We start from the raw sequence: 72,089 nt of genomic DNA, 5'->3' as shown, positions 1-72,089 counted from the left end.
AAAAATGTTTTAAAAAATATAAAAAAAATCTAAAAGTTCAAATCACCCCGCTTTCACCCCATTCAAAATAAAACAATTAAAAAAATACACATATTTGGTATCGCCATGTTCAGAATCGGCCAATCAATATGTAAAAATAATTATTCCAATCAGCAAACGATGTAGCGAAAAAAAAGTAAAAAAGCCAGAATTACATTTTTTTGGTCATCGCAACATTGCATTAAAATGGTATCATTAAAAATGTCAGCTCGACTCGCAAAAAATAAACCCTCACCCAACCCCAGATCATGAAAAATGGAGACTCTATGGGTCTCGGAAAAGGACACCTTTTTTTTTTTTTTAAACAAACTTTTGATTTTTTTTCACCACTTAAATAAAAAACAACCTATACATGTTTGGTATCAACAAAATCGTAATGACCTGGAAAATCATAATGGCAGGTCAGTTTTAGCATTTGGTGAACATGGTAAAAAAAAACATGTAATCCCCGCATGTGTTGTGGTTGTCTAACAGCTGTGGGGCAGCGGTGTCCACGCTGTGCAATGTGCAGTGATTAGGCAGTGACCCATAAAAGTTCAAAGTAAAACATAGTTTTAATGTCCAAACTTACAAACAAAACACAACAGTATCCTCTGGATCGCAGCCGGGAAACAAGACAGTCCGTAAATGTGTCCTGTTTCCAAGGGCAACTGCACCACAGTATCATACTGCGGGGTCCCAGGAGTTCGTTCTGCTGGGCTCTGTGCTCCCTCACACAGGCTGAGCTTTTGTAGAGCCGACTGCACTGCCTGCTGTAAACTCCACACTGACACATCCAAACGCTATACTGCAGGCTTTGGAACTGGAATCTGTGGCCGTAGGCCACATGGAAAACCCTGCCGGAGGAAACGGACCAACCCCACTACCTTCCTGTAGCCCATTTAAAAAATAAAAGCCCATAACGGGTTTTCCTGAACAATGCCTTGGCCAATATAATAAAACAGAAAAACGGAGTTCATGTCCGGAAAAATACAAAATATTTTATTAAGTTACAAAAAATACTGATAAATAACAACAACATGTAATAATACACTACAATAAATATCAAGATAGTTGGAGATGGTAGGTAGCACAGATAAAAAACAGTGCAGCACTCAGGCTGATGCCATGTACACAAAAAAATATATATATCATCTGCGTTGTGCAGAGTAAAGTGCAGGTATTAAACCGGGGGGTATAAATAACACTATGTAGAAAGATATCAAGAGCCCTGTACACTGGCTCATGTCACACCAAAAAAGGAGCATAAATCCCCACCCCGGATTCTTACCCACACAATGGCATCAGGACCGGACCGCACCGTACGCCCCACAGTAACCACATTGGCCAAATAGCTTGACCGGGTCCACACTTACTTTTACTTTGCCTTGTGACTCACAGGCGTCCTGCTGTGAATACAACTCACTCCAGCGGGTCTAATAGGACTCTGTCCGCATCCTGGGGGATATATATCGACCCTCGCATACAGTAGCGTAGCTACCGGGTGGGCAGAGGGGGCGATCACCCCGGGCCCGGTGCTCTGAGGGGGCCCACCCGGGAGCTACGCTACTGTAACTGTATCGATCTCCCTGCTCTGTCGCTATGGGGCCCCTGAGCAGGCGGGGGGGCCCGGTGCCAGCAGTGGGCCCCTCCACCATCATCGGGCTCCTTCTCCCATCATCCTCCTGTCAGTGTCGGCGTCTGACGTCGCCTACACTGACAGCGGACGCGATGACATCACTGCCGGGCACCCGCTGTCAGGATATCAGCGGGAGCAGCGCAGGAACCAGGAAGAAGAGAGGTGAGTATTTATTTTATTTTTTATGGGTGCTGCTACCTTATTACAGGGTCTGCCTATGGGGATCTGCTGCCTTATTACAGGGTCTGCCTATGGGGCTGCCTTATTACAGGGTCTGACTATGGGGGCTGCCTTATTACAGGGTCTGACTATGGGGGTGTTGCCTCATTACAGGGTCTGACTATGGGGGTGCTGCCTTATTACAGGGTCTGACTATAGGGGTGCTGCCTTATTACAGGGTCTGACTATAGGGGTGCTGCCTTATTACAGGGTCTGCCTATAGGGGTGCTGCCTTATTACAGGGTCTGACTATGGGGGCTGCCTTATTACAGGGTCTGACTATGGGGGTGCTGCCTTATTACAGGGCCTGCCTATAGGGGTGCTGCCTTATTACAGGGTCTGACTATGGGGGTGCTGCCTTATCACAGGGTCTGACTATACGGGTGCTGCCTTATTACAGGGTCTGACTATGGGGGTGCTGCCTTATGCTATAGAGTCTGCCTATGGGGAGTGCATTATACTATATTGTGAACTATTTGGTGCATTATGCTACTGTATATGGAGGCTATCTAGGGGGCCAATATACAGTATGGAGATTACAGTGTGGGGGTCATTATACAGTGTTGGAGCCATCAAACAGTTTGGAGGCTACTAAGGGGTCAGTATACTGTGTGGGTGCATTATACTGTGTATAAGAGATCATCATGCTGTGTATAGTGGAGCTGTACAGGGGGAGACTTGGGACATTTTTAAATGTAAAGTGGGTACTTCTTGTTATAGGGGAACTCAGGTAACTGTGGCTATCAAAGGGGCACACAGGGCAATATTACTTTCTAGGGGGCAAAATATGGGCACTGTTTTCTAGGGCACTTGCACCCAGCATTACTATGTTATAGAGGGGTGCTTTAGAATTTAGAGGGCACACAGAACCACACAGCAGGTGCAGTAATAGGGACACATACGGCAGCAGTGGCTCAGTATTGGGGTATCAGGTGCAGTTATAGGGACACATACGGCAGCAGCGGCTCAGTATTGGGGTATCAGGTGCAGTAATAGGGACACATACGGCAGCAGCGGCTCAGTATTGGGGTATCAGGTGCAGTAATAGGGACACATACGGCAGCAGAGGCTCAGTATTGGGGTATCAGGTGCAGTAATAGGGACACATACGGCAGCAGTGGCTCAGTATTGGGGTATCAGGTGCAGTAATAGGGACACATATGGCAGCAGCGGCTCAGTATTGGGGTATCAGGTGCAGTAATAGGGACACATACGGCAGCAGCTGCTCAGTATTGGGGTATCAGGTGCAGTAATAGGGACACATACGGCAGCAGCGGCTCAGTATTGGGGTATCAGGTGCAGTAATAGGGACACATACGGCAGCAACGGCTCAGTATTGGGGTATAAGGTGCAGTAATAGGGACACATACGGCAGCAGCAGCTCAGTATTGGGGTATCAGGTGCAGTAAGAGGGACACATACGGCAGCAGCGGCTCAGTATTGGGGTATCAGGGGCAGTAATAGGGACACATATGGCAGCAGCGGTTCAGTATTGGGGTATCAGGGGCAGTAATAAAGACACATACGGCAGCAGCGGCTCAGTATTGGGGTATCAGGGGCAGTAATAGGGACACATACGGCAGCACCGGCTCAGTATTGGGGTATCAGGTGCAGTAATAGGGTCACATATGGCAGCAGCGGCTCAGTATTGGGGTATCAGCTACAGTAATAGGGACACATACGGCAGCAGCTCAGTATTGGGGTATCAGGTGGAGTATTAGGGACACATACGGCAGCAGCGTGTTATGATCCTTAGTGGCTGAGGATCACAGAATAGACTAGCTAAGTTACTGAACATAGAACAAGCTCTAGGGAGGTGGTAACTGGACTGACCGCAATCTGATCCTAACCAAACACACTAAAGGTAGCCGGTGAACGTGCCTAAATTCCTGGACGTCTCGACGCAGCCTGAGAAACTTGCTACCCCTATAGAGAAAGTAAGACCTCACTTGCCTCAGAGAAAAACCCCAAAGATATAGGAAGCCCCCAACAAATAATAACGGTGAGGTAAGGGGAAAATACAAACGTAGAAATGAACCAGATTCAGCAAATGAGGCCCACTAATACTAGATAGCAGAAGACAGACAGGGAACTGTGCGGTCAGTAAAAAACCCTATACAAAATATCCACGCTGAGAATACAAGAACCCCCACACCAACTAACGGTGTGAGGGGAGAAACTCAGCCACCTAGAGCTACCAGCAAGCAAGGAAATCACATATTAGCAAGCTGGACAAGGACAAATAAATAACCAAGAAACATATTGAACACTGATGAGCAAAAAATAACCAAACAGAAACTTAGCTTCTCTTGACGAGACTGATAACGAAGGGATTCAGGAGAGATCAAAATAGCACTGAATACATTGACAGCAGGCAACCACTGAAAGTCCAGGTGAGCTAAATAGGAAACCAGCTAACAGATAACGAGACAGCTGAACCAGCCTCAGACCTGCAGAATGACACAAAGAGCCACCAGAGGGAGCCCAAAGACAGCACTCACACAGTACCACTTGTGACCACAAGAGGGAGCCCAAAAACAGAGTTCACAACAGTACCCCCCCCTTGAGGAGGGGTCACCGAACCCTCATCAAAACCCCCAGGGCAATCAGGATGAGCCACATGGAAGGCATGAACCAAATCGGACGCATGAACATCAGAGGCGACAACCCAGGAATTATCCTCCTGACCATAGCCCTTCCACTTAACCAAATACTGAAGCCTCCGTCTAGAAATACGAGAATCCAAGATCTTCTCCACCACGTACTCCAATTCGCCCTCAACCAGCACCGGGGCAGGAGGCTCAACAGAAGGAACCACAGGCACCACATACCTCCGCAACAAAGACCTATGGAACACGTTATGAATGGCAAACGACGCTGGGAGGTCCAAACGAAATGACACCGGGTTAAGGATTTCCAAAATCTTATAAGGACCGATGAAGCGAGGCTTGAATTTAGGAGAGGAGACCTTCATAGGAACATACCGAGAAGACAGCCATACCAAATCCCCAACACGAAGTCGGGGACCCACACCGTGACGGCGGTTGGCAAAGCGCTGAGCCTTCTCCTGTGACAACTTCAAATTGTCCACCATATGGTTCCAAATCTGCTGCAACCTATTCAGCACAGAATCCACCCCAGGACAGTCAGAAGGCTTGACCTGACCGGAGGAAAAACGAGGATGAAAACCAGAATTGCAGAAAAAAGGCGAAACCAAAGTAGCAGAACTAGCCCGATTATTAAGGGCAAACTCGGCCAATGGCAAAAAAGTCACCCAATCATCCTGATCAGCAGAAACAAAACATCTTAAATAAGTTTCCAAGGTCTGATTAGTTCGCTCGGTTTGGCCATTCGTCTGAGGATGGAAGGCCGACGAAAAAGACAAATCAATGCCCATCTTAGCACAGAAGATCCGCCAAAATCTGGACACAAACTGGGATCCTCTGTCAGACACAATATTTTCAGGGATGCCATGCAAGCGAACCACATTCTGAAAAAATAGAGGAACCAAATCGGAGGAGGAAGGCAACTTAGGCAAGGGCACCAAATGGACCATTTTGGAAAAACGATCACACACCACCCAGATGACAGACATTCTCTGAGAGACTGGAAGATCCGAAATAAAATCCATGGAAATGTGCGTCCAAGGCCTCTTCGGGACAGGCAAAGGCAAAAGCAAACCACTGGCACGAGAACAGCAAGGCTTAGCCCGAGCACAAATCCCACAGGACTGCACAAAGGAACGCACATCCCGCGACAAGGAAGGCCACCAGAAGGACCTAGCCACCAAATCTCTGGTACCAAAAATCCCAGGATGGCCTGCCAACACCGAAGAATGAACCTCGGAAATAACTCTGCTGGTCCATCTATCTGGGACAAACAGTCTCTCTGGTGGGCAACGGTCAGGTCTATCCGCCTGAAATTTCTGCAGCACTCGTCGCAAATCTGGGGAAATGGCAGACAAAATCACTCCCTCTCTGAGGATACCAGCCGGCTCTGAAACTCCCGGAGAGTCAGGCACAAAACTCCTAGAAAGAGCATCAGCCTTCACGTTCTTCGAACCAGGCAGGTACGAGACCACGAAATCGAAATGGGAGAAAAACAACGACCAACGAGCCTGTCTAGGATTCAGCCGCTTGGCAGACTCGAGATAAATCAGATTTTTGTGATCAGTCAAGACCACCACACGATGCTTAGCTCCCTCGAGCCAATGTCGCCACTCCTCAAATGCCCACTTCATAGCCAACAACTCCCGATTACCAACATCATAATTCCGCTCGGCAGGCAAAAACTTTCTTGAAAAGAAAGCACAAGGCTTCATCACAGAGCAATCAGAGCTTCTCTGCGACAAAACAGCCCCTGCTCCAATCTCAGAAGCATCAACCTCGACCTGAAAAGGAAGAGAGACATTAGGCTGACACAAAACTGGAGCCGAAGAAAACCGGCGCTTCAGCTCCCGAAAGGCTTCCACGGCCGCAGGAGACCAATTAGTCACATCAGAACCCTTCTTGGTCAAATCCGTCAAGGGTTTAACCACGCCAGAAAAATTAGCAATGAAGCGACGGTAAAAATTAGCAAAACCCAAGAACTTCTGAAGACTCTTAACAGATGTAGGCTGAGTCCAGTCATGAATAGCCTGGACCTTGACTGGGTCCATCTCAATAGTAGTAGGAGAAAAAATAAAACCCAAAAGGGAAACCTTCTGTACTCCGAAGAGACATTTTGAGCCCTTCACAAATAAGGCATTAGCACGCAGGACCTGAAATACCATCCTGACCTGCTTCACATGGGACTCCCAGTCCTCAGAAAAGACCAAAATGTCATCCAGATACACAATCATAAATTTATCCAGATATTCTCGGAAGATGTCATGCATGAAGGACTGGAACACAGAAGGAGCATTAGAGAGTCCAAAAGGCATCACCAAGTACTCAAAATGGCCTTCGGGCGTATTAAATGCTGTTTTCCATTCATCCCCCTGCTTAATACGCACAAGGTTATACGCACCACGAAGATCTATCTTGGTGAACCAACTGGACCCCTTAATCCGAGCAAACAGATCAGATAATAATGGCAAAGGATACTGAAATTTGACCGTGATTTTATTTAGAAGACGATAATCTATACAAGGTCTCAGAGAACCATCCTTCTTGGCCACAAAAAAGAATCCTGCACCAAGAGGGGAGGAGGACCGGCGAATATGTCCCTTCTCTAAAGACTCCTTTATATAACTCCGCATCGCGGCATATTCTGGTACAGACAAATTAAAAAGTCGTCCCTTAGGGAACTTACTACCAGGAATCAAATTTATAGCACAATCACAATCCCTGTGAGGAGGCAGAGCACTGGATCTGGGCTCATCAAATACATCCTGGTAGTCCGACAAAAACTCAGGGACCTCAGAAGGGGTGGAAGAAGCAATTGACACCAAAGGAGCATCGCCATGAATCCCCTGGCAACCCCAACTTGAAACAGACATAGCTTTCCAATCCAGAACTGGATTATGAGCCTGCAGCCATGGCAGACCCAAAACGACAGCATCATGCAAATTATGCAGTACAAGAAAGCGAATCACCTCCTGATGTACAGGAGTCATGCACATGGTCACTTGAGTCCAATACTGAGGCTTATTCTCAGCCAATGGTGTAGCATCAATTCCCCTCAGTGGAATAGGGAATTCCAAAGGCTCCAGGACCAAACCACAGCGCCTGGCAAACGACAAATCCATCAGGTTCAGGGCAGCACCTGAATCCACAAAAGCCATAACCGAATAGGAAGACAAAGAACAAATTAAAGTAACAGACAAAATGAATTTAGGCTGTATAGTACCAACGGTGACAGATTTAGCAATTTTTTTTACACACTTAGAGCATGCTGAGATAACATGAGTTGAATCACCACAGTAAAAGCACAACCCATTTTGACGTCTATGATTTTGCCGCTCAATTCTGGTCAGAATTCGGTCACATTGCATAGACTCAGGTCTCTGTTCAGAAAACACCGCCAGATGGTGCACAGATTTGCGCTCCCGCAAACGCCGATCAATCTGAATGGCCAAAGCTATTGAGTCATTCAGACTTGCAGGCGTGGGGAACCCCACCATAACATTCTTAATGGCTTCAGAAAGACCTTTCTGAAATTTGCAGCCAGGGCACACTCATTCCATTGAGTAAGCACCGACCATTTCCGAAATTTTTGACAATACACCTCAGCTTCATCCTGGCCCTGAGAGAGAGCCAGCAAGGCCTTTTCTGCCTGGTTCTCAAGATTAGGTTCCTCATAAAGCAATCCAAGCGCCAGAAAAAACGCATCCACATTCAGCAATGAAGGATCTCCTGGCGCCAGGGAGAAAGCCCAATCTTGAGGGTCGCCACGTAACAGGGAGATAACAATTCTAACTTGCTGAGCAGAATCACCAGAGGAACGAGGTCTCAAAGAAAGAAATAATTTACAATTATTCTTAAAATTCAGAAACCTAGATCTATCTCCAGAAAACAACTCAGGAATAGGTACTATTGGCTCAGACATAGGAGGACTGTGAACAACAAAATCCTGAATGCTTTGCACCCTTGCAGCAAGATGATCCACACTAGAAGTCAGACTCTGAATATCCATGTCTGCAGCTGAACTCAAAGCCACCCAGAGATTAAGGGGATGAGAGAAGCTGGACAGACTGCAGCAAAGGGAGAGGAAAAAAAAAAAAATTGTACTCAGGACTTCTCTTATCCCACTTCTGCGATGCATTAAACACTTTTTGGCCTGCTGTACTGTTATGATCCTTAGTGGCTGAGGATCACAGAATAGACTAGCTAAGTTACTGAACATAGAACAAGCTCTAGGGAGGTGGTAACTGGACTGACCGCAACCTGATCCTAACCAAACACACTAAAGGTAGCCGGTGAACGTGCCTAAATTCCTGGAGGTCTCGACGCAGCCTGAGAAACTTGCTACCCCTATAGAGAAAGTAAGACCTCACTTGCCTCAGAGAAAAACCCCAAAGATATAGGAAGCCCCCAACAAATAATAACGGTGAGGTAAGGGGAAAATACAAACGTAGAAATGAAACAGATTCAGCAAATGAGGCCCACTAATACTAGATAGCAGAAGACAGACAGGGAACTGTGCGGTCAGTAAAAAACCCTATACAAAATATCCACGCTGAGAATACAAGAACCCCCACACCAACTAACGGTGTGAGGGGAGAAACTCAGCCCCCTAGAGCTACCAGCAAGCAAGGAAATCACATATTAGCAAGCTGGACAAGGACAAATAAATAACCAAGAAACATATTGAACACTGATGAGCAAAAAATAACCAAACAGAAACTTAGCTTCTCTTGACGAGACTGATAAGGAAGGGATTCAGGAGAGATCAAAATAGCACTGAATACATCGACAGCAGGCAACCACTGAAAGTCCAGGTGAGCTAAATAGGAAACCAGCTAACAGATAACGAGACAGCTGAACCAGCCTCAGACCTGCAGAATGACACAAAGAGCCACCAGAGGGAGCCCAAAGACAGCACTCACACAGTACCACTTGTGACCACAAGAGGGAGCCCAAAAACAGAGTTCACAACACAGCGGCTCAGTATTGGGATATCAGGGGCAGTAATAGGGACACATGGCAGCAGCGGCTCAGTATTGGGGTATCAGGGGCAGTAATAGGGACACATATGGCAGCAGCGGCTCAGTATTGGGGTATCAGGGGCAGTGATAGGGACACATACGGCAGCAGCGGCTCAGTATTGGGGTATCAGCAGGATGAGCAGTTAGTGCAGGTTGGGAATAGATGGTGATGGGGCTGGAATATGAGAAATGAAATGTGTCTTTGTTGTATTCTCTGCTGACGAGTTGTAGCTGGAAGAAGTTGTCATGTCGGTCTGTGCCAGATGGAAAAGACGGGAAAAGTGAACGATTCCATCAGAAAGGACGTCAGCGGTAAGACATTATCTGTAACTGTGCTGTGATCTCTTATGTGTCCTGTAGGGCTGATATCTACCACTGACCATATGGCGGTAATATCAGTGTTGGTCTTTATATAGAGATTATCTTCAGTAACAGCGCGGTCATCTGCTGAGGTTCTCCTCCAGTATTAGGGCGCGTCACCGAGATGTAATCAACGCCCCCCCTGAACCAAAACCCTAGCTACGCCTCTGCTCGCATATGATCCCCCTCCCTGCCTCACTCAGCTGAAGAACATGCAACCGCGGGGACTCAAACATAATATACGAGCACACCAAGATACTCGGAGAACACCTTTAGCATGGCCAGATAATACCTTATCTGAGCACATTCACTAATCACTAATTTATTAAGGATTAAAAAAAAATGAAATAATACCTAAATGATCCTCCATCACTCCCTGTATGGATCTTTCAATGTGTAATATAATATTGCTGATCAGTTCATATATTAAAATGCTGAAAGTTATAGGAAGTGAAATTCAGAACTGTGAAGTGAAAAAGTATCTTTCTACACTCACTGGCCACTTTATTAGGTACACCTGTCCAACTTCTTGTTAACACTTAATTTCTAATCAGCCAATCACATGGCGGCAACTCAGTGCATTTAGGCATGTAGACATGGTCAAGACAATCTCCTGCAGTTCAAACCGAGCATCAATATGGGGAAGAAAGGTGATTTGAGTGCCTTTGAACGTGGCATGGTTGTTGGTGCCAGAAGGGCTGGTCTGAGTATTTCAGAAACTGCTGATCTACTGGGATTTTCACGCACAACCATCTCTAGGGTTTACAGAGAATGGTCCGAAAAAGAAAAAAAATCCAGTGAGCGGCAGTTCTGTGGGCGGAAATGCCTTGTTGATGCCAGAGGTCAGAGGAGAATGGGCAGACTGGTTCGAGCTGATAGAAAGGCAACAGTGACTCAAATCGCCACCCGTTACAACCAAGGTAGGCCTAAGAGCATCTCTGAACGCACAATGCGTCTTTCCCTCCTCATTTAAGCATGCCATCATACATCCACTACTTAAAAAGCCCTCCCTCGATCAAAATTGTGCCGCTAATTATAGACCTGTCTCTAATCTTCCCTTCATCTCTAAACTCCTGGAACGCCTGGTCCACTCCCGTCTTACCCGCTATCTCTCAGATAATTCTCTTCTCGACCCTCTTCAATCTGGTTTCCGCTCTTTACACTCTACTGAAACTGCCCTCACTAAAGTCTCTAATGACCTACTAACAGCTAAATCTAATGGTCACTATTCCATGCTAATTCTCTTGGATCTCTCCACAGCATTCGACACTGTGGATCATCAGCTCCTCCTCACTATGCTCCGCTCCATCGGCCTCAAGGACACCGTTCTCTCTTGGTTCTCCTCCTATCTCTCTGGCCGATCCTTCACTGTTTGTTTTGCTGGTTCCTCCTCCTCTCACCTTCCCCTTACTGTTGGGGTTCCTCAAGGATCAGTCCTAGGCCCCCTCCTCTTCTCTTTGTATACTGCCCCTATTGGACAAACAATCAGTAGATTTGGTTTCCAGTACCATCTCTATGCTGACGACACCCAATTATATACCTCTTCTCCTGTTATCACGCCAACCTTTTTAGAAAACACCAGTGATTGTCTTACCGCTGTCTCTAACATCATGTCCTCCCTCTATCTGAAACTGAACCTGTCAAAAACTGAACTCCTCGTGTTCTCTCCCTCTACAAACCTACCTTTGCCCGACATTGTCATCTCTGTGTGCGGTTCCACCATTACTCCAAAGCAACATGCCCGCTGCCTTGGAGTCATCCTTGATTCCGAGCTTTCATTCACCCCCCACATCCGATCACTGGCTCGCTCTTCTTATCTGCATCTCAAAAACATTTCCAGAATTCGCCCTTTTCTTACTTTCGACTTTGCAAAAACTCTTACTGTCTCACTTATTCATTCTCGTCTGGACTATTGTAACTCTCTACTAATTGGCCTACCTTTTACCAGACTCTCCCCGCTCCAATCTGTCCTGAATGCTGCTGCCAGGATCATATTCCTCGCCAACCGTTACACCGATGCCTCTACCTTGTGCCAGTCATTACACTGGCTACCCATCCAATCCAGAATCCAGTACAAAACTACTACCCTCATCCACAAAGCACTCCATGGCTCAGCACCACCCTACATCTCCTCTCTGGTCTCAGTCTACCAACCTACCCGTGCCCTCCGCTCTGCTAATGACCTCAGGTTAGCATCCTCAATAATCAGAACCTCCCACTCCCGTCTCCAAGACTTTACACGTGCGGCGCCGATTCTTTGGAATGCACTACCTAGGTTAATACAATTAATCCCCAATCCCCACAGTTTTAAGCGTGCCCTAAAAACTCATTTGTTCAGATTGGCCTACCGCATCAACGCATTAACCTAATTATCCCTGTGTGGCCTATTAATAAAAAAACAACAACATAATCACGTTCCTCCATCATGTTCTCATACACTTTATGCAGTTAATAGCCTCTGTGTCTGTACTGTTACATACTTGGGCAGTTAACTGGTTCATGCAGCTTTACATGAACACCCGAGCCTTACACTATGGCTGGTCCAAATAACTAAAGCAATTGTTACCATCCACCTCTCGTGTCTCCCCTTTTCCACATAGATTGTAAGCTTGCGAGCAGGGCCCTCATTCCTACTGGTATCTGTTTTGAACTGTGATTTCTGTTATGCTGTAATGTCTATTGTCTGTATAAGTCCCCTCTATAAGTTGTAAAGCGCTGCGGAATATGTTGGCGCTATATAAATAAAATTATTATTATTATTATTATGCGTCGAACTTTGAGGCAGATGGGCTACAGCAGCAGAAGACCACACCGGGTACCACTCCTTTCAGCTAAGAACAGGAAACTGAGGCTACAATTTGTACAAGCTCATAGAAATTGGACAGTAGAAGATTGGAAAAACGTTGCTTGGTCTGATGAGTCTCGATTTCTGCTGCGACATTCGGATGGTAGGGTCAGAATTTGGCGTAAACAACATGAAAGCATGGATCCATCCTGCCTTGTATGGAGCATCTTTGGGATGTGCAGCCGACAAATCTGCGGCAACTGTGTGATGCCATCATGTCAATATGGACCAAAATCTCTGAGGAATGCTTCCAGCACCTTGTTGAATCTATGCCACGAAGAATTGAGGCAGTTCTGAAGGCAAAAGGGGGTCCAACCCGTTACTAGCATGGTGTACCTAATAAAGTGGCCGGTGAGTGTATATTCCTGCACTTTGGACTTTCTATGCTTATATATTATGCTGTATTCTTATTATATTATGAATTATGGTGGATTACAAACTGTAACTTACTATTTTTTGCATTTCAGCAGTTATGTGAAACATATAACATATGCCATTGATTGTTCGTATACTCAGTATATTATTGCATCTGACCCCACACAGCCTACTTGCCCTAAGGCAAAGAGGAAGACCGGCAACCCGATGGCTTGGCACTATCAAGATAACAGTGGAGAAGACCCTGGTGGACCTATCTAGGCTTGCACAACATCGATCTTCCTACAGAGCGTTCATCCATCAGATCGCCATAGCTCGATATTGAGCCATTAAAATAAAATAATAAATTAATTTGATAGATATTCTTTCTTTTGCTAAAGAATTTGCATGTCGTTGTTTGCAAGTTGTATAAATTGGCCTAGTTAGAAATGAATCAGTATAAAGTCATTGGAGTCCAGTAGAGAATGGAACAATGATGAATCGCCAAAACCTCACACAATACACAAACCTGTTGTGAACTCTGTTTTTGGGCTCCCTCTTGTGGTCACAAGTGGTACTGTGTGAGTGCTGTCTTTGGGCTCCCTCTGGTGGCTCTTTGTGTCATTCTGCAGGTCTGAGGCTGGTTCAGCTGCCTCGTTATCGGTTAGCTGGTTTCCTATTTAGCTCACCTGGACTTTCAGTGGTTGCCTGCTGTCGATGTATTCAGTGCTATTTTGATCTCTCCTGAATCCCTTCGTTATCAGTCTCGCCAAGAGAAGCTAAGTTTCTGTTTGGTTATTTTTTGCTCATCAGTGTTCAATATGTTTCTTGGTTATTTATTTGTCCTTGTCCAGCTTGCTAATATGTGATTTCCTTGCTTGCTGGTAGCTCTAGGGGGCTGAGTTTCTCCCCTCACACCGTTAGTTGGTGTGGGGGTTCTTGAATTCTCAGCATGGATATTTTGTATAGGGTTTTTTACTGACCGCACACAGCTCCCTGTCTGTCTTCTGCTATCTAGTATTAGTGGACCTCATTTGCTGTATCTGTTTTCATTTCTACGTTTTGTATTTTCCCCTTACCTCACCGTTATTATTTGTTGGGGGCTTCCTATATCTTTGGGGTCATTTCTCTGAGGCAAGTGAGGTCTTACTTTCTCTATAGGGGTAGCAAGTTTCTCAGGCTGCGTCGAGACGTCCAGGCATTTAGGCACGTTCACCGGCTACCTTTAGTGTGTTTGGTAGGATCAGGTTGCGGTCAGTCCAGTTACCACCTCCCTAGAGCTTGTTCTATGTTCAGTAACTTAGCTAGTCTATTTTGTGATCCTCAGCCACTAAGGATCATAACAGTACAGCAGGCCAAAAAGTGTTTAATGCATCGCAGAAGTGGGATAAGAGAAGGCCTGAGTACAATTTTTTTTTCTTTTCCTCTCCCTTTGCTGCAGTCTGTCCAGCTTCTCTCATCCCCTTAATCTCTGGGTGGCTTTGAGTTCAGCTGCAGACATGGATATTCAGAGTCTGACTTCTAGTGTGGATCATCTTGCTGCAAGGGTGCAAAGCATTCAGGATTTTGTTGTTCACAGTCCTATGTCTGAGCCAAAAGTACCTATTCCTGAGTTGTTTTCTGGAGATAGATCTAGGTTTCTGAATTTTAAGAATAATTGTAAATTATTTCTTTCTTTGAGACCTCGTTCCTCTGGTGATTCCGCTCAGCAAGTTAGAATTGTTATCTCCCTGTTACGTGACGACCCTCAAGATTGGGCTTTCTCCCTGGCGCCAGGAGATCCTGCATTGCTGAATGTGAATGCGTTTTTTCTGGCGCTTGGATTGCTTTATGAGGAACCTAATCTTGAGAACCAGGCAGAAAAGGCCTTGCTGGCTCTCTCTCAGGGCCAGGATGAAGCTGAGGTGTATTGTCAAAAATTTCGGAAATGGTCGGTGCTTACTCAATGGAATGAGTGTGCCCTGGCTGCAAATTTCAGAGAAGGTCTTTCTGAAGCCATTAAGAATGTTATGGTGGGGTTCCCCACGCCTGCAAGTCTGAATGACTCAATGGCTTTGGCCATTCAGATTGATCGGCGTTTGCGGGAGCGCAAATCTGCGCACCATCTGGCGGTGTTTTCTGAACAGAGACCTGAGTCTATGCAATGTGACCGAATTCTGACCAGAATTGAGCGGCAAAATCATAGACGTCAAAATGGGTTGTGCTTTTACTGTGGTGATTCAACTCATGTTATCTCAGCATGCTCTAAGCGCGTAAAAAAATTGCTAAACCTGTCACCGTTGGTACTATACAGTCTAAATTCATTTTGTCTGTTACTTTAATTTGTTCTTTGTCTTCCTATTTGGTTATGGCTTTTGTGGATTCAGGTGCTGCCCTGAACCTGATGGATTTGTCGTTTGCCAGGCGCTGTGGTTTGGTCCTGGAGCCTTTGGAATTCCCTATTCCACTGAGGGGAATTGATGCTACACCATTGGCTGAGAATAAGCCTCAGTATTGGACTCAAGTGACCATGTGCATGACTCCTGTACATCAGGAGGTGATTCGCTTTCTTGTGCTGCATAATTTGCATGATGTTGTCGTTTTGGGTCTGCCATGGCTACAGGCTCATAATCCAGTTCTGGATTGGAAAGCTATGTCTGTTTCAAGTTGGGGTTGCCAGGGGATTCATGGCGATGCTCCTTTGGTGTCAATTGCTTCTTCCACTCCTTCTGAGGTCCCTGAGTTTTTGTCGGACTACCAGGATGTATTTGATGAGCCCAGATCCAGTGCCCTGCCTCCTCACAGGGATTGTGATTGTGCTATAAATTTGATTAATGGTAGTAAGTTCCCTAAGGGACGACTTTTTAATTTGTCTGTACCAGAACATGCCGCGATGCGGAGTTATATAAAGGAGTCTTTAGAGAAGGGACATATTCGCCGGTCCTCCTCCCCTCTTGGTGCAGGATTCTTTTTTGTGGCCAAGAAGGATGGTTCTCTGAGACCTTGTATAGATTATCGTCTTCTAAATAAAATCACGGTCAAATTTCAGTATCCTTTGCCATTATTATCTGATCTGTTTGCTCGGATTAAGGGGTCCAGTTGGTTCACCAAGACAGATCTTCGTGGTGCGTATAACCTTGTGCGTATTAAGCAGGGGGATGAATGGAAAACAGCATTTAATACGCCCGAAGGCCATTTTGAGTACTTGGTGATGCCTTTTGGACTCTCTAATGCTCCTTCTGTGTTCCAGTCCTTCATGCATGACATCTTCCGAGAATATCTGGATAAATTTATGATTGTGTATCTGGATGACATTTTGGTCTTTTCTGAGGACTGGGAGTCCCATGTGAAGCAGGTCAGGATGGTATTTCAGGTCCTGCGTGCTAATGCCTTATTTGTGAAGGGCTCAAAATGTCTCTTCGGAGTACAGACGGTTTCCTTTTTGGGTTTTATTTTTTCTCCTTCTACTATTGAGATGGACCCAGTCAAGGTCCAGGCTATTCATGACTGGACTCAGCCTACATCTGTTAAGAGTCTTCAGAAGTTCTTGGGTTTTGCTAATTTTTACCGTCGCTTCATTGCTAATTTTTCTGGCGTGGTTAAACCCTTGACGGATTTGACCAAGAAGGGTTCTGATGTGACTAATTGGTCTCCTGCGGCCGTGGAAGCCTTTCGGGAGCTGAAGCGCCGGTTTTCTTCGGCTCCAGTTTTGTGTCAGCCTGATGTCTCTCTTCCTTTTCAGGTCGAGGTTGATGCTTCTGAGATTGGAGCAGGGGCTGTTTTGTCACAGAGAAGCTATGATTGCTCTGTGATGAAGCCTTGTGCTTTCTTTTTAAGAAAGTTTTCGCCTGCCAAGCGGAATTATGATGTTGGTAATCGGGAGTTGTTGGCTATGAAGTGGGCATTTGAGGAGTGGCGACATTGGCTCGAGGGAGCTAAGCATCGTGTGGTGGTCTTGACTGATCACAAAAATCTGATTTATCTCGAGTCTGCCAAGCGGCTGAATCCTAGACAGGCTCGTTGGTCGTTGTTTTTCTCCCGTTTCCATTTCGTGGTCTCGTACCTGCCTGGTTCGAAGAACGTGAAGGCTGATGCTCTTTCTAGGAGTTTTGTGCCTGACTCTCCGGGAGTTTCAGAGCCGGCTGGTATCCTCAGAGAGGGAGTGATTTTGTCTGCCATTTCCCCAGATTTGCGACGAGTGCTGCAGAAATTTCAGGCGGATAGACCTGACCGTTGCCCACCAGAGAGACTGTTTGTCCCAGATAGATGGACCAGCAGAGTTATTTCCGAGGTTCATTCTTCGGTGTTGGCAGGCCATCCTGGGATTTTTGGTACCAGAGATTTGGTGGCTAGGTCCTTCTGGTGGCTTTCCTTGTCGCGGGATGTGCATTCCTTTGTGCAGTCCTGTGGGATTTGTGCTCGGGCTAAGCCTTGCTGTTCTCGTGCCGGCGGTTTGCTTTTGCCTTTGCCTGTCCCGAAGAGGCCTTGGACGCACATTTCCATGGATTTTATTTTGGATCTTCCAGTCTCGCAGAGAATGTCTGTCATCTGGGTGGTGTGTGATCGTTTTTCCAAAATGGTCCATTTGGTGCCCTTGCCTAAGTTGCCTTCCTCCTCCGATTTGGTTCCTCTATTTTTTCAGAATGTGGTTCGCTTGCATGGCATCCCTGAAAATATTGTGTCTGACAGAGGATCCCAGTTTGTGTCCAGATTTTGGTGGATCTTTTGTGCTAAGATGGGCATTGATTTGTCTTTTTCGTCGGCCTTCCATCCTCAGACGAATGGCCAAACTGAGCGAACTAATCAGACCTTGGAAACTTATTTAAGATGTTTTGTTTCTGCTGATCAGGATGATTGGGTGACTTTTTTGCCATTGGCCGAGTTTGCCCTTAATAATCGGGCTAGTTCTGCTACCTTGGTTTCGCCTTTTTTCTGCAATTCTGGTTTTCATCCTCGTTTTTCCTCGGGTCAGGTCGAGCCTTCTGACTGTCCTGGGGTGGATTCTGTGGTGGATAGGTTGCAGCAGATTTGGAACCATGTGGTGGACAATTTAAAGTTGTCACAGGAGAAGGCTCAGCGCTTTGCCAACCGCCGTCGCGGTGTGGGTCCCCGACTTCGTGTTGGGGATTTGGTATGGCTGTCTTCTCGGTATGTTCCTTTGAAGGTCTCCTCTCCTAAATTCAAGCCTCGCTTCATCGGTCCTTATAAGATTTTGGAAATCCTTAACCCGGTGTCATTTCGTTTGGACCTCCCAGCGTCGTTTGCCATTCATAACGTGTTCCATAGGTCTTTGTTGCGGAGGTATGTGGTGCCTGTGGTTCCTTCTGTTGAGCCCCCTGCCCCGGTGCTGGTTGAGGGCGAATTGGAGTACGTGGTGGAGAAGATCTTGGATTCTCTTATTTCTAGACGGAGGCTTCAGTATTTGGTTAAGTGGAAGGGCTATGGTCAGGAGGATAATTCCTGGGTTGTCGCCTCTGATGTTCATGCGGCCGATTTGGTTCATGCCTTCCATGTGGCTCATCCTGATTGTCCTGGGGGTTTTGATGAGGGTTCGGTGACCCCTCCTCAAGGGGGGGGTACTGTTGTGAACTCTGTTTTTGGGCTCCCTCTTGTGGTCACAAGTGGTACTGTGTGAGTGCTGTCTTTGGGCTCCCTCTGGTGGCTCTTTGTGTCATTCTGCAGGTCTGAGGCTGGTTCAGCTGTCTCGTTATCTGTTAGCTGGTTTCCTATTTAGCTCACCTGGACTTTCAGTGGTTGCCTGCTGTCGATGTATTCAGTGCTATTTTGATCTCTCCTGAATCCCTTCGTTATCAGTCTCGCCAAGAGAAGCTAAGTTTCTGTTTGGTTATTTTTTGCTCATCAGTGTTCAATATGTTTCTTGGTTATTTATTTGTCCTTGTCCAGCTTGCTAATATGTGATTTCCTTGCTTGCTGGTAGCTCTAGGGGGCTGAGTTTCTCCCCTCACACCGTTAGTTGGTGTGGGGGTTCTTGAATTCTCAGCGTGGATATTTTGTATAGGGTTTTTTACTGACCGCGCAGCTCCCTGTCTGTCTTCTGCTATCTAGTATTAGTGGGCCTCATTTGCTGTATCTGTTTTCATTTCTACGTTTTGTATTTTCCCCTTACCTCACCGTTATTATTTGTTGGGGGCTTCCTATATCTTTGGGGTCATTTCTCTGAGGCAAGTGAGGTCTTACTTTCTCTATAGGGGTAGCAAGTTTCTCAGGCTGCGTCGAGACGTCCAGGAATTTAGGCACGTTCACCGGCTACCTTTAGTGTGTTTGGTAGGATCAGGTTGCGGTCAGTCCAGTTACCACCTCCCTAGAGCTTGTTCTATGTTCAGTAACTTAGCTAGTCTATTTTGTGATCCTCAGCCACTAAGGATCATAACACAAACCTTGTTTCTTTACCTGTCTGCATCTTCCGACTCCGTCTGCTACAATAGAGAATCAGTAAGCTTCATACAGTTCTCACTCTACCTCTTCACAGGTTTAGCAGAAGAGGTCCACTGTAAATGTGGCAATGTGCTGGTAGCAGGCTTATATCAAACATTCAGATTTTATACATCTTATGTATATTAATGAAGTGTCAATCATAGTCATATCTTCCATATGTTCAACTGTTCTCAGCAGAATATAGTTTCATCCATTGTTTTATTCTCAGCATGATTCCATGTAACTCGAACTTGCTTCACAGAAAACATATAGGATATCACAGATTTCTACAATGTTTTACCATTATTTAATATTAAAACTAACAATGTATCTTTTATGGAAACACAAAGCCAATGGCCACATTAAATATGCTGAAGTCATGGGCAGAGCTCTGGTGAAATAGTGACACCTGGAGGCCATAAATAGAGAAGAGACACCTGGAAATGAATGCAATGGACAATATCAAGATAAGGAGCAATTAGAAGAAGATTCATTTAGACCATATTTAATGTTAGCCGTATAAAAGCAGTGATGGTGGAAATACAATGTAATTGTTGTCAAAAAAGAAATGGTCACCTTCCCTTCCATGTGATATTGAAAGATTTCTTTAACATAGAGGCGGCTCTATTCGTTGAGCCAAGGCATACAGCCAGAAACAGAGTAGATTCTGTTCCGACAGACAAATGATCATTTAGATCATTAGAATGAATAGTCATTTATCTAAATGTTTGGCAGAAAATGCTCCGTTATGAGGGAAATATATGGCTGTGTAGATTAACCATGTTTTTATTCAATACAACCAATTAAAAGAATAGCTATTTGCAACTGTATTTGTTTCTACAATCTGGATAGATGATCATGAAATATTAACCAGAGAAGGTTTGTTAAATTCATTTCTACCTTGTTTTCCTAGGGAACATTACAGTTTGATGTTCATTGATGTTTAGTGCTGCATATTGTCACAGGGGGGGACTTGTAAACGCAATTCAGAAAAGGTCACGAGGCCCATAGGGTAATAACTAGAGGACAGTAAATGTTTTGCTCAGGAGCAGATAAAAAGTAATAGACAATCCTGAGATGGAGAGGGAACATCAGCAAATAACCCCATTACAAAAGCAAATAGCCCAAAGACCAACATGTATAGATTGTTTTAGGTCATGTGTGCACATATAATTTATAATAGAAATACAATTTTCAAGGGGTCTTCATCAGTGTCAGACTGAGGTCCAAAAGACTCATCGATAACACTGATTCTGGAGGTGTGTATTTCAGCTACATGCAAATATAACATTACGCTAATTCACAAATGTACCTATGGTTCTGTATAACAGGAAATTACATGATTTGTTGAACGTCACAGGGTCATGGGTGAATAAAGATCACAGTTTTTTCACCAACTCGTGTCCGGATTGCTTTGTATCTCTCTCTCTCTCTCTCTCTCTCTATATATATATATACATATATATATATATATATATATACACACAAGGTACAGACCAAAAGTTTGGACACACCCTCTCATTTAAAGATTTTTCTGTATTTTGAATAAATCCCCAACAGTGTCACCAGCAAAGCACCTCCACACCATCACACCTCCTCCTCCATTCTTCTCGGTGGGAACCAGGCATGTAGAGTCCATCCGTTCACCTTTTCTGTGTCGCACAAAGACACGGTGGTTGGAACCAAAGATCTCATAATTAGGCTCTTCAGACCAAAGCACAGATTTCCACTGGTCTAATGTCCATTCCTTTTGTTCTTTAGCCCAAACAAGTCTCTTCTGCTTGTTGCCTGTCCTTAGCAGTGGTTTCCTAGCAGCTATTTTACCATGAAGGCCTGCTGAACAAAGTCTCCTCTTAACAGTTGTTGTAGAGATGTGTCTGCTGCTAGAACTTTGTGTGGCATTGACCTGGTCTCTAATCTGACCTGCTGATAACCTGCGATTTCTGAAGCTGGTGGTGACTCGGATAAACTTATCCTCAGAAGCAGAGGTGACTCTTGGTCTTCCTTTCCTGGGGCGGTTCTCATGTGAGCCAGTTTCTTTGTAGCGCTTGATGGTCTTTGCCACTGCACTTGGGGACACTTTCAAAGTTTGCCCAATTTTTTGGACTGACTGACCTTCATTTCTTAAAGTAATGATGGCCACTCGTTTTTCTTTACTTTGCTGCTTTTTTCTTGCCATAATACAAATTCTAACAGTCTATTCAGTAGGACTATCAGCTGTGTATCCACCAGACTCCTGCTCAACACAACTGATGGTCCCAACCCCATTTATAAGGCAAGAAATCCCACTTATTAAACCTGACAGGGCACACCTGTGAAGTGAAAACCATTCCCGGTGACTACCTCTTGAAACTCATCAAGAGAATGCCAAGAGTGTGTAAAGCAGTCATCAAAGCAAAAGGTGGCTACTTTGGAGAATCTAGAATCGGGCAGGGTCCTCCCTCCTTATGTACCTGTGTGCCTTGTTTTTTGCTCATGTTTAATGTATTTGTCTATATTTGCCCCGTATTCACATGTAAAGCGCCATGGAATAAATGTCGCTATAAAAATGTATAATAATAATAATAAGATTATAAGACATAATATTATAAGACATAATTTCAGTTGTTTCACACTTTTTTGTTAAGTATATAATTCCACATGTGTTAATTCATAGTTTTGATGCCTTCAGTGTGAATGTACAATTTTCATAGTTATGAAAATACAGAAAATTCTTTAAATGAAGTGTGTCCAACCTTTTGGTCTGTACTGTATATATATATATATCTACTATATAATTGTCTAAGGGTCACTTCCGTCTGTCCTTCTGTCTGTCGCGAATATTCATTGGTCGCGGCCTCTGTCTGTCATGGAAGTCCAAGTCGCTGATTGGTCGTGGCAAAACGCCCTCCACCTTTGCCATGACCAATCAGCAACGGCCATAGTCTGGCAGCGAAATGGCCGCTGCTTTACTGCCCTGCAGTCAGTGCTGAGTGCTCACACAGGGTTAATGCGAGCGTTAACGGACCGCGGTGTAACGCACTCCGTTAACGCAGCTATTAACCCTGTGTGACCAACTTTTTACTATTGATGCTGCGTATGCAGCATCAATAGTAAAAAGATTTAATGTTATAAATAATAATAATAATAAAAAAAAGGTTATTCTCACCTTCCGACATCACGTGCTGTCCTCGGCAGTGCAAGCAGCAGGTTCCGGTGCCAAGGATGCTATGCGAGAAGGACCTGCCATGGCGTCACGGTCATGTGACCGCGACATCATCACATTCACAGGTCCTGCGCTCATACCAACCCTGGGACCGTAAGCTGCCACGTGCACCGCACACAGACCTGGCGACTTCAAGGGGCCTTCAGAAGGTGAGTATATGTTTATTTTTTATTTTAAATCTTTTTTCACCATGCATATAGTGCCCACATTGCTATATACTACGTGGGCTGTGTTATATACTGCGTGGGCTCTGTTATATACTACATCTCTGTGCTATATACAACGTGACTGTGCAATATACAATGTGACTGTCCAATATACTACCTGGCTGTGCAATATACTACGTGGCTCTGCTATATACTACGTGGCTGACCAATATACTACATACCTGTGCAATATACTACGTGGCTATGTTATATACTATGTGGCTGTGTTATATACTACGTAGCTCTGCTATATACTACGTACGCTGTGTTACATACTAGGTAGCTATGTTATATACTACGTCCGTTGTGTTATATACTACGTCACTGTGCAATATAGTACGTAGCCTGTGCTATATACTACCTACATATTCTAGAATACCCGATACGTTAGAATCGGGCCACCATCTAGTATATATATATATATATATAAGTTTTGTGAATTTATATGTATAAATATATTTATTGGAAAAATACAGTGTGTCCGTAAAGTCATGGTGCACTTTGACCAGTCACAGGATCTACTTATAGTTTACATTTTGGCACCCTTTCTCTGGCCCAATCGTATCAGACCTGTTCATGAGGAGAGATAACAAGAACCAATCATACAACAAAAACTCAGCCCCCAGTCAGATTAACCCCTGAAAAACTGAACTCTGATTAATACACTGCCAGGTCTGTGACATCATGCAACCACAAGCTTATGCCAGCTGTGTAGTTTTCCATGCCAGTCGAGATGTGGATGGTACAGAGGAAAGTTCAGTGTGTTCTGTGGCTCGCTAATTTCGAATCTATGATCAAAGTGCTATGTGAATATCGGCACGTTAATAACGAAGCGCCACCACATAGGAATACCATTACTTGGTGGGATAAGCAGTTGAAGGTAACTGGCAGTTTGGTGGAGAAACCCCGTTCTGGTAGGCCATCAGTCAGTGACAAGTCTGTAGAGGCTATACAGGATAGCTACCTAAGGAGCCCTAAAAAATCTGTGCGTGTGTGTGCTCGACAATTACACCTAAGCAAGACTACAGTTCGTAAGGTGTTAAAGAAACGTCTCTGTTTTACAGGGTACAAATTGCGGCTGTTGCACGCTATCAAACTGGCAGATACACCAAAACGATGTGCGTTTGCTACAGATATGCTTCATGAGATTGACAATGATGCAAGATTTTTGCAGAAGATTGTGTTTAGCGATGAGGCAACCTTCCATATCTGTGAACATGTTCATCGCCATAATGTCCGAATATGGGATGCTGAACATCCTCATGCCTACGTTGAGTACAAACGTAACCCCCTAAAGTGAATGTGTGGTGTGGCCTGATGCATGATAAGGTGATAGGCCCATTTTTTTTCGCGGAGCGATCTGTAACGGCAAACACGTATCTTGACATGCTGGAATTGTATGCAGTGCCACAATTTCCAGAAGTTGTCATGTTTCAACAGAACATAAACTTAGCACACACTATGTGGATGCAGTGGAAAAGGTATCACCTTTAATGAGTTTTTTCTTAATTAGGGGACACCTTGCCCCATCACTATTCTATACAGTACACTACTTTAGTACTTAAATGAAGGTCGCTGTGATCGAAACGTCTACTGTATGTACTGCACCTGCTTAAATTTTTCCACTGCATCCACATAGTGTGTGCCAAGTTTATATCTAACCTAACACGGATTGGGACCCTACTTGAGCACCATGGACATAGTTGCTAACGGTCTCGCTTATAATCTTTCAACAGGATGGTGCTCCTCCACACTACACTACACCACCATTGTTCGTGAATTTCAGGATATAACATTTCCCCTGCAGTGGATAGGCAGGGGTTCTGTCAAGCCATGGCCACCACGATCCCCGGATCTGACCCCCTTAGACTTTTGGGGTTATGTGAAGCAGCATGTGTACCTTGAACATATCATTGACATTAATCACTTAAAACAAAGAATCACAGACGTTATTCACTCTGTTACACCAGACGTCCTTACCCGTGTGTGGCAAGAACTTCACTATCGTTTGGATGTGTGTAGGGCAACAAATGGAGCCCACATTGAACTGCACTGAATAGGTGTGAAACTGTCAGGACAAATAATACTTGGATATATGAGAACATATACTTCTTGCTAGAATATAATGGATTACAATAAAGTAAAAGAAAAAAAATATGTAAACCAAATAACACATCATCAATTACAAATAAATATAAATCATTTTAATTCTCTAGGAGGAAGAAAAGGCACTAAGGAAAAATAAGTGCCAGTAAAGGTATAATAGTTAGTGTGAGAGAACAGATTTCATTTTGTGTCCGTGATCTCCATTTAGTCTTTTAACTCCCATAGCATGGTGATCAAATAACACTGCTGGTCGGGAAAGTTTAGCATTTCTATTCATGCCCCTAAAATACCTATTGTCTATATCAGTGTTCCCCAACTCTGGTCCTCAAGAGCCACCAACAGGTCATGTTTTCAAGATTTCCTTAGTATTACACAGGTGATAATTGCATCACCTGCACAGGCAATAATTCCATCACCTGTAAAATACTAAGGAAATCCTGAAAACATGACCTGTTGATGGCTCTTGAGGGCTGGAGTTGGGGAACACTGGTCTATATTTTTAGGAAAGAACTTCCCTTTGCATGTGACACTATTTAACCTTAGGCTCTGTATTAATACACCAGAAATCCTGAGTACACCATACAAGGCTGTGCTGATTTCCCGAGCGCTGGTAAAGCAAATCTTACTATTTTGGGGTTCAAAAGGCATAGAAGAGAATAGATTTTGCTCACAGATACCAGGTGCAGTGTTTACTGGACACATGTACTTGATCGACATATGTCTTTGATGATACTGTATTATTATCTGGTGGTTTTTTTTCTTAGACTTTATTGATTATCTATTAGGACTGGCATCTGGTATCCCCACCAATCAGCTACTACAAGCTTTAACGGAAGCTGGATGTAAAGACTGAATGGAGCTGAACAGAACAATTCCATTCAATCTGTAACATGCTGCATAATATCTTTTACTCTGGATATGGATGTCATATTCTTGAGTTGGACGGGTGTACCTTGGGCCCACCAGAGAAAATCATTCCTGGGGCCCACTATGTAGCAACATAAAAATAGTACAAGCCCACCAATTGTGTGGTAAAACGTGCTAATATTGTTGTGTAATATACATTGCTCAAAAAATAAAGGGAACACTTGAACAACACAATGTAACTCCACTTCTGTGAAATCAACCTGTCCAGTTATGAAGCAACATTGTTTGTGATACTAAATCAATTTATCCTGCTGTTGTGCAAATGGAACAGACAACAGGTGGAAATTATAAGCAATTAGCAAGACAACCCCTATAAAGGAGTGGTTCTGCAGGGGGTGGCCATAAACCATTCTTCTGTTCTCATCCTTTTTGGCTGTTTTGGTCACTTTTGCATTTTGTCTTTGCTCTAGAGGTGCTGTACAGTAGAATGAGGCGGTGTTCACAACCAACAGAAGTTGCTCAGGTAGTGCAGCTCATCCAGGATGGCACATCAATGCGAGCTGTGGCAAGAAGTTTAGCTGTGTCAGTCAGTACATTGTCCAGAGCATGAAGCACATACCAGGAGATGTGGAGGGGGCCATAGTAGGTCAAAAACCCAGCAGCAGAACCGCTATCTCCTCCTTTATGCAAGGAGGAACGTGATGTTCAGTGCCATAGCCCTGCAAAATGACCTCCAGCAGGCCACTAACATCCATGTGTCTGCTAAAAGTGTCAGAAACAAACTCAATCAGGGTTGTGGTATGAGGGTCCGCCATCCACAAGTGGGTGTTGAGCTTACAGCCCAACACCATGCAGGACGATGAACATTTGCCAGAGAACACCAACATTGGCAGATTCAACACTGGCAACCTGTGCTCTTCACAGATGAGAGCAGGTTCATACTGAGCACGTGACGGATGTGATAGAGTCTCAAGATGCTGTGGAGAATGTTCTGCTGCCTGCAGCATCCTCCAGCATGACCGGTTTGGCAGTGGGTCAGTAATAGTGTAGAGAGGCCTGTCTTTGGAGGGCCACACATCCCTTCATGTGCTAACCAGAGGCACCCTGACTGCCATTGGGTACAGGGATGAGTTCCTCAGACCCATTGTGAGACCGTATGTAGGTGCACTAGGCCCTGGGTTCCTTCTGATGCATGACAATGCTAGGCCTCATGTGACTGAAGTGTGTCAGCAGTTCTTGCATGATGAAGGCATTGATGCTATGGACTGGCCCGCTCATTCCCCAGACCTGAATCAGTCAAGCACATCTGGGACAACATGTCTCGTTCCATCCACCAAAGCCACGTTGCACCACAGACTTCCAGGACTTGACTTATGCGTTATTCCAGGTCTGGGAGGAGATCCCTCAAGAGAATATCCTCTGCCTCACCAGGACCATGTACAGGCATTGTAGGGAGGTCATACAGGCACGTGGAGGCCATACACACACTACTGAGCATCATTTCCTTGTTTTGAGGCATTCCCACTGAAGCTGGATCAGTCTGTAATTTGGTTTTCCAAGGGATAAAAATGTTGATTTACATTGATCATTTTTATGTTTTATTGTTCTCAAGTTCAACGCATTCCACTATGTAATGAATAAGATTTGCAATTGGAATATTTCATTCAGTGATATCTTAGATGTGGTATCTTAGCGTTCCCTTTTTTTTGAGCAGCGTACAAACACAATGTTTCACATTGATCAAAAATGGGTAATTTTAGCCAAATCTTGTGTACTCACTTCAACGCCACTATTCCATATTTATCAACTACTGCAATAATGATAAATTTAGTGCAAATTATTAAGCAAAACAATTGAAACATGGTAGCACACTTCTCGATGTTGAATAAAGAGCTGGCATCCAGTGTGTCACGTGCTGCATAGTTATATAATTTTGTACAAATTGCAACTTTTTATCCATGTAAAAAAGGTTGCAATATAAATGTATTTATTCGATACCATTTTTAAAACAGCCAGTGCCGGGATAAGGGTGCTCTTCTTTCCCCATGCAAATACATAAAATCAATTCAACACATTAATCCCTTGGCACAGATGAACATACACACCAGTACGTCCACAGCAGGATCCGCATGTGTGGAGTTGGCTCAGGAGCAGAGCCCGCTTCATATGCAATATATGGCAACTACATTTACAGCGGGCATGTGCCTGTAACAGCAGCGAACAGAGCTAGGTCTAATCATTGCGGTAAGACGAGTTATATGTAACTGTCAATCGCAGACAGTGGCATTTAAGTTGACATGATTGCGGGGTGCTGATAGATGGTGCAACCGCGACAAGGCCCACGCTGGAGCGTGGCCCGCCAACACCAATTTCGCCTGGATGTGCGTTCTCTGATGTACATTCTGCTGAAATATATTGTAACGCAGAGACCCATTGACTCACTGCACTGCAATGCATGCTGCAAGCCAATCAAAGGCTGACAGCAGATGTCGGCTTGCAATGATGGGTTGCACATGGCAGTGACGTTGTGTGCTGCCCTTGCCAGCACTCAGAAATCATCTCTCGGCTCCTGCGCCAGCTATCGAAGGACGCCGCATGTCGTGGGAGAGGAGGAAGGTAAGAATAATCTTTTTTTTCTTGGTAAAATGCGAAGGAGAAGAATGGATGGGGACCAGTGTTACGCACGCCGGTGGCGCACATGGTTCGTGGACCCACTGTGCCATAGAACGGGCCTACCCTGAAGGGGTGCAACTACCTTGGTGTTCACTGGAGCCTCTAATGGTGAAGTCAGGCTTGTGTTTCAGGTAGCTGACAGGTGCCTCTCCAGGGTACAATGGAGACATTATATCAGGAAGGGAGGCATGATACCAGCATGGTGAACATTACACCAGGATGAGTGACATTATACCAGTCTAGCGGACATTATACAAGCATGGCGGATATTATACTAGCATGGCGGATATTACATTAAGATGGAGGACATTATACCAGAAGGAGGACATGGTTCTACCATGGGGCCCAGGATGGGGGTCCTTATACCAAAATAGAGACATTATATCAGTCATGGGTTAAACAGAGGGGGCTAAGTCAGTCAGCAGTGATATATGGGAGGTTCAGTCAGACAGGGGTGTTATATGGGGGGCTCAGTCAGTCAAAGGTGATATTGGGGTGGCTCAGTCAGTCAGGTGTGATACAGAGAGGCTTCAGTCAACGGTGAAAGAATAAATGAGAGAAAAGGGTTCTCACTCATACCTTAGTGACTGAGCCTGATCAGTGTTCACCCTATGGCACAAATGAGTAAAGTCCACCCATTGACACTCCATTTTGGTGTTGGCGGAGAGCTCAGTTAGTTATGGGTGATAATTCTGCTCAGCTACACAAATCTAATCTTTGGTGAGTGATGTATCAGGGTGCCAGATCCATCTCCCTGTGCTTCTTACTGTCAGCCTGGGACAGTGTGGGGGAGGAGCACTGCTTTACCAACAACAGCATAGCTCATTACCTGAGCTGTGCTGTCAGCACAGGGAAGAGGCCACAAACAAAACTACCACTGATTGGCTATGCTGCTGCCAATTAGTTTTAGCATTTGTAACAGCAGCCCTGCTCTCCCTGGTTGTTCCAGGTGCGGTATTGCAGAGATAACTATCCAGCAGGATTAATCAGCATCCTGTTCAGTATGAGAAGTGAGCTGCAGTCTGCAGCAGAAGAGGGCTTCAGTGACCCCTGCTGCACCGCTCTCCTGGGATGTCCAATGCAGAGAGGAGGGGCAAACAGTAATTAGCACTAACACGTGTGAGCTGCCATGCTTGCAGATCATGTGCTAGTGCCACTGAGTACCGCTGACTGCTCCTCTCAGCATTGGATATCCCGGAAGAGCAGTGCAGCAGGGGTCACTGAAGCCCTCTTCTCCTGCAGACTGCAGCTCACTTCTCGGACTGGCCAGAAAGCTGATCAATCCTGCTGGATTGTTACCACTGCTCTACCCCACCTGGAACAACCAGGGCGTGCAGTGCAGCTGTCAGTGAATCTGTCTCTTCTTACTAAAGAAAAACTACCCTATTAAAATATAACCTTTATTAAGTGAACATAATAAAAGAATCCCAACAGCGGGATTTGTTCCTTATAATTAAATTGCCAAGGAAAAACCGGGCTTGTAAAAATACAAGAGAGCAGACCAAAAAATAGAAGCCCTCTACCTGACTAGTCAATGTAAATAATGATATACCGGAAAAGACTAGAAAAAATGTTAGGAAAAAGACCCCTCTAACATGATAGAAGTATGCCCAGTCAAAAAATCTCAACAAGCAGAACTGCCAGCACCTAAATGGTTAACAACTACAAGGTGATAATATTAGTGCAACTATGTCATAAACTCACTAAACCAATGTGAAGAAATGAGTGACCTCTCCCTGGATACCACTTCTATCTGAGCACCTACCTAGATGCGGAGGTTGGCACCCTAAGAAAAAGCGAGATTGGCGCCCCCGCTTGTACGATGGCTGTACCTGAACTCCTATAAAGACCCTATAAGGCTGATAGTCAGAAATAGAGGGCCATATGGCCAGTAATCATTGTATGATATCAAGATAAACTGGTGTCAGTGTATCCAATTGTATCCAATCATCTGGCATTTTATCACTGCTGTGCTTGTAGCTGTAAACAGTGCCAACATGTGGGCCCACCGGAGCAATCACTGGGTAAGGGAGAAGCTAGGTGCACAACAACAGGAAGAGGGAGGGCAAGCCCAAACACTAGGAAAGGGGGATTGAAGACCCCTAGGCAGATCTGAACCTAATCCCTGACTGCCCCTAGCAATAAGACCTGGATAAGGAGGACATGGGGTGACGCTAGTCAGTTTCCACTACCACTAAAGACAAAGCAGGAAGACAAATGAGGGAATACACTAAGCGTGAGACTAAACAAGATAGCTCACGCCAGCAATCCTCCAACAGGCTCCAAGAATAAACTAGTCGACTTCTAGCACTTCCAACAGACAGAGGCAAATAGAGCTAACACCAGCACCTAGCTGAAGGGACTCAGGGTATATAAACATCCAGCAAGGGTGTGTCAATAAGCAGCAGAAGGTGCAGGCCACTGCTAGGTCCTAAAGGGAGACGGGTATCACACCATACAGAGATTAAAATCAAGAAGGTGCTTGCAAAGCCAAGTGCAATGACCTTCTACAGCCAGATCTAAAATGATTGTCTGTCGCACCTAGCACACCTGTGACAGGAATCTCCGGTGGGCAAGTCTGACCCTGTCCATATCACAAGTGTGACCATCCCCTTTAAACCCTGAAAGAAAACATACAGTAGCATTGCATACTCAGTACATAGATTTGTGCACCTATAGGCAGCGCTTCCCATCAATCATTTTCTGGATATCACAGTACCTTTACCACGTGAAACAAAGACTAATGTGCAACGGTGAAACTGTACCTCTGTACTTATATGCCTATCTGTGAAGAGGATAGTTGGGTACAATAGAAATGTGACATTCATAGCTCCACTGGAAAGTCTTCATGACCTGAGAAAGGTAATTGCACAAGGGTAGATTTTGACGCAATCAACCTTTTACAACTAAAATTTGAAGCAATAGAGAAGAAAAATGGTTGCATTTTTGACAGAAAGTAAGGCAAATGGAAGGTTAAGCTCTTTGGTCCATCTGATAGCTGTTATTTCTGAGACACTGATGTGAATCCATTGGGTATATAAGCAGTTCAAATATATTTTTTTCAAGGGCTCAAGCAAAGCAATATTAAACCTAGAGGAAAAGTCTGGAAATAAACTTCAAAAATAATGAAATTCCCCAGGTGTTGACTAACAGTTGCTATATTGGCTTATATTTTGGACATAGCTACGCTTCCTATAAAACTCCAGATAAAGCATTTGTATTCTGTTCTCATTGAAACCTTGGAGACTTGTGTAAGCTACAGTTCACTAAGTTATTAGTATTGTTCTCACACAACTGCTTATGTATCTTTTACCCAATGTATAATGGTTTATTGTTCTTCAATATTAATATACTTAACAGCCATTTCAAACTGCATTATATTTTCCAAGAAGATTTCTTTAAAATGGCTTATACTTTTTTTCTACTGTTGATGCAAAGATAGTAAAATAAATAGGTTCAGACGCTATGGCTAAGTGAATCAATATACACTGCTTAAAAAAATACACTAAAATACCACATCTTAGATATCACCGAATGAAATATTCCAGTTGTAAATCTTTATTAATTACATAGTGGAATATGTTGAACTTGAGAACAATAAAACAAAAAAATTATCAATGTAAATCAAAATGAATATCCCATGGAGGTCTGGATTTGGAATTATAGTCAAAAGCAAAGTGGAAAATCAACTTACAGGCTAATCCAACTTCAGTGGAAATGCCTCAAGACAAAGAAATGATGCTTAGTAGTGTGTGTGGCCTCCACATGCCTCTATCACCTGCCTACAATGCCTGGGCATGCTCCTGATGAGGCGGCGGATGGTCTCCAGAGTGATCTCCTCCCAGACCTGGATTAAAGCACCAGTCAACTCCTGGACAGTCTGTGGTGCAACGTGGCGTTGGTAGGTGGAACGAGACATCATGTCTCTGATGTGCTCAGTTGGACTCAGGTCTGGGGAAAGAGCAGGCCAGTCCATAGCATCAACTCCTTCATCATGCAGGAACTGCTGACACACATCAGCCAAGTGAGGCCTAGCATTGTCCTGCATCAGAAGGAACCCAGGACGCAGTGCACCTGCACATGGTCTCACAATGGGCCTGAAGATCTCATCCTGGTACCTAACTGCAGGCAGGGTACTTCTGACTAGCACATAGATGGCTGTGCGGCCCTCCAAAGAAATGCCTCCCCACACCATTACAGACCCACTGCCAAACCGGTCATGCTGGAGGATGTTGCAGGCAACAGAACGTTCTCCACAACGTCTCCAGACTCTGTCACGCCTATTACATGTGCTCATTTTGAACCTGTTCTCATCCGTGAAGAGCACAGGGCGGTATAATGTATAATGATTAGATCTGTCTCTTTAAGAAAGTGACGGCGGGAGTTTATTTTCAGTTTCAGTTCTAGCCTGAGGAGAAAATGTTATGCGAATGTTATGCTGTGTGCTGGAGGAAAAGAGGAGACAAATAAACTACAGTTAAAGCTTACTCTCTTAAGTTCCTTGCACCGTGTGGACATTACAACTGGCGACGAGGATGGGATTCAATCACCTGCTGCTGTGAGTACTGACCCCTGCTTTACCGCTTCACACGCCAGCGCCACTGAGAGACTCCATCATGGCTGAATACTTGCACACTTTCCCACAGTTTGATATGACTGATGTCACTAATCTCTCTCATAACTGGAGAAATGGCTAAACCGGTTTGAGAACTTTCTGGAAACAATGGACATAAAAGAGGAGAAAAGAAAGAGAGCTGTGTTCCTGCATTGCGCAGGCACTGGAGTCTATGACATATACAGCACATTACCGGCAGAAGACAGACACGTACAGCAACTGCTCCAAAGCTCTCACTGACTACTTCAACCCTACACAAAACATCAGATATGAAAGATACAAGTTCAGGATTGCTAAGCAGCTTCCAGAAGAATCCATAGACACCTATGTCACCCGGCTAAAAGAACTTGCACATGGGTGTGCATTTACTGACGTAGATGATGAAATCCTAACTCAAGTAATTGTCACCTGCTCGTCTAATAACATAAGGCGTAAAGCTCTGCAGCAGGATCTCTCTCTGCATAGAAGAAATGTCTGTGGCTGAGAACTATGTGTTCACGACTTCTGTCACTGGCTCAGTGCAGTCTCCATGTATTACACTCACCATCTGCAACACGGATATCACCTTTACAATAGATACAGGAGCTTCGGTGGATATCATAGACAGCAATGCTTATGAACAATTGAAAATAAAGCCAGTCTTACAGCAAGTGCATGCTAAAATCTTTCCATATGGATCTAAAACACCTCTAGTTACAATGGGACAATTTGATGCTGAACTTAGCTATAAAGAAAATAGGCAGAAAACCACTTTTCACACATTACAAGGATTGGGAGGCTGTCTTCTCAGCTATCACACTGCCTTGAAGCTAGGACTCATCCAGATTGTTCATACCATAAGCGACCCTGCGGACCTGGATCAGGTGTGGATTAAGGGTAGCCAGGGCCCCGGGCTGTTCAGACACTGTGGGCCCCCCCCCGGTCATGTGACGGGGGTCATGTGACGGGGGTCATGTGATACCTGAACCAGATTATTCCAGAAAAATGGTCGGACCCTACTCTACTGTAACCTATTTAATATTTGTTAAAATATGCAATACAATTTAGGTATATTTTGACCAATATCACATACAAGGAACAAATACCACCGCACCATGACCAGATCACAAATTACAACCACAGTGATCGAATAATATCACATACAAGGAACAAATACCACCGCACCATGTCAAGACCACATATTACCACCACTTGGTGACCAAATAGCACATACAAGGGACAAATACCACAACACCATTTCCAGACCACATATTACCACCACATAGTGACTGAATACTACAATACTGATCAGTAATTTAAAAAAAAAACACAATACTATCACCATAAGTGCCAGTATTCACAGGAGATTTGTACTTCGTATGCAGTGTCTGTGTAGAGGTAATACAGCGATCACTGGTGACATTGTACACAAGACCTCTGTATATAGTGTATAGGTAATACAGTGATCACTGGTGACATTATATATAGGAGCTCTGTATATAGTATACAGTGTATAGTGTCAGTGTATAGGTAACACTGACTCACCAGTGACGTCTCTAGGTGAAGTCCTTCATCTTTCATCCAGCACAGACCGCCATCACTTCTTCCAGCCAGGACTTGTCTCTGCAGGAAATAACACAGTTATCTCGAGATCCGCTTGCAGAACACATTACTTAATTTTTCCAAACTTCTACATTACACCACATGAAGAAAAAGAGGCGACATAATGTCACTCTACACAGTAACAGGACCGCCCCCCCATTTAAAACAATGTCCTCAAAAAATAAAATAAATACATCACTGCAGTAATAATATCCCTTAATTAGCCCCTATGTCCAGCATTGCCCCCAGACAGTGTGTTCAACAATCTGCCCCAGTATGTCCAGCATATTGCCCCAGAGTGTCCAGCATTGCCCCCAGACAGTATGTCCAGCAATCTGCCCCAGTGTGTCCAGCATATTGCCCCAGAGTGTCCAGCATATTGCCCCAGAGTGTCCAGCATATTGCCCCCAGTGTGTCCAGCATATTACCCCCAGTGTGTCCAGCATATTACCCCCAGTGTGTCCAGCATATTACCCCCAGTGTGTCCAGCATATTACCCCCAGTGTGTCCAGCATATTACCCCCAGTGTGTCCAGCATATTACCCCCAGTGGCTCCAGCATATTACCCCCAGTGTCTCCAGCATATTACCCCCAGTGTCTCCAGCATATTACCCCCAGTATCTCCAGCATTGCCCAAGTGTCTCCAGAATTGCCCCAGTGTCTCCAGCATTGCCCCAGTGTCTCCAGCAATCATCTGCCCCAGTGTCCTCCAGCATTGCCCCCAGTGTCTCCAGCAATCTGCCCCAGTGTCTCCAGCAATCTGCCCCAGTGTCTCCAGCATTGCCCCCAGTGTCCAGCAATCATCTGCCCCAGTGTCCTCCAGCATTGCCCCCAGTGTCTCCAGCAATCTGCCCCAGTGTCTCCAGCAATCTGCCCCAGTGTCTCCAGCATTGCCCCCAGTGTCTCCAGCAATCTTCCCCAGTGTCTCCAGCATTGCCCCAGTGTCTCCAGCAATCATCTGCCCCAGTGTCCTCCAGCATTGCCCCCAGTGTCTCCAGCAATCTGCCCCAGTGTCTCCAGCATTGCCCCCAGTGTCCAGCAATCTGCCCCAGTGTCTCCAGCATTGCCCCAATGTCTCCAGCATTGCCCCAGTGTCTCCAGCAATCATCTGCCCCAGTGTGTCCTCCAGCATTGCCCCCAGTGTCTCCAGCATTGCCCCAGTGTCTCCAGCATTGCCCCCAGTGCCTCCAGCATTGCCCCCAGTGCCTCCAGCATTGCCCCAGTGTCTCCAGCATTGCCCGTGTGTCCAGCAATCTGCCCCAGTGTCTCCAGCATTGCCCCCAGTGTCTCCAGCATTGCCCTTGTGTCCAGCAATCTGCCCCAGTGTCTCCAGCATTGCCCCAGTGTCTCCAGCAATCTGCCCCAGTGTCTCCAGCATATTGCCCCGGGCCCCCCGGATTGCCGTTCGCAAAAAAAAAAAAAAAAAAAAAAAAAAAGAGTTCTCCTCACCTGACCTGGGCGCTCCAGCGGCGAGCTCCCTCCAGCAGCGCACACTCGCCGGCGACTGACAATGACGTCAGACACCGGCGACGTGTGAGCTGCGCCTGCGGCCGACTTCAGCTGCCAGCCTCCAATTGCCTGGCGGCAGTTGTTAACTATTGACGGGCGGGCGCGCGCCCGCACGTCAATAGGAAACCGCCGCAGCGCCGGTAGGGGCCTGGTGAGCAGATGAGACGGGGCCCGATGCGGGCCCCCTCTCTCTGCCCACCGGGCCCATAAATGATATGCCAGTCAGGGCACGGGCAGTAATGCCCTGATTGCGGCGGGCAATCTGTGCGGTAGCCCAGGGCCCCTCCACATCACTGGGCCCTGGGCTACCGCCCAGATTGACCCTCTTATAATCCGCCCCTGACCTGGATGTACAAGCCATGGTGAACAGTTTTCCCTCCCTATTTAGTGGATTGGGGAAATTAAAGGACTCTCAAGTGCATTTTCATGTGGATGACAGTGTTCGTCCAGTAGCCCAGGCTCACAGGCGTATTCCATTTCACCTGAGAAAGGTAGAAAAGGAACTCCAATTACTCATGGATGATGATGTCATTGAAACGGTTTCTGGTCCCACTCTGTGGGTCTCTCCACTTGTGGTAGTTCCAAAACCAAAGACTCCAGAGCAGGTGAGACTGGATGTTGACATGCGCCTGCCCAACACTGCTATTCAGAGGAAAAGACATATCTCACCCACAATTGATGACATTATTCATTTATTAAATGGAGCAATAGTTTTTTCAAAGCTCGACCTCAAAAAGGGCTATCATCAATTAGAATTGAGCCCAGAACCCAGATACTTAACAACATTTTCCATCCATGTGGGTCTCAGAAGATACAAAAGATTGACTTTTGGGGTCTGCTCAGCAGCGGAAATTTTTCAAGATGCGATAAGGAGCGCCATTCATCATATTCCAAATGCCTTTAATTACAGTGATGACATACTGTTTTTTAGGAAAACTCAAGCTGAACATAATCGTGCTCTATATGCTATCTTTGAATGTCTGCTCTCTGCTGGACTCACTCTAAACAAAGAAAAATGCGAATTTGATAAAAATTCATTGGAGTTCTATGGTCACATTTTCTCGGCAGAAGGAGTAAGACCTGATCCCAAGAAGGTGGAATCCATCAGAGCAGCTTCAATTCCACAGGTTGCCAGTGAAGTGCGCTCTTTTCTTGGAATGGCAAGCTACTGTGCTAGATACATTCCAAATTTTTTGACAATCAGCACTCCATTAAGGGAACTTACAAAACAAAATTGTGTTTTTTAATGGTCTCAAGACTGTCAGGCCTCTTTTGAAACAATTAAAAACGAACTCTGCTCAACAACCACCATGGCCTATTTTGATCCAGCTCTTTGAACCGAACTGATTGTGGACGCCAGTCCCGTGGGACTGGGTGCTATTTTAGCACAATACAAGGATGACAATCAAAGTCCCCACATCATTTCTTATGCAAGTAAAAGCTTAACAAGCACTGAAAGAAAGTATTCGCAACCTGAAAAAGAAAGCTTGGCAGTCGTCTGGGGATGTGAACACTTTCACTTATTTCTCTATGGAGCTCCCTTCACTATTGTCACAGATCATCAAGCCCTCCTTACAATTATTGGAAATCCCAGAACTAAAATGCCGGCACGGATTGAACGATGGGGTCTACGTCTACAGGACTACAATTACAAAATTGTTCACAAACCTGGAAAATACAGCAAACCGGCTGATTACCTCTCAAGACATCCTACGAATGATGATTCCTGTGCATTCCTCCATTGAAGAATACATACACTTTGTTGCAGCTCACGCCATGCCAAAAGCACTTTCTGTTGATCAGTTTGTGAATACAACAAGTGACAAGACACTCTGTGCCTTAATACAAATTATCCAAAATAGAAGGTGGCATGAAATTCAAAAGAAAAAATTTCCTGATGATGGGATTGACTTGAAGGAGTTAAAACTATTTTCAAATGTATGTGAGGAATTATCAGTCACTGAAGACTAACTCATCCTTCGTGGGACCAAACTGGTTGTACCTAAGGCCTTGCGCAACCTAGTCATACAGATAGCATACAAAGGTCATCTAGGAATTGTTGGCACAAAAAAGTTACTCAGAGGAAAAAGTGTGGTTCCCAAATATGGATAAATTGATGGAAGAGAAGAATAGACATTGCTCCACTTGTCAATTAATTACTCCATCGTCAACTCTAGAGCCATTACAAATGTCTCCGTTACCCACTGCTGTATGGGAGGAAGTGGCAGTCGACATATATGGACAATTACCAAATGGCCAATACATTCTAGTAACAATTGATGAATATTCTAGATACCCTGTCATTTCATTCATCTCTTCAACGTCTGCTAATAGTGTCATACCAGAACTGGACGACATATTCTCTGCATATGGCATTCCAAGACTGGTCAAAACAGATAATGGACCTCCATTCAATGGACACGTGTTTGCACAGTTTTCTGAATACTTGGGGTTCAGCCACAGAAAGATCACACCTTGCTGGCCGCAAGCTAATGGAATCGTAGAACGTTTCATGTGCACCATGAGGAAACGAATCAAGGCAGCTAGTCTGGAGCACACCCCACTGAAACAGTCACTATACAAATTCATGCGCAATTACCGCAACACGCCACATTCTACCACTAATGCTGCTCCATCTCATCTAATGTTCAGCAGAACTCCTCGTATACGGATCCCTGATGTGACCAGTCATCCTCTGCAGAACCACTCCTTTATAGGGGTTGTCTTGCTAATTGCCTATCATTTCCACCTGTTGTCCATTCCATTTGCACAACAGGAGGAGAAATTGATTCACAATCAATGTTGCTTCATAACTGGACAGGTTGTTTTCACAGAAGTGTGAGTGACTTGGAGTAACATTGCGTTGTTTAAGTGTACTCTTTATTTTTTGAGCAGTGCAGTTCACTTAAAGGGGTTATACCACCATTACTTGCATTTCCTGTATAGACCAAAAGAATGAATAACATTTGAAATTTACATGAATTTAAGACAAAAACATGCCAGGAAGAGTTATGACCTCTACATAGTACTGTATGTTACTGCCTAGTGTTCCAAATGGTAGATATGTGCAGGTCCATCCACTGAGCTGAATAATGTTGGTCACACATTCTCACTGTCGCAGTTTCAACATTGTGGCCAAGGAACACTGTGAGTGACAGAGTGATAGCTCAGATGTCTTATGGGATCTGTAGTGTGCTGGATTCTCAGTTTTGTGAGTGACAGTCCAGTTATCCAACCTGATCCTGGGGCATATGCTGGGTTGTCAACATTTTGATTGTCAGCGCTTTTGCTAAATCTGGTTTAGTCTGCAGGCGTTTGCCCTGGTGTCTCCCAGTCTTAACCATTTGCAAGGTATTTAGCTGGCTAGATGCTAGCAGTCAGTCACAAAGAAGAGACGTACTTAAAGAGGACATACAAAGTCAGCAGTATAAGTTATATGACACGCAGAATCAACGCGTTTCAGATGTCTGTGTCTCTTTCATTAAATGTTTGCTGGTTAAAGGTGCGCAGTCACCTGAAACACGTCGATGCCGCATGTCATGTAACTTACACTGCTGACTTTGTATGTCCTCTTTGTGCACTTCATGTGAATAAAGTATTCACAGTTCATGGAGCTGGACTTTTCTACTTTGTGGTTTTCTTACACCTTAACGCGGTGTCTCCAAGCTTCAAATACCCTCAGGATACCATTCATAGTGAGCTGGATTTATTTCCTACTATCTTAGCAGTTAGTGTCAGCTTTAGCTTTGCTTAACTTAGGTGTGTTTGCTTAGCCCTGTGTTTCTTTCCTCGGACCTTGTTGCCAGTCCTAGGATTTGTCTTGACTATCCTTGCAGATTATCCCTCCTGCTCTTTACACTCTCTGATTTCAGGTATTTGACCCTAGACTTGGCCTCTGACTATTCGTTTGTTTTACACCCTTGTCTTGACGTAACCTTCTGCAATTTGACCTAGAATTTTTACCTGGCCACGCCTTAGACTTACCCCTCTGTACTACAAGTGGTCCTGGTATCTGACCTCGGACCTTCTTCTCCCAGCTTGCCCGTGAGTAGTGACTCAGCATCACACTCACTCACTCTACCCATGGCCAGATTTCTGAATAATGAGTCATTGTTAACTTCAGAGCAGCCAACAGAAATAGCTTTATATCCTACAAATTATTTCTATTGGCTGTTACATGGCCCTTGAGAATGCTATACACTTTGCCAACCAGGTGTACTAAGTAAGTGACTGTAATAACTCTTCACTGCATTGTGATCACTGATACATTAATTTGCAAATATTATTCCTTTTATATTATTTCTACAGTAGATGTGATATGAAAACCTGCTACAAATCCTTTCAATTAAAAAGCTAAAAAAAAAAAAAAAAAAGTCAAAACATCAAAAGATAAAGGAAATATGGAAAAAATCTTAAATTGGAAAAGGCCAAAGCACACAAATCAAAGATGTAAAAGATATCAAACTTTGATACTTTGCTCTCATAATCACACACAGTTCTGCAAAGAAATGAGAACTCGCACAGAACTGTGTGTGAATATTAGAGCAAAATAACAAAGCTTACATGTGACATGAGTCATCATTAGAGCTACAATTTATACCTCACTGCAAAGACCCTGGCAGGGAGGAGGAACAGAGGAGCTGGGTCAGGAGTTGAAGAGGTGGATGACTCATGCAGACTCTCTGTTTCTGCAGCATAGAACTCAGAAGGATTCAGCTAGTCTGTTCTTAATCACGTGATGACCTAATGGAAAAGAGAAGAATTAATCGGGTAGAAAGACAAAATGAGCAATTGCAAGTGCACAGTGCTATATAATATAATGTCCACAATATATTAAGAGGATAAAGACTTTGATGGGAGGAGTGCTTTTTCTTTATGGGCCATGTTTGAAGCCTCTGAATATGGCACTATTACTGACCCCACTATGGAGAAGGTTCATGACTCATCAGATTACTAAATAACTGCCCCAATCAGTCACAATCAATAACTAATATACTAAATAATTTGAGCCCATTTTAACTGCATTAATAATTATTAGAAATATTCCTTGTGAAGATATAATGCATTTCCCAGGCTGCAGAGACAATAGCACAGAGGTATCCTGCTAGTCTCTTTCACAATCCATGTGTATGACAGATTCAGCACCATGAACAGCTCCAACAGCACAAGCTCTTCACCTGTCCTATTAGCCAGTCATGCAGTGAACCACTCAGTAATGTAATGTGACATTCACTGCTGGAGGGGCCATGATGTCACTGTGTCAAGTCCTAAAGTTCTGTTAATTAGTTTGCAGCACAATCTATTGCAGCCCTGATGGTGGTGCAGAGATAGCAGTGACTGGTTTTACACTGACAGAGAAGGTGGCTCTGCCAGACATTGAGTCACAGGAATGTAAAGCCTGTGCTCTGAGCTGATACAGGTTTCATTGTTTAAATCAAATGCTCATATTCCAGTTAATTAACCAGTAATTAACTCATTTACAAACACCTGGCTGCAATGTGTCTATTAGAGAAGCAATGCTCTGCAGCCTGCAGTGCTAATGATCATTTCCCCTAACACTGTATATGTTGAGCCTTCATTACTAGCTCAGTGAGGGTAGGATGACACCAGCTCTCCACTGCCTCTCTGCTAACAATCTCTGCTTGCTGGATGTGCTGACCTGATTTTGCAATAGCAATGCCCCTCCCAGCACTGTGACAGCACCATGTGATGGCAGAGCCCTTCCCAAATAAAGTTCAACATATATCTGCTTTGATATCTGAGAGTGCTGGATTGTGGATCTCTTCCAGTCTGCAGCAAAACTTTCAATGCAAGGATACCAGGCAGGTGATAAAGTATCTTACTGCATTCATCCATCTGGACAGATCAAGAGCAGCTATTACAGCACAGCACTACTGACAGGTAAGCCCTGCTGGAAAGCATGAGAGCAATGACTGCAACCTGCTGCAGAATATAAACACCATACAGCTAGTTATTTTGTATGCAATTCCCAGGCTTACAATGTCATTTATTTACTAGCAGAGGAGACTTTGTTGCTGTCTTTTGTTTGTTTACTATTCCTAATGAAGTGGGAAATAGCCTGAGATAGGAAAGCCAGAATAAATAGTAAATTACCTATTGCTGTTGCCTGAAATGAAATGCTTAATTGCTAGTCTTTCTCTAGCTTTAGACCAGGTCCATCTGCACCACTTAGTATGTATGAAGCTTCTGCAGATACAATGCAGCAGAGGATCTCAGCTCGATACATGAACACAGGAATAAGTGTTGCAATGCATATAATACAAGGCATAGGTAGATAATAATAATATTTTTTATTTATATAGCACCAACATATTCTGCAGCACTTTACAATTAAGCGGGTACATGATGGATATGTAAGGTAAAGGAATGACTACTGGAAAAAAAGAACAAAAAAATGTCTAAAATTGTAAGATTGGGAATGCCAGAGAAGACATGGATGTAACTCTTCACTATCAGATATTTATTGGGCGTAGTATAGACCTATTAGACTTATAGAACCTAAGTGATACATGTGTCTAATAATGATGAATAGGCATTGGCCAAATTGGAATAAAAGCACTGCAGACCCCAGAGTGACTTATCAGAGCATAAAGGCAATCAGGGCACATGGCTACAGCAGCAATGCTCGTCAGTGTGCCAACAATGTATATTTCGCTGGAGGATGGTGGCGGGGGTGTGCTGCATGTGGGATGCACAGGAACTAAGTTTAGTCCTTTTTCTGTAATGCAAACTGTATTCTAAGAATACATGATAAGAGGAGGCATATCTGCTCATTATATTTTCTTCTGCCTCCGCATGTTGTAGAATTGGACTATACACAAGCGGATTACTATTATCTAAAACTCTGGGGTTTACATGTAAAGTGTCTCTGTTTTTAATTAATTTATCTTGCAATTGTTTTCTCCTTCGAAGATATGGCTACATGCAAATATGTGCAAATATACAGTGCCTATGTAATTTGCAGACAGTACAAGATCCACATTGTAGGTGCAGAATGTTACCCATTGTTATTTATCAGAAAATAATAGATATTGGAGTCTAGAACACTAAGATGCATCTTGTAGGGAATGGCCCTGACGGAGATGTCGGTGAACACAATATATTGCAATAGATGAACATTTTTTAGCTGATCTTTTAAAAGCCAAGTAATCAGCTATAAAATGTACATATTGTGCAAGGTAAAAGTGATACGCTATTAATGCATTCAGTGCTAAAAATAAATGTATCCTGATCAGCCAGCACTGAGAAAGCATCTGCTACGTACTGGATCACCACAGAAACAGCATTGTCACATGTCACCAAGTTAGCACGATGCTGCCACGCCAAGGTGCATCTCTGCTGTATGACGGTGACATGTATGATATGTGACACGTCCCTGTGTACTGCGCATGGGTATATGCATGCACACATATATTCCCGCTTTAATACATTGAGCTACTGTAAATATAGTAGGAAACTGGATGGAAATAATTTGCATTTAGACACAGCAAATAATACACCACCCTTTAGTATTTGCAGTTAAATATATGCGTATACTACATTATGCATATACTACATTATGTCGGGCATTTCACAAAAGAGAAAAGTGGAGGTGTTTCCCCATAACAACCAATCAGGAAGCTTGTTTTCAGATTTTAAGTTGTATGATTACAGTAGTTGTGCAATATGCTAATGCTTCCTGTTTCCTGGGAGAGACCTACAACAAGCATGTGTAGCACAGGGAGGTAGTCCCTTGTATAGCCAGTGCAGCCTCCTGAAAATATTTTGGTACAAATGGCTACATATTTCCCTGTCCACAAACAAAAAAGTCATTATACTTACCTGTTCAGCCTGAAAAAAAAACATTTTCTGCTTAATGCGCCAAGGAATAAATGAGAGTGGGGGGTGAAATTTGCAAAGACACTGTTGTGTTTAAACTTGGCCTTTACTGTATCTTCAGTAATCTAGTGATACAAACTTTTCATGTCCTTCAAACAAGACATGATGTCAACTTGATTTGACTTTTTGTATCAAAATAGTCAAGCTCTTGAGAACCACTTACCGTGCAGACGTCTCCTGCCCTATACGTACTGTACATAATATAAGCCTTTAGAGCTGAAGGTCCCTGAGACTTCAGTTACAGCACAGCCTTTAAAAGGTTCTCACTTAAGTGTATATTGGATAACCCAAGACAAAATAATGAGCCTCAATAAAGAGACTTTCTGTTTTTACAGAAGGATTCAGCTAGTCAGTTTTAATCACGGGATGTTATAGACCTGATGGAAAAGAGAAGAATTAGTTGGGTAGAAAGGGAAAAAGAGCAATTGTACACAGTGCTATATAATATGATGATTGCAATATATTAAGAGGAAAAAAATGTGATGGAAGGAGGACTTCTTTAATATAGTGATCCAAGTGGGAACCAGGGCTGTGGAGTCGGTAAGCCACAGTTGTGGCTCCGACTCCTGAATTTTATGAGGTTCCAACTACTTCATAAATGGCCAATTCGTAACAATAAATTTACTGTTGTAAAATATTAACATCGTGCTTATTCAGTTTCTCACCATCATATAAGTAATCAGACCACTTAGAGGAAAAACTATATTTATTAGAATACAATTAGAATATAGCAAATAACTTTTATAAACTTTTCTAAACTCTTGTAAGTAAATATGCAATAAACACTGTTATGCAGTTAATAAGAAGAAATCTATAAATTTGTCCTCAGAAAAAGTATTGCCTCTGTCAGATCCTCCTTCGTGGATGCCCTCAAATCTGATCTAATTATTTTGAGAGCAGAGAACAACCTCTCTACACTAACTTGGGTTGGTGGCAAAGCAGTAACCACTCGGGCAACATCTCCAACAATGTCAGGATACAGAGGAATCGCTTGTTGCACTGTTATTTTTGATGAACGGTCAAATTTCTCAATTTCTTTTAGTGCACATGAAAAATTCTGCTGAAATGTACTGGCTGTGTTCTTTGATGCGGATGACTCTTCTTCTATGCGGGAATGCTTTGCACGGTCCTTGTGATCCAAATATTTTTCGAAATTAAATTGTTCATCAGTTGATGAGGGTGAAGATGTGGCAGGACAACAAAATTCTTCTTGTTCCTCCTGACTGTTCTGCAACCCTTTCATCCTTACTGCTATTTCAAACAGAGCTTCTTTTCCTTTAGTTACCTGTTGATCATCTAGAAGAATCCGATGCATTGGGTCTACATAAACAGCTGCCAAAAGAATGTTATTTTGTAATAGTAGCTCCTCTCTCCGTTTCATTGATGTAGCAATGCCACTTGCAATTAACCCTCCTCTTTGGGACAGGCGAAACATCAGGTTCTTCCACTCCTTTAAGAAAATACCTGGAGTTAAGTCCTCTGCTTGTAATTTTTTAGTCACTGTAAATGGGTGCTCTAGCAATTTTTCCAGCTCAGTCACCTGATTCCACTGACTTTCATTTAGCGTCAGTTGAGGGTTAGCCATGTCTACAAGAAAGGTTTTCAGTTCAACCAAGTGCTGAATCATTAAGTAAGTACTGCCCCATCGTGTGGCTTGATCAATAATTGCCCCTTTTCCAGCACGTCTCTTCAAAATTGAGTCAACTTTAGGGGTTCTGGCAACAGTAGCCAATTTTCTCATCTTGGCAATCAGTGCAGCAGCATGTCCTTCTTGCAGACTGTCTCTTATAGCCAGCTGTAGCGTATGCACAACATAGCGCTTGTGATGAATGAAAGAACGTATTGACACAGTTTCAACAAGATCATCTAAACTATCATGTTGCTGTTCATCTGAAGCAACTTCAGTTTGCTCCTCAGTTACAATACTGTGTTCCTCTATTTCAAACATTTCTGTGTCTGTGGACCCAGAATGTTCTTCTAGCTGCTGGTACCCATCATTACTCTCATTCATTAGCTTAATATTACTTATCATATTTGAGGCATTGTCAGTTACGACAGAAAGAACTTGCTCTTTTTTAAGTTCATAGTCTTGCAGAACCTTTTCCACCAAGACCTGGAGAAACTCACTGGTGTGATGAGCTTTGGTGTCTTTTACTGCCAATGTCTTGGTAACTATTTCATTTTTGTCACAAACAAATCGGACATTGATGGCAAAATAGTTCACTCTGTGTGCAGGCATCCATTTTAAGAAACAGAAAGCGTCCCTTGAGAGTTTTTTTAAGTTCTTCCTTTTGTTTAAAAGCTTCTTCGATTACTAATTTTCTAATACTCTCTCTCTCCAGAGAAACACCAAGCTTGCGGGCCATTTCCCCATTCAGACACATAAAAGCTGGTCGTGAAAATAATGAAATAGGCACACTATCCTTTACAACAAGCTCTATGATCTGTTTTTTTAAATGTATCTACTGTCATTGTCACAGTAACTTTGTCACTGACAAAATATCTTGCAACTGATGGCTGCAAAGTTCTCTGCTCCTTTGTTTGGCTGGAAGAGCTGGGCACTGGTTCATTGGTTTGGATGCAGTCTTTCTCATCCACTGCTTTCAGTACTTCTGGATGAAAGCGCTGTAAATGTCTCTTTAGATTAGAAGCTCTGGTAGGAGCATTTTTATCTTTGCCTGAATATGCACTGATCTTGGCTTCACAGCATTTGTTTTCGTCTGGATCATTTGTCATACACTGACAGACATGTTTTCTATCTTGAGTGATGGTGAAATGTTCAAATACAGCTTATTTAATGTGACGCTTCTTTGACATTCTCAGGCTTTTAATTCTGCATTCACAATCCAAATGACAATTGTTTTTCCTAAAAACAATTGTACAAAATTATTGCCAGGTCGTACAACTGATATAGTGGTCAGTAATACTGTTATTCCTCATGTACTCACAGTTAACTGATGCAAAGTTTGTTGAAAGGATAATACTTCTTACAGTCTTCCTCTTCTGATTACCAGCTGTGAGATGCTTGGAAGACGCACACCTAGTAAACATCTAGTCTAGAGGAGGAGCTTTACTACTAAGAATTTGCAACACATTTTCACTTTCAGTTTCATACATTGTAAGTAGGGGGGTTGGGGCACCATGAGGTTAACCAAGTATAAGATTAGATAAGGGCAGTGGAGAACAGTGACACACAAGAAGTAAGAAATGTCTCTATCTCCAGCAGAACTGCTTATTACTGTTGTTCATAGTTTGATAGAACATATATATTTGAGTAACATTTATAAAATTCATATGAAAGTTCAATTATGAAATATTAATACATTTTTTTTAAAGCTGGAGTCGGAACATTTCTACCGACTCCGACTCCAACCAAAACTAACTCAGACTCCGGCTCCACGACTCCGACTCCACAGCCCTGGTGGGAACATTTTGGAGTCCATGCTCACAGCTTTCAAAAATGTACTTAGTAGCAAGTCTCACACTACTGAGCTCACTCAATATATCAGTACTAACAAGTGCACTGTTTGGTGTCTGAAATGCAATTTTCCCTTCCAAAGTGGGTAAGATTAAAGAATCAATGGTATGGACTAGAAATACTTGATATGAACAAGGACTCCTTCAGGCCTAGTTTTCTAGTACAACAAAGAATGTTATTTAAAAAGCTTAAAGGGAACCTGTCACCTGAATTTGGCGGGACCAGTTTTGGGTCATATGGGCGGGGTTTTCGGGTGTTTGATTCACCCTTTCCTTACCCGCTGGCTGCATGCTGGCCGCAATATTGGATTGAAGTTCATTCCCTGTCCTCCGGAGTACACGCCAGCGCAAGGCAATATTGCCTTGTGCAGGTGTGTACTACGGAGGACACAGCATGAACTTCAATCCAATATTGCGGCCAGCATGGAGCCAGCGGGTAAGGAAAGGGTGAATCAAAAACCCGAAAACCCCGCCCATATGACCCAAAACTGGTCCCGCCAAATTCAGGTGACAGGTTCCCTTTAAAGTAAGACAGAAGTTTAGAAATAAGTGACAATTAACCCCTTCCCGACCTTTGACGCCACGTAGGCGTCATGAAAACCCGTGCCAATCCGACCCATGACGCCTATGTGGCGTCATGGAAAGATCGCATCCCTGCAGATCGGGTGAAAGGGTTAACTCCATTTTCACCCGATCTGCAGAGACAGGGGGAGTGGTACTTCAGCCCAGGGGGGGGTGGCTTCACCCCCCCGTGGCTACGATCGCTCTGATTGGCTGTTTCACTTTCAACAGCCAATCAGAGCGATTTGTAATATTTCACCTATTAAAATGGTGAAATATTACAATCCAGCCATGGCCGATGCTGCAATAGCATCTGCCATGGCTGGAGACCCCGATCTGCCCCCCCCCCCCCCCACCGATCGCCCCCCCCCCACCCCACCGATCGCCCCCCCAGTCGTCCTTTCTGCCCCGATCTCCTGTCCGCTCCCCTCCTCCCTCCTGTCCGCTCCCCCGGTCCTCTTGTCCGCTCCCCCGGTCCTCCGATCCCCCCCCCGTGTTCCGATCCCACCCCCCCATACTTACATAGCTTCGATGTCCCTCCCGGTGTCCGGCCGTCTTCTCCATGGGCGCCGCCATCTTGGAAAATGGCGGGCGCATGCGCAGTGCGCCCGCCGAATCTGCCAGCCGGCAGATTCATTACAAGTACATTTTGATCGCTGTGGTAGGTTCTATCGCAGCGATCAAAATAAAAAAATAATAAATAAACCCCCCCCCTTTATCACCCCCATAGGTAGGGACAGTAATAAAATAAAGAAAATTTTTTTTTTCTTTTTCCACTAGGGTTAGGGTTAGAACTAGGGTTAGAACTAGGGGTAGGGTTAGGGTTAGGGGTAGGGTTAGGGTTACGGGTAGGGTTATGGCATGTGCACACAGTGCGGATTTGGCGGCGGATCCGCAGCGGATCGGCCGCGGATCCGCAGCGGATCGGCCGCGGATCCGCAGCGGATCGGCCGCGGATCCGCAGCGGATCGGCCGCGGATCCGCAGCGGATTGGCCGCGGATCCGCAGCGGATTGGCCGTGGATCTGCAGCGGATTGGCCGCGGATCCGCAGCAGATTGGCCGCTGCGAATTCGAAGCAGTTTTCCATCAGGTTTACAGTACCATGTACACCTATGGAAAACCAAATCCGCTGTGCCCATGGTGCGGAAAATTCCGTGCAGAAACGCTGCATTGTATTTTCCGCAGCATGTCAATTCTTTGTGCGGATTCCGCAGCGTTTTACATCTGTTCCTCAATAGGAATCCGCAGGTGAAATCCGCACAAAAAAAACACTGGAAATCTGCTGTAAATCCGCAGGTAAAACGCAGTGCCTTTTACCTGCAGATTTTTCAAAAATCGTGCGGAAAAATCTCACACGAATCCGCAACGTGGGCACATATGTTATGACCCCAATGGCAGAGGGTCTCAAAAGTACATACCAAGTCTGCAAACACAAAAAACCAGCTCATAGGGCAGTGGTAACTGGGCTGACCATATATCTAATCCTAGCACCACAAATAGCAGCAGCCGGGGAACGTGCCTACGTTGGTTCTAGACGTCTCGCGCCAGCCGGAGAACTAACTAACTCTAGAAGGGAAAAGATAGACCTTTCTTGCCTCCAGAGAAAAGACCCCAAAAGTTGGATACAAACCCCCAACAAATAATAACGGTGAGGTAAGGAGAAAAGACAAACGTAAGAATGAACTAGATATTTAGCAAAGAGAGGCCCACTGACTAATAGCAGAATATAGTAAGATGACTTATATGGTCAGCAAAAACCCTATCAAAATTTCCACGCTGGATATTCAAGAACCCCCGAACCGTCTAACGGCCCGGGGGGAGAGCACCAGCCCCCTAGAGCTTCCAGCAAAATCAGGAATCACATTTAGTACAAGCTGGACAAAAAATAAGAGCAAAGCAAATAACCAAAAAACAAGGAAGCAGGACTTAGCTTAATATTGCAAGATCCAAGACCAGCAGACAGGAGCAAACAGAAAGGAACTGATTACAACGATGCCAGGCACAGGACTGAGAAACCAGGAAGTTTATATAGCAACACCCCTGGACTAACGACCCAGGTGGGTGCAAAACTGAGGAAAGACAATCCCAGAGTCATATCACTAGTGACCACAAGAGGGAGCCAAAAAAGTCTAATTCACAACACACATAGCCTTAGGGTTAGGGTTGGAATTAGAGTTAGGGTGAGAATTAGGGCTAGGGTTTGAAATAGGGTTAAGATTAGGCTTGTGGTTAGGGTTACGGATAGGGTTAGGGGTGTGTTGGGGTTACAGTTGTGGTTAGGGTTGGGATTAGGGTTACGGTTGGGATTAGGGTTAGGATTAGGGTTTGGGTTGGAATTAGGGTTACGGGTGTGTTGCGGTTAGGGTTGTGGTTAGGGGTGTGTTGGGGTTAGGGTTGTGATTAGGGTTATGGCTACAGTTGGGATTAGGATTAGGGGTGTGTTGGGGTTAGTGTTGAAGTTAGAATTGAGGGGTTTCCACTGTTTAGGCACATCAGGGGTCTCCAAACGCAACATGGCGCCACCATTGATTCCAGCCAATCTTGCGTTCAAAAAGTCAAATGGTGCTCCCGCCCTTCCAAGCCCCGACGTGCGCCCAAACAGTGGTTTACCCCCACATTTGGGGTACCAGCGTACTCAGGACAAACTGGGCAACAACTGTTGGGGTCCAATTTCTCCTGTTACCCTTGCAAAAATAAAAAATTACTTGCTAAAACATAATTTTTGAGGAAAGAACAATTATTTTTTATTTTCACGGCTTTGCGTTATAAACTTCTGTGAAGCACTGGGGGGTTGAAAGTGCTCACCACACATCTAGATAAGTTCCTTCGGGGGTCTAGTTTCCAAAATGGGGTCACTTGTGGGGGTTTCTACTGTTTAGGCACATCAGGGGCTCTGCAAATGCAATGTGACGCCCGCAGACCATTCCATCAAAGTCTGCATTTCAAATGTCACTACTTCCCTTCCGAGCCCTGACGTGTGCCCAAACAGTGGTTTACCCCCACATATGGAGTATCAGCGTACTCACAACAAACTGGGCAAGAAATATTGGGGTCCAAATTCTCCTGTTACCCTTGTGAAAATAAAAAATTGCTTGCTAAAACATCTTTTTTGAGGAAAGAAAAATGATTTTTTATTTTCACGGCTCTGCGTTGTAAACTTCTGTGAAGCACTTGGGGGTTGAACGTGCTCACCACACATCTAGATAAGTTCCTTTGGGGGTCTAGTTTCCAAAATGGGGTCACTTGTGGGGGGTTTCTACTGTTTAGGCATATCAGGGGCTCTGCAAACGTAACATGATGCCCGCAAACCATTCCATCAAAGTCTGCATTCCAAAACGTCACTACTTCCCTTCCGAGCCCCGGCATGTGCCCAAACAGTGGTTTACCCCCACATATGGGGTATCAGCATACTCAGGAGAAACTGGACAACAACTTTTGGGGTCCAATTTCTCCTGTTACCCTTGGGAAAATAAAAAATTGTGGGCTAAAAAATCATTTTTGAGAAAAGAAAAATTATTTTTTATTTTCATGGCTCCTCATTATAAACTTCTGTGAAGCACTTGGGGGTTCAAAGTGCTCACCACACATCTAGATTAGTTCCTTGGGAGGTCTAGTTTCCAAAATGGGGTCACTTGTAGGGGAGCTCCAATGTTTAGGCACACAGGGGCTCTCCAAACGCGACATGGTGTCCGCTAACGATTGGAGCTAATTTTCCATTCAAAAAGTCAAATGGCACGCCTCCCCTTCCGAGCCTTGCCGTGCACCCAAACAGTGGTTTACCCCCACATATGAGGTATCGGCATACTCAGGAGAAATTGCCCAACAAATTTTAGGATCCATTTTATCCTGTTGCCCATGTGAAAATGAAAGAATTGAGGCTAAAAGAAATTTTGTGTGAAAAAAAGTACTTTTTCATTTTTGCGGATCAATTTGTGAAGCACCTGGGGGTTTAAAGTGCTCACTATGCCTCTAGATGAGTTCCTTGGGGGGTCTAGTTTCCAAAATGGGGTCACTTGTGCAGGAGCTCCAATGTTTAGGCACACAGGGGCTTTCCAAACGCGACATGGTGTCCGCTAACGATGGAGATAATTTTTCATTCAAAAAGTCAAATGGCGCTCCTTCCCTTCCGAGCCTTACCATGTGCCCAAACAGTGGTTTACCCCCACATGTGAGGTATTGGTGTACTCAGAAGAAATTGCCCAACAAAATTTAGGATCCATTTTATCCTGTTGCCCATGTGAAAATGAAAAAATTGAGGCTAAAATAATTTTTTTGTGAAAAAAAAGTACTTTTTCATTTTTACGGATCAATTTGTGAAGCACCTGAGGGTTTAAAGTTCTCACTATGCTTCTAGATAAGTTCCTTGGGGGGTCTAGTTTCCAAAATGGGGTCACTTGTGGGGGAGCTCCAATGTTTAGGCACACGGGGGCTCTCCAAACGCGACATGGTGTCCGCTAAAGATTGGAGCCAATTTTTCATTCAAAAAGTCAAATGGCGCTCCTTCCCTTCCGAGCCCTGCCGTGCGCCCAAACAGTGGTTTACCCCCACATATGAGGTATCAGCGTACTCAGGACAAATTGGACAACAACGTCCGTGGTCCAGTTTCTCCTTTTACCCTTGGGAAAATAAAAAAATTGTTGCTAAAAGATCATTTTTGTGACTAAAAAGTTAAATGTTCATTTTTTACTTCCATGTTGCTTCTGCTGCTGTGAAACACCTGAAGGGTTAATAAACTTCTTGAATGTAGTTTTGAGCACCTTGAGGGGTGCAGTTTTTAGAATGGTGTCACTTTTGGGTATTTTCAGCCATATAGAACCCTCAAAATGACTTCAAATGTGAGGTGGTCCCTAAAAAAAATGGTTTTGTAAATTTTGTTGTAAAAATGAGAAATCACTGGTCAAATTTTAACCCTTATAACTTCCTAGCAAAAAAAAAAATTGTTTCCAAAATTGTGCTGATGTAAAGTAGACATGTGGGAAACGTTATTTATTAACTATTTTGTGTCACATAACTCTCTGGTTTAACAGAATAAAAATTCAAAATGTGAAAATTGCGAAATTTTCAAAATTTTCGCCAAATTTCCGTTTTTTTCACAAATAAACTCAGAAATTATCGACCTAAATTTACCACTAACATGAAGCCCAATTTGTCACGAAAAAACAATCTCAGAATCGCTAGGATCCGTTGAAGCGTTCCTGAGTTATTACCTCATAAAGGGACACTGGTCAGAATTGCAAAAAACGGCAAGGTCATTAAGGCCAAAATAGGCTGGGTCATGAAGGGGTTAAAGCACAAATCTAAGAAAAGGGCATTCAAGTTTTATTTCTGTTTTGCATTCTCACTTGTGTATTAGGATAAGGCAGAATTCTGCATATTATTTGCCTGTATCGCTATCTTTCCAAGAATAGTTACAAAATCTAATGCAATTTGGCTGTTTTTTATTGCTTGTAGTCAGTCAATGGACAGAGAAGAAGGACCGTAGTCATGTTTATATGGACATAATAACAAGCAAAATTGATCAGCACATCTTAGCAAAATATAATAAATATACAGGTGCCAGATACTGTGAATGCATTGTTATAGTATTGATCAAAGTGTGTTTTCCCATCTGAGAGCAATAAGGCAAGCTCTGTAGGTGTAGGTTCCCATCTGATAGTTACCTTGTCACTGACAGTTGGGGACACATCACTTGATTAAAATGTGAGCTAAAAATCTCCAATGTAGAGTGGGTACGGAAAGTATTTAGACCCCTTTAAATTTTTCACCCTTTGTTTCATTGCAGCCATTTGGTAAGTTCAAAAAAGTTCAATTTTTTTTTAACAATAATGTACACACTGCACCCCATCTTGACTGAAAAAACAAATGTAGAAAATTTTGCATATTTATTAAAAAAGAAAAACTGAAATATCACATGGTCATAAGTATTCAGACCCTTTGCTCAGACACTCATATTTAAGTCACATGCTGTCCATTTCCTTGTGATCCTCCTTGAGATGGTTCTACTCCTTCATTGGAGTCCAGCTGTGTTTAATTAAACTGATAGGACTTGATTTGGAAAGGCACACACCTGTCTATATAAGACCTCACCAATCACATTGCATGTCAGACCAAATGAGAATCATGAGGTCAAAGGAAGTGGCCAAGGAGCTCAGAGACAGAATTGTGGCAAGGCACAGATCTGGCCAAGGTTACACAAGAATTTCTGCAGTAGTCAAGGTTCCTAATAGCACAGTGGCCTCCATAATCCTGGAAGAAGTTTGGGACCACCAGAAGTCTTCCTAGACCTGGCCCGTCCAGCCAAACTAAGCAACCATGGGAGAAGAGCCTTGGTGAGAGAGGTAAAGAAGAACCACGAGATCACTGTGGCTGAGCTCGAGATGCAGCAGAGAGAAAGTTCCACAAAGTCAACTATCACTGCAGCCCTCCACCAGTCGGGCCTTTATGGCAGAGTGGCCCAATGGAAGCCTCTCCTCAGTGCAAGACATATGAAAGCCCGCCTAGAGTTTACTAAAAAACACATGAAGGACTCCCAGACTATGGGAAATAAGATTCTCTGGTCTGATGAGATGAAGATAGACCTTTTTGATGATAATTCTAAGCGGTATGTGTGGAGAAACCAGGCACTGCTCATCAATGCCCAATACAATCCCAACAGTGAAACATGGTGGTGGCAGCATCATGCTATGGGGGTGTTTTTCAGCTGCAGGGACAGGACGACTGGTTGCCATTGAAGGAAACATGAATATGGCCAAGTACAGAGAAATCCTGGATGAAAACCTCTTCCAGAGTGCTCTGCACCTCAGACTTGGTCGAAGGTTCACCTTCCAACAAAACAATGACCCTAAACACACAGCTAAAATAACAAAGGACTGGCTTCAGAACAACTCTGTGACCATTCTTGACTGGCCCAGCCAGAGCCCTGACCTAAACCCATTTGAGCATCTCTGGAGAGACCTGCAAATGGCTGTCCACCAATGTTCACCATCCATCCTGAAGGAACTGGAGAGGATCTGCAAGGAAGAATGGCAGTGGATCCCCAAATCCAGGTGTGAAAAAACTTGTTGCATCATTCCCAAGAAGACTCATGGCTGTACTAGCTCAAAAGGTGCTTCTATTCAATACTGAGCAAAGGGTCTGAATACTTATGACCATGTGATATTTCAGTTTTTCTTTTTTAATAAATTTGCAATTTTTTTCCAGTCAAGATGGGGTGCAGAGTGTACATTTATGTGAAAAAAATGAACTTTTTTGAATTTACCAAATGGCTGCATTGAAACAAAGAGTGAAAAATTTAAAGGGGTCTGAATATTTTCCGTACCCACCGTATAAGTATACCCTACACACAGTAGCATTAATGCAATTCAAAATCCATAAATTCAATGGTCTCATCACCCATGGATATATAAAGTCTACACACCCATGTTAAAATACCAGGCTTTTGTCATGTAAAAAAAAATTATACTAAGAAGAATAATTTCAGAACTTTTTTTCAACTTTAATGTCATCCGTGATCTGTACAAATCCATTGAGAAACAAACTTTTGGGTGGAAAAAGAAAAACTAAGAATTAACAATGTGGTTGCATAAATATGCACACACTTAAACTAATACGTTCTTGAAGTATCCTTTGAGTTTATGACAGCATTCAGTCTTTATGGGTAGGAGACTATCAGCCTGACACATCTGGAATTGGAATTTTTGCCCACTTTTTCTTGCAGTAGCGCTACAAATCTGTCATATTGTGAAGGCATCCCCTGTATACAGCGCCCTCTTCAGGTCACCCACAGATTTTCAATTGTATACAGGTCTGGGCTCTCGCTGGGGCATTCCAAAACTTTGATCTTTTTCTGGCAAAACCATTCTTTTGTTGATTTTGGAGGTATGCTTAGGGTCACTGTTGTGCGGAAAAGCGAAATTCCTCTTCACCTTAAGCTTTTTAACAGATGCCTGAAGGTTTATATTGCAAAATTGACTGATTATATTATTGTTATTATTTATTTTTCGAGCACAATTGATTCCATACAAAATTTGAATACAAATTACAATGAACAAACTAACTATAACAGACTGGAACAGAGGGGGAAAGGGCCCGGCTTATGGTCTACAGGGTAATAGGGAAGGAGACAGTAGGTTGGGGGTTGCAGCAGCTCTGGTGGTGGTGAGGTAACAGAAGGATCATTGCAGGCTGTAAGTTTTGTCGAAGAGATGGGTTTTCAAGTTCCTTCTCAGGGTTCCCTATTTTGTTGACGTGATTGGGCACAGAATTCCAGAGCATGGGGAATACTTGGGAAGACTTGGAGGCAATTGGGTGAGGAACGTGTGAGTGTGGAAGAGAGAAAGAGGTCTTGGGAGGACCGGAGAGTAAGTGTGAGAAGATATCGCAAGATTAGTTTGGAGATATACGGAGGAGACAGTTTATGGACAGCCTCGTACGTCAGTGCTAGTAGTTTGCACTGGATTCACTGAGGAATTGGAAGCCACAGAAGGGATTTGAAGAGGGGAAAAACAGAGGAGTAGCGAGGAGAGAGGTGGATTACAAGAGCTGCAGAGTTAAGGACGCACTGGAGAGGTATTAGGGTTTTAGCTGGCAGGCCACATAGAATGATAGTGCAGTAGTCGAGGCCGGAGATTATGACTAATATTTAAAACTTTTCATAATTCCCTCCAACCTGGCTAAAGTCCTAGTTCTGGCTGCTGAGCGGCAACCCCAAAGTATAATACTGCCTACACCATCTTTCACTGTGAGTATGGTGCTCTTTTAGTGATGCACAGTATTGGCTTTGCACCAAACATAACTTTTATGACCATAAAGTTCAACTTTAGACCAAAATACGCTTTCCCTCATGCTTTTAGTAGACGTGATGTAGCTTTTGGCCAAACATAGCCAGACTTGGATATTTTTATTTGTTAGAACATGCTTATGTTTTGCTACCCTGTCCTACAGGTCAGGCATATGAATAATACGGGAGATTGTTGCCACATGCAATACACAACCAGTACTTGCCAAAAATTGCTGCAGCTCCATTAATATAACTGTACAACTGTTGCCAGCCTCCCAGACCAAATTTCTTCTTGATGTTTCATCAAATGTTTAAGGGACATCCAGTATTAGGTAATGTCACTGTCGTTCCAAATTTAAGTCACTTCTTTATGACCGTTTTCAGTGTTACATGGTAATTCTAATGTCTTGGCTTTTTTTGTACTCTTCTGACTGACGACTTTCAACAATGTAGTCCCATTGCTCTATTGTAATCTGTTTATGGACCATAGGTTTTTATGTAAACTACAACTAAGAACATATCAGGAAAATCCCACAAGAACATCTAAACTTTATTTGGGGATTAATCAGAATCACTGGAAATTATGGCAGCCATGTCCTGACTACTATTTAACATGACTTTATGAACACAAACTCATCCCCAATTATAAGAGGGTGTTCACACTGGCACCACTACATTATTTTAATTTTGTTATTTTTATTTCCCCCCTCAAAATTACCGTATATACTCGAGTATAAGCCGACCTGAGTATAAGCCGACCCCCCTAATTTTGCAACAAAAAACTGGGAAAACTTATTGACTCGAGTATAAGCCTAGGGTGGAAAATGCAGCAGCTACCGGTAAATGTCAAAAATAAAAATAGATACCAATAAAAGTAAAATTAATTGAGACATCAGTAGGTTAAGTGTTTTTGAATATCCATATTAAATCAGGAGCCCCATATAATGCTCCATACAGTTCATTATGGCCCCATAAGATGCTCCATATACAAATATGCCCCATATAATGTTCCATACAGTTCTTTATGGCCCCATAGATGCCCCATATAATGCTCCATACAGTTCCTTATGGCCCCATAGATGCCCCATATAATGCTCTATGCAGTTCATTATGGCCTCATAGATGCCACATATAATGCTCCATGCAGTTCTTTATGGCCCCATAGATGCCCCATATAATGCTCCATGCAGTTCTTTATGGTCCCATGTAATTCTGCTTATAATGCTCTATGCAGTTCATTATGGCCCCATAGATGCCACATATAATGCTCCATGCAGTTCTTTATGGCCCCATAGATGCCCCATATAATGCTCCATGCAGTTCTTTATGGCCCCATAGATGCCCCATATAATGCTCCATGCAGTTCTTTATGGCCCCATAGATGCCCCATATAATGCTCCATGCAGTTCATTATGGCCCCATAGATGCCCCATATAATGCTCCATGCAGTTCTTTATGGCCCCATAGATGCTCCATATAATGCTCCATGCAGTTCTTTATGGACCCATGTAATGCTGCATATAATGCTCTATGCAGTTCATTATGGCCCCATAGATGCCCCATATAATGCTCCATGCAGTTATGGCCCCATAGATGCTCCATATAATGCTCCATGCAGTTTTGTCCCCATAGATGCTCCATATAATGCTCCATGCAGTTATGACCCCATAGATGCCCCATATAATGCTCCATGCAGTTCTTTATTGCCCCATAGATGCTCCATATAATGCTCCATGCAGTTCTTTATGGCCCCATAGATGCTCTATATAATGCTCCATGCAGTTCTTTATGGCCCCATAGATGCCCCATATAATGCTCCATGCATTTATGGCCCCATAGATGCCCCATATAATGCTCCATGCAGTTATGGCCCCATAGAAGCCCCATATAATGCTCCATGCAGTTCTTTATGGCCCCATAGACGCCCCATATAGTATTGTGTCACATGTAATGCTGCCGCTGCACTAAAAAAATGACATACTCACCTCTTGTTGCTGCTCCTCAGCGTCCCGTCTCTCCGCACTGACTGTTCAGGCAGAGGGAGGCGCGCACACTAATACGTCATTGTGCCCTCTGACCTGAACAGTCACTGCCGAGGACGTGGAAGACGAGGTGGCGGTGGAACGTGGAAAGGTGAATATGGCATACTCACCTGCTCCCAGCGCTCCTGGCGCGGTCCCTGCATGTCCCATGTCTCCGGGAGCGGCAGCTTATTCCTGTAGTGAGCGGTCTTGTGGCACCGCTCATTACAGTAATGAATATGCAGCTCCACCCCTATGGGAGTGGAGTCCATATTCATAACTTTAATGAGCGGTACCAGTGACCGCTGAACAGGGGAAGAAGCTGCCGCGCCCGAACACTGTGGGACATGCGGGGACCGAGCCAGGAGCGCCAGGAGCAGGTGAGTATTTGACAGGCGTCGCTCCCCCTCACCCGCCGACCCCCCCGCCTTCCATGACTCGAGTATAAGCCGAGAGGGGCACTTTCAGCCCATTTTTTGGGGCTGAAAATCTCGGCTTATACTCGAGTATATACGGTAATTCTGATTTTTGTTTCTCAATGGATTTGAACAGATTATTGGTGACATTAAAGATAGAAAATGTTCTGAATTAATTTTTCTAGCTATGATTTTCTTACATGTAAAAAACCTGGAATTTTGATAAGAGTATGTAAACTTTTTATATCTACTGTAACTTGTGTGCAGAGTGCGGTTGCATCTAGCAGCACATAATCACATGAACAAGGCTTACTGACTAGCTTCATTTGGACCCTGTTGGACAATAAGTCAAACTGAAATCAGAGCTTTGGTACTTAAGGTCCGTATGGTGCTAACCTTTCAAAAGTAGTAGTCCTAGAGGTATTTCACATGGGAATATCCCTTTATGCGCCTGAAGTATATTAGTGAAGTTGTCATTCACATACTATAGAGTTCGTTACCTTGGGAGGCTTTGTATTTGTTAGACTTGAGTGCAGTAGCTCGAGAACTATTTGGGATTCAGTTCAGTCCTCTCTCTCATCTTTCCGCATCTACAGTTTACTCTCTCGCTGGAATTGCACCCAGCTAATGGGATTTACCAGCTGCAGACATTTAGCCTGCATCACCATATGTGAGCTTTCTCTTGTAAAACATCCTCTACAGTTATCCAACATACCTCCTGCCATAATGACTGAAAGACACCCAAATGCACCAGATGGACAGAGGAGAATTCTCTCATGAAGTACACCTGACCTTGGCCTACTCCTGACTCCGCTCTTGACTCACCCTCTGTATAGTACACCATTAACTTATGGTTCTTCTCTACTGGCTGTGACCTCTAACTCCACTTGACCTTACTTCATACCATGTCATGTGCAGTCTTTAAGATTATCTTTGGTCGCCACATCTGTGAGTACTTTGGTGCTCATGTGCTCTAATGCATAAGCTATAACAGGGCATTCCTCCTTCAATGTGGCACTTAAAGGGAATCTGTCAGGTTTTTTCCATCTCATCTGAGAGCAGCATGATGCAGACAAAGAGACCCTGAATCCAAAGATGTATCACTTAAATTACTCGGTGCTGCAAATCTGACAGAGTTCTCAGATTTAGCATGAAGCAGAGCTGATAAAGATAACCCCACCCACACCAGGTACTCTCTGTATATAGTATATAGACATGAGCTGCTTATCACAGAAGGGGGCGGGGGCTGCTGTAGTTTCTGTAGTCTGGACAATGACAATCACATGGTGATGTAATCTTCAGTGTAAGTAAACAACAGCACATAGCCAGGCATTTGACACATCATTGAATTCTGTTTTTGTTAACCCCCTAGCTCATGTTGTCCTAGGATTACATAGCAACAACCTGCTAACAGATTCCCATTAAAGTACTAGTGCTCTCTATGCCACAGAGGAGACTTTGCACCCCCCCAAGAAACAGGTCCAAGTGTGACTGTCATCTTTTCCAGATGTGGTATGATCATGCTCCAGCATGGTCAGACACAGTCATTACACAGTACACAGCAGGGGCACATTTATAAGATTATCTCAGCACAGGAACATTTTTTTTTAACACATCCAATGGTGGATCTTATTATTATTCCAATATACACTGCTCAAAAAAAAATAAAGGGAGCACTTAAACAACAGAATATAACTCTAAGTAAATCAAACTTCTGTGAAATCAAACTGTCCACTTAGGAAGCAATACTGACAATCAATTTCACATGCTGTTGTGCAAATGGAATAGACAACAGATGGAAATTATTGGCAATTCTCAAGACACCCTCAATAAAGGAGTGGTTCTGCAGGTGGGGACCACAGACCACATCTGAGTACCAATGCTTTCTGGCTGATGTTTTGGTCACTTTTGAATGTTGGTTGTGCTTTCACACTTGTGGTAGCACGAGACAGACTCTACAACCCACACAAGTGGCTCAGGTAGTGCATCTCATCCAGGATGGCACATCAATGCGAGCTGTGGCAAGAAGGTTTGATGTGTCTGTCAGCGTAGTGTCCAGAGGCTGGAGGCGCTACCAGGAAACAGGCCAATACACTAGGAGACATGGAGGGGGCCGTAGGAGGGCAACAACCCAGCAGTAGGACCACTACCTCAGCCTTTGTGTAAGGAGGAAGGAACAGGAGGAGCACTGCCAGAGCCCTGCAAAATGACCTCCAGCAGGCCACAAATGTGCATGTGTCTGCACAAATGGTTTGAAACCGACTCCATGAGGATGGTCTGAGTACCCGATGTCCACAGATGGGGGTTGTGCTCACAGCCCAACACCGTGCAGGACGCTTGGCATTTGCCACAGAACACCAGGATAGGCAAATTAATCACTGGCGCCCTGTGCTCTTCACAGATGAAAGCAGGTTTACCTTTAGCACATGTGACAGACATGACAGAGTCTGGAGATGCCATGGAGAGCGATCTGCTGCCTGCAACATCCTTCAGCATGACCAGTTTGGCAGTGGGTCAGTAATGGTGTGGGGTGGCATTTCTTTGGAGGGCCGTACAGCCCTCCATGTGCTCGCCAGAGGTAGCCTGACTGCCATTAGGTACTGACATGAGATCCTCAGACTCCTTGTGAGATCATATGCTGGTGCGGTTGGCCCTGGGTTCATCCTAATGCAGGACAATTCCAGACGTCATGTGGCTGGAGTGTGTCAGCAGCTCCTGCAAGATGAAGGCATTGAAGCTATGGACTGGCCCACCCATTCCCCAGACCTGAATCCAATTGAACACATCTGGGACAACATATCTCGCACCATCCACCAACGTCACGTTGCACCACTGACTGTCCAGGAGTTGGCGGATGCTTTAGTCCAGGTCTGGGAGGAGATCCCTCAGGAGACCATCAGCCGCCTCATCAGGAGCATGCCCAGGCATTGTAGGGAGGTCATACAGGCACGTGGAGGCCACACACACTACTGAGCATCATTTCCTTGTCTTGAGGCATTTCCACTGAAGTTTGATCAGCCTGAAACTTCATTTTCGACTTTGATTTTTAGCATCATTCCAACTCCAGACCGACGTGGAATATTAGTTGTGATTTATGTTGATAAATTTTAGGTTTTATTTTTCTCAACACATTCCACTATGTAATGAATAAAGATTGACAACTGGAATATTTCATTCAGAGATATCTAGCATGTGGGATTTTAGTGTTCCCTTTATTTTTTTGAGCAGTGTATATTGATTAAAATTAACTTTTGTTCATGGGAAAACCCCTTTAAGTAATAGGTGCCTCAAAATATAAGAATCAGCTATTTTTGGTCAAAAATCTACTCATGATCCTTTTCCTCTTTGGTGTCCTTTGAAGTCATTGCCGCCAACAAGTTGCAAGGTACACATATTTAAAGACGAAACCTTTATAACTTTTTTTACACTTGAATGACCTTTTACTTGAAAGCTGATCTGTGGGGATCTGGGTCCTGAGACACCTACCAACCACTGAAAACTCTCCCAGCAGAGAAGGGGAGCTCAGGCGACAGGAACGCATAAGTCCTGCCTGAGCACGCACACAGAAGGGAGTACAGACTGTATAGAAAGCATAGTCATCATAATGCACAGCTCCTGCCGGAAACCGCACACAGAGTGGTATACAGACTCTATAGAAAACATAGTCATCATAGTGCACAGCTCCTGCCTGAGCCTGCACACAGACAAGAGTACAGACTCTATAGAAAGCATGGTCATCATAGTGCACAGCTCCTGCCTGAGAACACAGAGTGCAGTACAGACTCTATAGAAAGCATGGTCATCATAGTGCACAGCTCCTGCCTGAGAACACAGAGTGCAGTACAGACTCTATAGAAAACATAGTCATCATAGTGCACAGCTCCTGCCTGAGAACACACAGAGTGCAGTACAGACTCTATAGAAAGCATGGTCATCATAGTGCACAGCTCCTGCCTGAGAACACACAGAGTGCAGTACAGACTCTATAGAAAGCATAGTTATCATAGTGCACAGCTCCTTCCTGAGCCTGCACACAGAGTGGAGTACAGACTCTATAGAAAGCATGGTCATTATAGTGCACAGCTCCTGCCTGAGAACACAGAGTGCAGTGCAGACTCTATAGAAAGCATGGTCATCATAGTGCACAGCTCCTTCCTGAGAACACAGAGAAGGGAGTACAGATTCTATAGAAAACAGTCATCATAGTGCACAGCTCCTGCCTGAGAACACACAGAGTGCAGTACAGACTCTATAGAAAGCATGGTCATCATAGTGCACAGCTCCTGCCTGAGAACACACAGAGTGCAGTGCAGACTCTATAGAAAGCATGGTCATCATAGTGCACAGCTCCTGCCTGAGAACACACAGAGTGCAGTGCAGACTCTATAGAAAGCATGGTCATTATAGTGCACAGCTTCTGCCTGAGAACACACAGAGTGCAGTACAGACTCTATAGAAAGCATAGTCATCATAGTGCACAGCTCCTGCCTGAGCCTGCACACAGAGTGGAGTACAGACTCTATAGAATGCATAGTCATCATAGTGCACATAGACTTTGTAGCCTTTGTTTTCTATTGAATCTACACCATGCTTTGCGTGCCGCTCAGGCAGGAGCTGTGCTCTATGATGACTATGCTTTCTATTGAGTCTGTACTCCTCTCTGACCCACTGATCAGCTTGCAATTAAAAGAGCACTCAATATACAGAAAGTGCAACGCTATAGCCCAGCATTATTGGAACTTCACAGCGGCTTGTATAAAGTTAGTAAGGTTTAATTACTCTTTAATATAAAAATTCACATAATTGGATATAAAATATCTGCACTAGGCAACCATTGCTAAGACGCAGACAGTCGATCTTGTTACGGAGTTATGGGAACTGTTTATCGTGATATAATAATGTATGTCAAACACATCTCATTATAAAGTGTGATCATTGCAATTAGTGATATCCTTATCGGATATAATTGCACCTATTGTCAAAAAGATAAATTATTTTGTATTAGTAACATATCTATAACACAGATTGCCACATTTTTTTGCAAATGTAAAATCAAAGTTCAATGTGCTGAATTTAGAAGCGGTTCTATTTTCAGTGTGCTGAATGTGACACTCATTAAAGTGTTACCAAGGAAAGAGTCTGTCACAGGGAACAATATTCCGTGATACTGCGCTGTTAAACAGGTTGGTTAAAAAAAAAGCAGTTTTCATAAGATATTCTGATTTGCATGGTAGAAACCTCGAAAAACAGACATAGGTGAAGCCCAACCTATAATCTTGTTATGATGATCCCTATGTCGGCAAAAAAAACCTATGATGCAGATGCAAATTGCCCAATTTTCAGGAAGAATTAATTTACAACTACAAATACATCAATCAGAATAAATCTCTGAATCAACATCCCATCTCTAGAAATCTAGCAGCTATAACTGAAAATATTGTTTTTATCAAAGACGTTGTACGCAGTTATTCCTGTCCAACAGACTTTGCATAGAGTGTCAAGCTGCATGCGCATTCTCCAATCAATAAAATAAGGGGATACAGTGTCCTGCTTCTGTCCATCACTTGGGGTCTCAGAGATTGGACCCTTACCCATCTAGCAGTTATCCCTTAACCTGTGGATGGGTATTAACATGTTAGAACTCAAAAAACCTTTTCAATATTTTTTTTCTATCACTCATTTTATATACATACAGTACAGAGCAAAAGTTTGGACACACCTTCTCAATTAAAGATTTTTCTGTATTTTCATGACTATGAATATTGTAAATTCACACTGAAGGCATCAAAACTATGAAGTAACACATGTGGAAATATATACTTAACAAAAAAGTGTGAAACAACTGAAAATATGTCTTATATTCTAGGTTCTTCAAAGTAGCCACTTTTTGCTTTGTTGACTGCTTCGCACACTCTTGATGAGCTTCAAGAGGTAGTCACCGGAAATGGTTTTCACTTCACAGGTGTGCCCTGTCAGGTTTAATAAGTGGGCTTTCTTGCCTTATAAATGGGGTTGGGACCATCAGTTGTGTTGAGCAGAAGTCTGGTGGATACACAGCTGATAGTCCTACTGAATAGACTGTTAGAATTTGTATTAAGGCAAGAAAAAAGCAGCTAAGTAAAGAAAAACAAGTGGCCATCATTACTTTAAGAAATGAAGGTCAGTCAGTCCTAAAAATTGGGAAAACTTTGAAAGTGTCCCCAAGTGCAGTTGCAAAAACCATCAAGGCCTACAAAGAAACTGGCTCACATGAGGACCGCCCCAGGAAAGGAAGACCAAGAGTCACCTCTGCTTCTGATGATAAGTTTATCCGAGTCACCAGCCTCAGAAATCGCAGGTTAACAGCAGCTCAGATTAGAGACCAGGTCAATGCCACACAGAGTTCTAGCAGCAGACACATCTCTAAAACAACTGTTAAGAGGAGACTTTGTGCAGCAGGACTTCATGGTAAAATAGCTGCTAGGAAACCACTGCTAAGGACAGGCAACAAGCAGAAGAGACTTGTTTGGGCTAAAGAACACAAGGAATGGACATTAGACCAGTGGAAATCTGTGCTTTGGTCTGATGAGTTCAAATTTGAGATCTTTGGTTCCAACCACCGTGTCTTTGTGCGATGCAGAAAGGTTGAACAGATGGACTCTACATGCCTGGTTACCACCTTGAAGCATGGAGAAGGAGGTGTGATGGTGTGGGGGTGCTTTGATGGTGACACTGTTGGGGATTTATTCAAAATTGGAGGCATACTGAACCAGCATGGCTACCACAGCATCTTGCAGCGGCATGCTATTCCATCCAGTTTGCGTTTAGTTGGACCATCATTTATTTTTCAACAGGACAATGACCCCAAACACCTCCAGGCTGTGTAAGGGCTATTTGACCAAGAAGGAGAGTGATGGGGTGCTACGCCAGATGACCTGGCCTCCACAGTCACCAGACCTGAACCCAATCGATATTTTTTGATGTGAGCTGGACCGTAGAGTGAAGGCAAAAGGGCCAACAACTGCTAAGCATCTCTGGGAACCCCTTTCAAGATTGTTGGATGACCATTTCCGGTGACTACCTCTTGAAGCTCATCAAGAGAACGCCAAGAGTGTGCAAAGCAGTCATCGAAGCAAAAGGTGGCTACTTTGAAGAACCTAGAATATAAGACATATTTTCAGTTGTTTCACACTTTTTTGTTAAGTATATGATTCCACATGTGTTAATTCATAGCTTTAATGCCTTCAGTGTGAATTTACAATTTTCATAGCCATGAAAATACAGAAAAATCTTTAAATGAGGTGTGTCCAAACTTTTGCTCTGTACTGTATATTATATATATATATATATATATATATATATATATATATATATATGTATATATATATATATACCGTATATACTCGAGTATAAGCCGAGATTTTCAGCCCAAATTTTTGGGCTGAAAGTGCCCCTCTCGGCTTATACTCGAGTCATGATCGGTGGTGGGGTCGGCGGGTGAGCACTGTCATATACTTACCTAGTCCCGGCGATCCTGGCGCCCCCCCTGCACGTCCCACTGTCTCCGGGTGCCGCAGCCTCTTCCCCTGAGCGGTCACGTGGGACCGCTCATTAGAGAAATGAATAGGCGGCTCCACCTCCCATAGGGGCGGAGCCGCCTATTCATTTCTCTAATGAAGCGGTGCCGGTGACCGCTGATAGAGAAAGAGGCTGCGGCACCGAAGACAGGCAGGGGGAAGGAGCGGGACGCCGGGAGCAGGTAAGTATGACATATTCACCTGTCCTCGTTCCACACGCCGGGCGTCGCGCCATCTTCCCGGCGTCTCTCCGCTCTGACTGTTCAGGCAGAGGGCGCGATGACGCATATAGTGTGCGCGCCGCCCTCTGCCTGATCAGTCAGTGCGGAGAGACGCCGGGAAGATGGCGCCGAGGAGCTGCAAGCAAGACAGGTGAGTATGTTTTTGTTTTGTTTTTTTATTGCAGCAGCAGCAGCTATGGGGCAATAATGGACGGTGCAGAGCACTGTATGGCACAGCTATGGGGCAATGGTGCAGAGCACTATATGGCACAGCTATGGGGCAATGGTGCAGAGCACTATATGGCACAGCTATGGGGCAACGGTGCAGAGCACTATATGGCACAGCTATGGGGCAACGGTGCAGAGCACTATATGGCACAGCTATGGGGCAACGGTGCAGAGCACTATATGGCACAGCTATCTATGGGGCAATGGTGCAGAGCACTATATGGCACAGCTATGGGGCAACGGTGCAGAGCACTATATGGCACAGCTATGGGGCAATGGTGCAGAGCACTATATGGCACAGCTATCTATGGGGCAATGGTGCAGAGCACTATATGGCACAGCTATGGGGCAACGGTGCAGAGCACTATATGGCACAGCTATGGGGCAACGGTGCAGAGCACTATATGGCACAGCTATGGGGCAACGGTGCAGAGCACTATATGGCACAGCTATGGGGCAATGGTGCAGAGCACTATATGGCACAGCTATGGGGCAACGGTGCAGAGCACTATATGGCACAGCTATGGGGCAATGGTGCAGAGCACTATATGGCACAGCTATCTATGGGGCAATGGTGCAGAGCACTATATGGCACAGCTATGGGGCAATGGTGCAGAGCACTATATGGCACAGCTATGGGGCAATGGTGCAGAGCACTATATGGCACAGCTATCTATGGGGCAATGGTGCAGAGCACTATATGGCACAGCTATGGGGCAACGGTGCAGAGCACTATATGGCACAGCTATGGGGCAACGGTGCAGAGCACTATATGGCACAGCTATCTATGGGGCAATGGTGCAGAGCACTATATGGCACAGCTATGGGGCAATGGTGCAGAGCACTATATGGCACAGCTATGGGGCAATAATGGACGGTGCAGAGCATTATATATATGGCACAGCTATGGGGCAATGGTGCAGAGCACTATATGGCACAGCTATGGGGCAATGGTGCAGAGCACTATATGGCACAGCTATGGGGCAACGGTGCAGAGCATTATATATATGGCACAGCTATGGGGCAACGGTGCAGAGCATTATATATATGGCACAGCTATGGGGCAACGGTGCAGAGCATTGTATATATGGCACAGCTTTATGTGGAGTATCTATGGGGCAATGGTGCAGAGCATTGTATATATGGCACAGCTTTATGTGGAGCATCTATGGGGCCATAATGAACGGTGCAGAGCATTATATGTGGCACAGCTTTATGTGGAGCATCTATGGGGCCATAATGAACGGTATGGAGTATCTATTTTTAATTTTGAAATTCACCGGTACCTGCTGCATTTTCCACCCTAGGCTTATACTCGAGTCAATAAGTTTTCCCAGTTTTTTGTGGCAAAATTAGGGGGGTCGGCTTATACTCGGGTCGGCTTATACTCGAGTATATACGGTATATATATATATATATATATATATATATATATATATATATATATATATATATATATATATATATATATATATACACACACACACACACACATGCCCTTCTTTAAAGATACAGCCCATAGCTTTCCTGCCAACCACCATGTGACAATTTCTACACTTAAGCAGAAGTGACAGTATAACTTTGTGAGGCGAGTATGGAACTGTGAGATATAGAAGATTATAAATAGACATAAGCTATGTGTTAGCTAGGGAAACTTATTTTGTAACCCCTTTCCGACGTTAGAACGTTGGACAATAGTATGGCCATGTCTCCCCCTGTTTGGTGCCGGCTCCGATGCTGAGCCCGCACCTTTTCGGGCACATGACAGCTGATCTATACAAACTTTTGTCTTTTAGAATAATTTCTGTGCCTAAAATTTTAGCTCACACTGGCACATTTTACACCACACCCCTCCATGTAAGATCATGCCGCCTTGTCGCCAACCATGCTTATATACATAATAAATAGATCTAAAACTGGAAGTGAGAATTTGTGCCTGAATGTGCCACATTCCGAGGTGTAAATGTTCCCCAATTTCTATACCATCACTAGTGGATTAATGTTTTCTCTGTTACTACAGTTGAACAAATATGTTCGGAAATGATCGCCGAATCCGAGCTTGCCATATTCGTGCCATATTGGTACCGTATTTGTGCCGAATTTATGTGTGACGATCATTTACAAACATATTTGCTCATTTCTACTCCCATTGCCTCCAATGGCATTCAGCTATATTTGGCGAATATTGGAAAAACCATATTCGCCGGTGAACGTAATCCGAACTGAATATTTAAAAATTTGCTCAACTCTACCTGTTACCACTCAACCAGTACACACCAGCTCACTATTGTATTCTTTCACCATGTATTGCTGGATTGCATTAACTTTAGAATTTCTTCTAGGTCTCTTTGGGATATACAATGGAGAACACGCTAAATTCACCAGCCCTTGAAAAACTCTGCGCAGATGTTCCTTCATAAAGGAAGACAGAACAGCCCTACAAATATTAACGTGAAGTGGTGGAGAAGGAAATGTCACTTTCAAGAATTCTCCTACAGGCGGATGTTTCGTATTGAAAATTGGGCAACATAATGGTTTTGTGATTCGCTCAGACATGAAATATAAGTTCAATCCTCTTTCTGATGACCACGTATCGTTTATAAATATGGAAGAGGGTCAGAAATGGTTTTAATGTGTGACAACTAGCTGTGAAGTTCCAACAGTGCTGGGTTACAGCGTTGCACTTTCTATATATTGCAAATAACATTAATGGATTATAAAATCAAAACTTGATCATTGGCTATGGACTGCATGACAGTGGGAGTACACTTCACAACAGCAGAATTCTAAGTTACCCTTGAACTTTCGATTTTCTCTAAATTCACTTGTTCCAATGAAGCCAACAACGGACCCAACTTCTCTGCCATTTGAAAATGACTTCCAGCTGTTGTCCAACCAGAACGAGACAGAATATATGGAGCTGGAACTTCTGGATGGAGCTTTGTCCTCCACCCTTGTTCTGATGGTACTGCTAACTATTATTGTCACCTTGGTGGTGACATCTTTGCTGACTTACTGCTTTCACAAATGGAAGCTCAAAGCTAAGAAATTACAAAGAGCGCACGAGGAGTATCAAAGAGATCAAGAGAAAGTCATGTCCCCGTGTACCTCTTGACTACTAATATTTAATGCAAACAGCTCTGCAATAACTGATATTTATAAAGTGTGCTCAAGCAAAACCATTGCTTCACGTACAAAGCTTCAAGGACTAAGCCGCCTGTATTGAAAGCTGGTTCTTAAGGAGCTTGACTGCGCTTAACAGGAGATCGATAACATTATTGAACAGCATTTTATTTCCATTTGTACTATCAACTGAAAGGCTTCGCTATTTTTTTGCAATGCATTTCTTTGTATATATTGTATAATAAAACAGCCGAATCCTTCCATTATTGTGACACAGCACAGACATGGAAGGGCACTAATGGGGGGATATTCAATGACTGGTAAACATGAATAACACAGTCATTAACAAGCTGGAACAGAAACAATATATAATGGTAATGACTGAGATGACTGCTAATAGCAGGGGTTAAAAACCACAGAGAATCAGTTTCATATAAAAGTTGCCGGGTTGCACAAAGGATTGCAATGTATACAGTTTTTTGTATTATATAATAATTTCTTGCTTTGTTAGCCGTTTTAATTATTTATTGTATCAAATAAATAGGCTGGAATGTGTTAATTTTCATCTGTATTTTGACAGTTTATGTTGCACATTGATGTGAGGCTAGATATTGGTCATACAACAAACCAGGCAATCACTGAGTCCAATATAGACTACTATTTCGATCCAAATAGGGGCCGACTAAAGAAGAGGTCCTTTAAAAGGGTAACATTTTATTAAACAGATTAAAAAAGACATAAAAAGCAGAACAATACACAGACAGGGAGCTGCTGAAAACCAGACCCAAAAAAACCATCACAAAGACATCAAAATCAACTCAATACAGTAACAAGTGTCTACATCAAAAATGGACATCACTAATATAGAGAATAGAATTATTGATTGATAAATATAATCTAATGATGCTCTATAGTAATTTGTGCTCTATGTCCATATTATGATGTAGGTACCAAGTATAATAGGTGTGGTAACAATACATTATTTCAATATCCCACAAGTCTCCAAAGATATAAATAAATAATTAAATAAATAAATAACCATTGTCCATAAGCTGGCTCCTAATATTCCATCTAGGCTACCAGCAAACATAGGCAAAAGTTAGTAGATAATCTCCAACATAGCGATATAACTAGTGGAACCTAGATAGGGCAAAGAATGCAGTGAAAATGCCCGCAAGAGGTGAACACAATATTATGGAGAAAAACGTTGGAGGAGCGAAAAAGGATATAAAATATACCTACATCACAGGACTTGGCAGGGAAAGATCTGGGTCCAGATAGCAGCGTCCCCTCACCCCGACGCGCGTTTTTTGTCTTTTGCCTATGTTTGCTGGTAGCCTAGATGGAATATTAGGAGCCAGCTTATGGACAATGGTTATTTATTTATTTAATTATTTATTTATATCTTTGGAGACTTGTGGGATATTGAAATAATGTATTGTTACCACACCTATTATACTTGGTACCTACATCATAATATGGACATAGAGCACAAATTACTATAGAGCATCATTAGATTATATTTATCAATCAATAATTCTATTCTCTATATTAGTGATGTCCATTTTT

The 72,089-nt window shown here is 43.7% G+C and overlaps 1 long non-coding RNA gene across 1 annotated transcript; it reads left to right on the top strand.

Moving 5' to 3' along the window:
- Positions 1 to 41,826: 41,826 nt before the first annotated feature.
- On the top strand, positions 41,827 to 71,091 carry LOC143805577 (uncharacterized). The gene is made up of 2 exons (XR_013221275.1): positions 41,827 to 42,139; positions 69,740 to 71,091. It is a non-coding gene; the product is annotated as an uncharacterized LOC143805577 (long non-coding RNA).
- The last annotated feature ends 998 nt before the right edge of the window (positions 71,092 to 72,089 follow it).

Source organism: Ranitomeya variabilis, chromosome 2, assembly GCF_051348905.1.
Source record: "Ranitomeya variabilis isolate aRanVar5 chromosome 2, aRanVar5.hap1, whole genome shotgun sequence".
Taxonomy (NCBI): domain Eukaryota; kingdom Metazoa; phylum Chordata; class Amphibia; order Anura; family Dendrobatidae; genus Ranitomeya; species Ranitomeya variabilis.
This window is presented reverse-complemented; position numbering and strand designations above follow the sequence as displayed.